At 49.4% G+C, this 60,948-nt stretch overlaps 1 protein-coding gene across 1 annotated transcript; it reads right to left on the bottom strand.

The window, feature by feature from the left end:
- Positions 1-48,347: 48,347 nt before the first annotated feature.
- On the bottom strand, positions 48,348-49,264 carry LOC309793007 (ferritin heavy chain-like). Its single transcript, XM_082603103.1, has one exon. It carries the CDS (start codon positions 49,071-49,073, stop codon positions 48,522-48,524), a length of 552 nt encoding a protein of 183 aa, XP_082459229.1. The 5' UTR covers positions 49,074-49,264; the 3' UTR covers positions 48,348-48,521.
- Positions 49,265-60,948: the final 11,684 nt, after the last annotated feature.

The following is a 60,948-nucleotide window of genomic DNA, read 5'->3' on the forward strand; positions in this document are numbered from 1 at the left end:
AGGGTGTGTGGAGGGGATGGGAGTGCAGGGTGGGAGGGGTAGGAGTGGAGGGATGGGAGGGGTGGGTGGCAGGGAGTGGACGGTGGGAGGGGAGGGTTGTGATGGTGTGGGAGGGGCGGGGAGTGGAGGGAGGGCAGCGGCAGGTAGCTCCTGCTTGGATGTCCTCCGGGGGGTGGTTCTCAACTATGGTTGCATGTCAGAATCACCTGGAACTTTAAAGATCACCAGGCACCACGCACAGAGATACTGATTTTAAGGGTCCGGAGTGTGGCCTGGGATCCGGATGTTTAGAAGTTCCCCTGGTCATTCTAATGCACTGGATTGAGGCGCACTCTGTCCTGCAGGTGTGAAGAGACAGAGACAGTCCCTTGTCTAGAGAAATTGTCCAAGACTTGAAAATGGGCAAAGTGATACTGGGCGTGCCGCGTGCAGCTCATCCCCAGGGGTTGCCTTGTTCTGGCCGAGCCTGGACCCTTGTCTTTCTCTTGACGAGGCTATTTTACAGCTCGATGGGGGAGAAGTTGAACTGTAGAAAATGGAAATAATTCTTGTCCACAGCAATGCAAATGGATTTTGTCCCGCAGAGATACAATTGGTTTCTGTCATCTGGAGAAGATGACCTCAAACATTACATTTTGTTGCCCCATTGACCAGTTTTGCATCTATTAGCAAATTCGTTCTGGCGTTCCTGATTGCCTATATACATGGCTGATTTTCAAATTTTCCTTTCAACTGGTCTTAATATCTTATCGGTTCCCTCATTAATTAATGAGTTGGAAACAGTTACTTACATATGTCCATTTTATATGTGAAAGTCACGTTTTCAGCTTTTTGAAAATTATAATTTAGCCCCCCTAAGGGTGAGCGGGGTGCCCCTTCCTTCCTGCTTCCCCAGCCCCTACACCCGTCCCGCCGTCTCCATCGCCTTGTGCTGTCTGACCTGCCTGTCTGCCCAACTATACTCAAATGTATTCACATAAAGTTGTTCATAGTATTTATATATAATTTTTAAATCTCTCCTACATCTGGAGTTAGATCCCCTTTTCCATTCCTGATACTGTTTGTCTTTTACCTTTTTTCTTGCTTTTTTTCTCGGCTAGTTTTTCTTTTTCATAACTTTTTCAAAGAAAAACCTTGTTTTATTGATGCTCTCTCTTTGTTTTCTATTGATAGTTCATGAATTTTTGCTCTCACCTTCGTTATTTCTTTTATCTCACTTTCTTCAGCTTTACTCTGCTGTCTTTTTTTTCTAGCTTCTTGAATTGCCTGCTTAGCTCATATTTTCCACCTTTCTTATTTTTAGGGGTTTCCGGCGCCCTTTAAGTACCATGTTAGCTGCATCTTCCATGTTCTGATGACCTAGTGGACACCTCCTACGCACTTCTGTGGCCCCCCCTTCCTTTTTTTAAAATTAATTTTTAAATTATTTATTTATTTATTTATCTATTATTTTTTGGTCATGCGGCATGTGGGATCTCAGTTCCCTGACCAGGGATGGAACCCTCACCCCCTGCATTGGAAGCACAGAGTCTTAACCACTGGGCCACAGGGGAAGTCCCCTGGTGGCCCCTCATCTTACTCCAGCTGCTGCCAGCACTTCTGCCCAGAGGGGGCATCCAAGTGGAGAATAAAGAAGCTGCAGACTCTTTGAGTCATAGCCTTGGAGATCACAGTATCACTTCTGCGGCATCCTATTGTCAAAACAAGTCACGGGGCCAACCCGGATTCGAGAGAGAGGGAAATAGACTCGACCTCTTGTCAGAGAGTGACAAAGAATTTTCCATCACCTTCTATCCACCACCACAATGAAAATACTGCCCATCTAGTCTATTTATATAAAGTTCAAAACAGACAAAACAAATCTACAGAAATAAATAGGTGAATAGTGGTTGCTTCTGGGGGTTGGGGCTGGGGATGGACTGAAAAACTATACAAGGGGATTTTCCAGGGTGCTGGCAAGACTCTAAAGTGATTGGGGGGGTGTCAGTTACATGGGTGTATATGTATTTGTCAAAACTCATTAAACTGGACGCTTAAAAGCTGTGCGTTTTACTATATATAATTGTACCTTAATAAATAAATAAACAGGCAACAACACATACTACACAGCTGTCTTAGCCTTAGTTCCCCTCCCCCCTCAACACACACACACACACACACACACTCTCTCTCTCTCTCTCTCTCTCTCTCTCTCTCTCTCTCTCTCTCTCTCTCTCTCACCAGAGAGCCAGAGACAAAGGCTTATTTATCTGAGAAGTAGTCCCAGTGAGCAGGAGTGAGGAATATGGGGAGTGGAACAGGGGAGATGGGAAAATCAATATAAGACGCATCATCAGTTTACTGCCGCCAGTGGTGACTGGTGCTTGATTTCACCAGGACCTTCTCAGGAGCCTTATGAAATGTATCTCAGAACTGTCTGCCTGGAAGGACAGAGGTGAAGCATTTTTCCATTGGCTCCTGCCCCCATGGTCCAAGTTGACTTTTTGGCATTAACTCCCTGGTACTGAAATGGAACAGGACCCTGGGGTCCTTGCCTCCCATGTCCTCAGCCTGCCTTTTGTCTGTGGAAAAGCTTTGGCCGAAGAATAAATCAGAGAAATGAGAAAACACAGAAGCAAAGGAAAACAGTCCAGCAAGACTAAATAATAATAGTTTAGTCACTAAGCAAAGTCAAGGACCTTTAGTTCCTCCTCAAGGGCTGTAGATAATATTCTGAGCCACATCCTCTGAGCTGTCTTATAGATGCTGAAAACCCCACCAGGTGGAAGAAGTTAACTACATGATGACCAGGCATGGCTACATGACATGACAGCCAAGCTGCCACAATTCTGAGAATTGGCCTCAAGGAAATGGGAACAAACCGACCCTGGGAACTGAAGACTAACTGTACTTAAAACAGTCAAGATGATGCTGGTCAGACCACCGATGACCAATTTCAAGATGCCTGTCAGAGCTGACTGTGCTGTTTCTACATGTAGCCCCCTCCCTCCATCTATAAAAGCTCTTGCCCCCTGATTGTCGGTTGGGGGGAGTTGGCCTTCCCCCATCCCAGTTGCTGGCCTTTGAAGTAAAGCAAACTTTCTTTTCCACCAGGCTTGCCTCTTCGTTGGCTTTTGAGCGGTGAGCAGCTGGACCCCACTTTCAGTGACAGTACTTTTGAGTGCCCAGCTGTGATAGCCAGCTCCGAGATGGCCCCCAATGATTCTTGCTCGTGCATTCACGGCTCTGTGTGGGGTCAGCGCCCTCTAGCACTTGTGGACACAGCACCATGTATCGGCCATCCATCTGGTGCATCCACCACATCCTGGAGGACGGCACACTTGTGCCACAGGATGTTAACTCCTTCTCAGGTGCCTTCGATAAGCCTCTAATGAGCCATCCTACTGTTCTCTGAGTCCAGATGCTTCCAGATGATGGAGTATCTGGTGAGACCAGTGGCTCTGATAGTGGTCGCCTGTACATTATCACATCTCCTTTGCCTCTGGGAGTTGGGAGTGGGGATTGATTGGGACAGAAGGGAACCTTCTTGGGGGATAGTAGTAATGCTCTATATAGTGATAGAGGTTTGGGATACAGTGTATGAATTTGTCAAACCACAGCGAATATGCACTTCAGATCTGGGCATTTCATTATGTGTAAATTTTACCTCAAAAGTAAAAACTATAAATAAATATCTCTAGCTAATGATAGGTGTGCTGAGTTATTTAGGGGAAGTGTACAGATGACAGCAATTTACTTTGAAATGCATCAAAAATAAGATACATGGATAGATGGATGTGGGGATGGACAGATAAAGCAAGAGTAATAACATGTTAGTGGTAAAACTAGGTGATAGATATATGTGTTCACTGTTTAGTTTTCTCAGCTTGGCTGTATATTTCAGAACATTCATAACAAAATGTTGGAAAAAAGAGTGGGAAGTAGCTAGTGGCGAGAACCCAGTGGGTTCACTTCCATCTAGTGAGTTCATCACAGTGACACAAGGAGCAGAACAAATTGGGGATTGATTTGGGCTGGTTCTGATCTCCTCGAGGGTTTGATATGTAGGTGAGTCAGGGCTGCAGGGAGCCCATAACTGGGAGGAGGACTTTTTAATCTTGCAAAAAAAATTTTCTGCAGCAACATAGATAGCCTAAATTATGTCCACTTGGGGGTAAGGTGTTTTAACCTACTCTTTGGGGAGGCCATGTAATGAATGAAAAACACTGGTCTGGACTCAAACAAATCCAACTTTTAGCTTCAGCTCTATTACTTATGAGCTAGGTTGCTTCAGGCAAGTCACTGGATGTTTAAGTTTCAGTCTCAGTCTCTCCATGTGTACTGGGGGGCATAGTTATGCCCACCTCGGAGGTAGGGTTGAATCCTGTCTTTAAGACAGTTTGTGCCTGGTACAAGTATGTTCTCAATAAATAGTAGTTTTTATTCCTCTACATAGGTAAGTAAAGACACTTGCCCAGAAATATTTGATTTTGTCTGGAGCACAACTCAGAAGGATAATAAGGGTAGGGTTTTGAACTGAGAAGACATCAAGTACCATATTTCTGACATGTGGTTATTCAAAGATCCTCTACATCCACTGTTTCTCAGCTTCTTTGATTCTCAGTGGAGCTTGAAAAGAAAATCCACCCCATCTCACCACGTTTTACAGCATGTCAGTGTCACCATATTATTCGCTGTGTTTCTTCTCCCGTCTTTCTTTCAAAACAGCAGTCACAGGACGAGTAGCATGTACATGTTTCATAAATTCTTTCTCCCTCCTGTCGATTTCTTGGCAAGCGTCTGATTCCATTATGACATGGAGAATCAACTTCGGGCCGCAGGAGGCTCACTGAGCTGCTGTAATGCCGGGGCATTTATTCATCATCCTCTCCCATGCTGCTTCCAGCCTTGTCACTCAGCACAACAAATACTTAATGGATCCCAACTCTTGCGAGGCTTCGCATTTCACAACCAGGAGGCTCTGCAGTGGGTCTGCTCTTTCCCGCTTTCGTGAAAAAACTGGCAGAGGGATAATCGGAAAGTTTTATTCACCCATCTCCTTCTTCTCATCTGTAAGGGCTTCCAGACACACATGACTTATTTATATTCTCAGTCTGAGAGAAGCTTGCTCCACGAATGCCTGCTGGGTAATTGAAATGACGGTCTTCAGAATTTTTCCACTTCCTGTCATTACGTGTTCTGTTGTCAACAGTGGCATTCCTGAAGGATATACTGCTCTTGCGAGCACTTGCTGAGGTTTTCCAAGGGTCTTCAGGAGCCATTTTGACTTTGTTTACGGTGGCTGTCTCTTCTGGTTACTCGACATGGTGATGTGCTGGATGGTACCCAGCAGTGCTCAGGAAGAGCCCTTGTGGGTAGAGAATGATGGAAACATTGTAATAGGGAAGAACCTTTGTATTCTATTACAAGTTCATCACTAAAGGGATGTTGCCTATAAGCTTAAATTATACATAATGGCCCATCTCTGGGAACCCTGCCTTCCAGGTAATGAGCATTAAGCTAAAATACCTCTGTTTAGCTCACAAGAAACATGCTGACCAAGTCCACCTGTGAATGACTGCAAGAAGGAAGAAATGAACACATCCCCTCCAGAGGCTGACCGGAACCAGGACATGTTTGACTTTACTCCCTCCTCTTTTAGTATAAGAGAAGCCTGAATTCTAACTCAGGCAAGATGGTTCTTTGAGACACGAGTCCATGGTCTGCTGGCTTTCTGAATAAAGTTGCTACTCCTTGCCCCAACAATTTGTCTCTCAATTTATTGGCCTGTTGTGTAGTGAGCAGCGCAAGTTTGGACTCGGTAACAACATCTTTCCGCATACTTTTCTCCATGGTTTTTCTATTCTTTTTTCTTTATTGCAGCTATGACGGTTTGCCAGAGACAGAGGTCAGTGTAGCAGAGGGATGAGCACACAGGCTCTTGAGTCAGACAGCCCTGAGTTCAAATCCTGGATCCCCAGCTGTAGTCGATAAGATCTTTGCTTCTAATTCTTTACTCACTCCCAGTATCAGAATTAGACATTGTTGCCCTTTCGGCATGTGACTTTGCAGCCCCTCCCGCTAGAGTGGGCAGAGTACGTGGGACGTGGAAGCCTGGTCCAGCCGAGGGCTTCAGAGGTGCCGTCTGTCCTGCCTACGTGTCCTCCAGCTACCCTGAGAAGAATATGCCCTGGGAGACGGTTGCGTCCCAGAACGATGCAGATGGACCCCACCTGAAGCCATCCTGCAGCCTGGAGATAATCCCAGCCAACCCAGAGAACTGTGAGTAAGAAAAACAAATGTTGGGGAATCCCCTGGCAGTCCAGCGGTTAGGACTCGGTGCTCTTACTGCCAGGGGCCCTGGTCGGGGAACTAAGATCCCACAAGCCCTGCAACATGGCCAAGAACTAAAAGAAAAAGAAAAAGAACTGTTAGCAGGGTTGGTTCACTTTTCTTTACAGGACCAGAGAGTAAATAGTTTAGGGTTTGCAGGCCATCATTCTCCGATGCAGCTCCCCAGTCCTGCCATTCTGGTACGGGAGCAGCCACAGACAATCTGTAAACAAACGAGTGAGGCAGGTCTAATAAAACTTTATTTATGGACACTGAAATTTCAATGTCATATAATTCTCTCATGTCACAAAGTATTCCTCTTCTGGGTTTTGGGGTTTTTTTAAACCGTTTAAAAATGTGAAAGCGATTCTTAGCTGTGGGCCATAGAAAGACAGGTGGTGGGCTAGATTTGGCCCACTGGCTACGGTTTGATTCCCCCCCCCGCCAATTTTCAATTTTTTCACCATCAGATGGAGGTAACAATAGAATATTTCTCTCTGGGGAAATGAAATGATGTATAGGGATGGCTTTGATGATAAGCATTTAATCTGTTATGGTTAATCATGATTAATTATGAGGAATCATTATGATTTTATTCTACAGTTCGGTCATTCTAGTAGAGGGCGGGGAGAAGTGCTCTTCCTTTCAACCCAAACCAAGAGACGGAGTCATTCCCTTGCAAGCAAATCAAACAAGTGGGGCTCCGAGGGGATGGCCCTTAGAGTTGGGGATCCTTATAAGAAGAGGCCACAGGCAGCTCACTCGCAGATGGGCTCTTGTGGATCTGCAATCTTCTCCACTCCCTGCTGTCAGAACAGACTGGGGCACAGAGGAGGTGTCCCCAGGGGAGCTTGGCCTGGGTCCTCTGGAGTATCATGTGTAAAAACCATAGAAACAGATGTCTGCTTCCACCTGGAATATGCTGAGGGCAGGAATGTGGCCAGAGCAGCTGGTGGAGGCTGGGCAAGTAGGGACTATGACGCAGTTGCCAAGGAAGAAAGGATATGGGATCCCCCAACCCATATCTTCACAGTTCTTAGAAGGCATTGCAGAGGTCTTCATTGCCTCCTGTGGTTCCATGCCAATGACAGTGAAGAGGCGGGAGTCGTAGACCGCCCAGGCTGCCCTCAAGTGGACCACTGGGGAAGGGCCTGAGGTGATACATGGGCTTTCCTTTCAGAGGGCGTCCTGAGCAATGGAGACGATGTCCAGCATGAGTCTGAACAGCCCCCTAGAAAACTTGGGGACTGATGGTCTCCATGGAGACCACCTTGAGAGCAGAAACTACCTGGGGCAGATGGACCAGACCAAGTCAGAGTAGATGGGCAGTGAATCCCTTCCACTCCTGCCTCAGAGCCACGGCTGGGCTGGGGTGGGAGACTGGGACCCGAAAGCTTTGAACTGGATGTGAGGCAGTGATTTAAAGCCAGCAGGATTTGTAATAACTGGAAGTGATCAAGAAACAGTGGGATCTGCCTGGCTATTGGTAGGAGAAGGAAAGCAGAATTTGACCGAGTGCGGCTGACAGCAATTGATTAGAGAAAGTGTAAAACCATTTTGTTTATACCCCCGAGTCTGAGACTGCTCAGTAAACGAGCTACGCAACTGATTACAATCTTCATATTTTCCCTTCACCCCAGCTCCCCAGCTCCCCTGCCTTTGGGGAAATGTTACAAGCCAGTTATACCTTTTTGCCAAAGGAGGGAAGGAAAAAGAAAGAACGGAGAGAGAGAGAGAAAGAAAGAAAAAGCACCGTTGGAGGGCTATTTGCAAGGACACGCTGAGGCCCAGGGTGCACCACGTATCATGGGAACTCCCCTGAATTAGATGTAACCTCGGTTCCCTTTCCACTCTGGTGATTCGACTTCAGATTATGATCCACGTGGCTTATAAAACCATGGAAACACAGCTAAAAAGAGAGTTTACACTTCTGAGCTCAAATGAACCAAATGTTTGCTTCCTTTTTGGGTCTTTTCCCTGCTTTTCCCCTTAAAAGTTCCCAGTTTGAACTTTATCTTCTCTACCAGCATGGTTTAAAGACTCATTTCCTGAGGTACAACCCTTAACTAATGGAGATCTGAGGTTCCCCCCAGCCTGACTGAAATGCAAATTAAGTCACAAAAAATAAAGATATATTCTTTATGTCTTAATATAATGGTATATTCTTTGTATGTCTTAATATAGAGACATATTCTTTATATGCCTTAATATATCTCTTAATATCTTAATAGATGTCTTTATATTCTTTAAATGTCTTAAGAATTTGTTGACTTGGATTTATAGCCACCACACCTAGAAAGCTTTCTCAACTTTGCTCAATCTAAAACTATCCAGCCTTTTTTTTTTTTAATTTATTTAATCTATTTATTTTGGCTGCTTTTGTTCTTTGTTGTGGTGTGCGGGCTTCTCATTGTGGTGGCTTCTCTTGTTACGGAGCACGGGCTGTAGGCGCGTGGGCTTCAGCAGTTGTGGCTGGCGGGGTTGGTTGCCCCGTGGCATGTGGGATCCTCCCGAACCAGGGCTTGAACCGTGTTCCCTTCGTTGGCAGGCGAATTCCCAACCACTGCGCCACCAGGGAAGTCCTCCAGCCTTTTAAATTTTATTTATTTATTTATTTTTGGCTCTGCATTGTCGCTTGTGGGATCTTAGTTCCCCAACCAGGGATGGAACCCAGGCCCCCAGCAGTGAGAGCCTGAGTCCTAACCACAGACCACCAGGGAATTCCCTCTTCTAGTGTTTTTTGTTTGTTTGTTTGTTTGTTTGTTTTTTGTGGTACGTGGGCCTCTCACTGTTGTGGCTTTTCCCGTTGCGGAGCACAGGCTCCGGACGTGCAGGCCCAGCAGCCATGGCTCACGGGCCCAGCCACTCCGCGGCGTGTGGGATCCTCCCGGACCGGGGCACAAACCCCTGTCCCCTGCATCGGCAGGCGGACTCTCAACCACTGTGCCACCAGGGAAGCCCAACGCTTTCATTTTTTACATTGATGTCTCTGATCCAAATTGGATTAAGTTGTGTGTAAGGAGGGAGGTGAGAGGCACGGTTTTAAAACAAATGCGTGTTCCCCTGAATCATGTGATGCCACAGTTCCCAGCTTCCCGCCTCCATTTCACACGTGACGGGTAATGTTCACTTGGGTGATGCCCCCCACCCCCCCTGCCCCGACCCCGTGAGCCTGTGCAGGGCTGAGCAGGTGGCTGGAGGCTCAGGAGAGTGGATGGGACACAGACACGGAGGGAGGGCCCTTCTCACAAAGACAGTGGAGGAGGTAGGAGGGGGAGGCATTTTCCAAGGAAAGTAGCAGAAAGAGAAAAACAGGTGCTGAGAACGGAACTCAGGGGCACTGCCTGGGCTAGGAAGTGCAAACAGGAAAGAGCACCCTCAGGGTAACAGGCTGGTTGGAGGGTTAAGGGAAGAATGGAGTAGGTTAACGTAGCAGCAGCTTGGCCAAATATCACACAGAAGGACAGCCCAACAGCTAGAATTGCTTCTGCTGCATCCAGGATCTCATCAACATTTTGGCGGGTAGCTGGTTGCAGAAGCAGGAGCGTAGGCTTTGGGGTTTGACGTCCTGCCTCAGTCTTAGACTAGCCGAGCGACCTTGACCAGGTTAACTACCCTCCCTCAAAAGCCTCCACTTACTCCTTTATAAACTAGAAACAATTCTTGTCTCTGGGGAGGATTAGGCAGGAACAGCTGTAAAGCTTGCAGCACAGTGCTTTGTGCCTGGGAGAGGCTAACACCTTCATTAATTTTTCTTCCCCTCCCTCTTCTTTTGATTCCACAAGAGGGAAGCAGTGGCTGAGGACCCAGCTACACACATTTCTTCAGGTGAAAAAGGTGTAAAGGCCTTCCAGGTGGTTGCTTTTGGGGTTGGAGATAGTGGTGAAATTGGCGGGGGTGGGTGCTTTGGGCCGTAAAGCAGGACTTCTTTATAATGTCCAGTCTGGAGGGGAACAGAGCCCCAGCAATATACCTGCACCTCCTTTCTCGGGTTCTACATGTCTGTAACTGGTATTTATTGTCTGCAGCTTCCAGATGGCCTGTGACTGGAGGAAACAACGATGGGGGTCCCACGTGGACCCATCTCTCAACTGTAAAATAGAAACACACCAGCGAAGCCGACTTGAAAAGGTTTACAAGGGAACCAGGCTTACTGGAGCATCTCCTCAGCTCTCAAGTGGTACCCAGCAGTAAGATGTGGATCTGAGTCCTCACCACCAGCAGAGGTCAGTTTCCCACAGGTGTCCAAGAGGCAGGTCTTGAAATCATCTTGTAGCTGCGAGAACACAAGTCACCTCTTCTTCGATGTTGTTTTGTGAGAGGGACAAAAGAGAGAGACTGACAGATGGGAGTGTGGGGATGAGAGAGACAGAGAGAGAGAGAACGCACTAAGGAAGGACTCTCAGATAATAAAAGAATTCCAAGTCCAATTTTTGTCTCTAGAGGTTCTCATTTTGCAAGCTGCCACAAGGATGTGGGTGTTCACGTGCAAACACAATTCTCCATAATCCTGCAGCACCTGGGCCCAGTGACAGACTGAGTCTGGGGGACATGTCACCCATCTGGCTCCTCCCACACACCATCCATCAGTCATGGTTGGAACGAGCAGAGCGTTTCCATGCTCCCCGGATGCACCGTCTCTCTCCACCTGCTGGAGATGCCTCTGTAGACAGGATGCAGTGGGACTGGCCCCAGTTGGGCCCTTTTGCCTCCTTTGTCCCCCCCCCCTTTTTTTTTTGCTTTCTGGTCACGCCGTGCGGCATGTGGGATCTTATTTCCCCGACCAGGGATCGAACCGGCGCCCCCCTGCAGTGGAAGCACAGAGTCTTATCCACTGGACCGCCAGGGAAGTCCCAGTCTCCTCTGTCCCTTTGCTTTGGGTGGTCTCCGAGGTCCCCGGAGCTCAGGCCGTCCTGAAGCTGATTGCCTTAGAATGATCTCCCAGTGACACCCATCAAGTTGTTCTGGAAATCTCCTTTACTCCGGTTTGGGGGGCAGAGATGGAAAAAAAGGACGGGAAGTTGAGCTTCCGGACCCTCCAGTTCTGTGCTTCAAGGGCTCAAAGGAAAAGGGGCTTCCTAAGCGGAGTGGTCAGGCTGCCTTTGCAGTTACGGGGGTGATGGGGCGATGAAAACACAGGTGCAGCCCTGGCGCTGAAGAGGCCCCGGTGCCTGAGGAGGGAGTTGGCCGCGCGGGGGCGCTTGTGGGCCAAGTACACTTGGACCCTCAGCTCCCCGCCCCCGCCCACCCCGCTTGGCACCTCGCCTCTGTGCCTCCCGCCTGCTTCCTGCCAAAACTTGTTGGTCCCTCCACCAGCTCCCCACAATGGCCGTGACAGCTTGTGCTGGGGCCACGTGGTGGGATGGAAGGGGGTTTATCTGTCCTAAACACTCGAGCCGCTGGCATGTTTTACGGGATTCCAAACCCGTGGCGAGTGGAGGGAAATTCTTCCCTCCGGAGAGAGAGAAAAAGAAAATGAGGAGTGAGAGAGATGAAAAGGCTTTTTTTCTTCCCCAAATTGGAACCACACTTCAGATGAAAATCATGCATCTTGAAGGTGGTGATAAGATGGAAGAGAAAATTGCTCTAGAAGCGTTTAAGGTGGTGCCTCCCTCTCAGCTCCTTGTGTCCCTGCCTGTGGGGCATGGTGTTTTCTGCTGACTGAAAAAAAAACCTAGAATGTGGAACAAAAGCTGGTCTCTGAGACCCTTAGCCCCTTGTTTATGGGAACAGATGTATATGTCTAACTGATTCACTTTGTTATAAAGCAGAAACTAATACACCATTATGAAGCAATTATACTAATAAAGTTGTCCAAAAAAATAGCCCCTTGTTTAAAGTGTTTAATTTCAAGCCTTCGACACTTTTTTTTTTTTTTTTTTAACGAATCCATGAGGCAACTGTGGGGAGGAAACAAGAAGAGGCTGCCAGTTAGTGCTGTGCCTTGCTTGCTTGTCCAACTGCTCCATCTTTTGTTAAAGCCATAAATGCATTTTTCCAAGCCACTTGGCTTCTCGGATGCTGTATATTTAATTTGCCTGGAACATTCCACAGACTGCGCGCTTTTCAACAGCATCTCATCAGAGCCTTGTGTGACTGCCGATCTCTTATGGGCAGTGCAGTGCTCAGCTTAACGGGCAGCCTTCCTGGCTGACTTTCGTCAGAGAAAATGCATGACTTGTGCTCATGGGTTGACTTGTGTCCCCTCCAAAGTCATATATTGAAGTCCTAACCCCTAGGACCTCAGCGTGTGACCTTATTTGGAAGTAGGGTCGTCGCAGGTGTAATTAGTTGAGGTCATTAGGGTGGGCCCTAATCCAATATGACCGGTGTCCTTATAAAAAGGGGAAATTTGGTCACAGAGACATGCACAGAGGAAAGACAGCCATCCAAAAGCCAAGGCGAGGCACCTGGAACAGATTCTCCCACCAGCCTCAGAAGGAGGCTGCCGACACCTTGATTTCAGACCTCTGGCTTCCAGAACAGGGAGAGAATAAATTTCCATTGTTCAAGCCGCCAGTCTGCGGTGATTTGTTACAACAGACACAGGAAACTCAGACATCACTCAGACATCATAGCAAAAGCCGCTGCGTGGTCTAGGGGGTGAAGGAGGCTGCCTCACTTTTGCCATGTTGCTGAGCAAGGACCTGGTTTACGGGGCGGCGTCGGCTTTATTCAGCCCTGTTTTTCAGGCCTCTCTTCGCTCGCCATCACCCACCTGACTCACACCTGGGACCACCAGTCCCGGAGGCCAGGTAGAGGTGAGAGTGGCCTGCTGTCTGGTACTGCTCCTTCAGCACCAGTTCCCGTGGACCACTGGGCCCTGCTCTGGCTGCCTTAGAGGTGCTGGGTATCTCAAATATCTTGCTCTGGCCGGCACATCCCTGACCTCCAGGCCGTCATCTTCTCCAAGGCTCTCGGGCCCACGTGGGTAAAACATTTCCTTAACATACTAAAAGGCTAACCATTTGACCCAGGAAGCCTGGCTTTCTAGGACATGTTTTTTACACAGAACAATTGTCTGGACACTTGTCCTTCAGAGGCCTGCCTGGACCAATCGGGCAGTGAGAACATCTTCTGAGCCCCTTCCGACCATGAGAAGCGGGCTGAGGGGCTGGATCCTAGAACATGCCCTTCACGGCTGCCTGTGTCATTGCAGCTGGTGCCTGACTGCCTGCACCTGCCAGTGGGGGAAGGGGCACTGGTGGGAGAGGGTGGAGCCTGGCAACTGATCTGGGGACACTTCATGGGGTAGGGACAACTCTGTAGCCTTTTAAAGACGGGAAATGATGGCGCTGATCGTGGGAAGTGATTTCCACTGTGAACAAGGCCAGACATGACCAACGTTTTGAGATGGGAGCCGGCAAACCCAGCGTGGAGGACCGGAAGTGAAACCGACCCCCTAAAACCAGGTTCCTCTGCTGAGTTGATGATTCCAACACCTGTTCCCCTCAAGATTGGGGAGTGTCAAAGAAAAAGGGGGATCGAAACCGAACAGGGCCCTCCCAAGTACAAAAGCCTTTCTGTGTCCCCTGTTGCTTGTTTGTAGGAAAAAGGCTTCAGCCTCCTTGACCTTCCCTGAGTTTCAAAGGTCAGATTCAAACAATTACTAATTAGGGAAGGGAGAGAATGCAGCCAAGAAACAGTAATGCAGCCATAAAGCAGGGTCCTTAACAATATACTCCGAGCTCTTCTACAGGAACGAAAGCCCCCACCCCAGTGGAGGATGGTAACTTCAGGCTGAGCACAAGCACGCGGACCCCAGACTGGTTGGAACCGGAAGGCTGATGATGAGATTCCTGGAGCACCGCCCTGTTACCTCCCAGCAACCAATCAGAGGAAGGTCACACACCTGCAGCCCGCCTCCCAAATTTTGCCCATAAACGCTCTTCCCTGAAGACCAGCGTAGAGTTCGGGCTTTCGGAGTGCGAGGTTCGTGTTCTCCTTGCTCAGCCCCTGCAGTAAACCTTTCTGCTCTCCAAACGCGGACGTTCTGGTTGGTTTGGCCTCACTGTGCGTCAGGCCCATGAATTGGACAGTGCAGGGCTTAGGTGAGGGCTGGGGCAGAGAACACGAGTGGACCTATTCTCGACTCCAAGGTAAGAAGGGAACCCAGAGAACGAGTGCTCCATCTCAGGGCTGCTGTGGGCGTAATCGTGTCCCCCCATTCAAGTCCTAACCCCTGGCACCTGTGAATGTGAGCTCATTTGGAAACTGAGTCACTGCAGATATAATCAAGTTAAGATGAGGTCATACTTTTTTTTTTTTTTTTTTTTTTTTGGCCGTGCCACACAGCTTGCAGGATCTCAGTTCCCCGACCAGGGATTGAACCCAGGCCACAGCCGTGAAAGCGCCAAGTCCTAACCACTGGACTGCCAGGGAACTCCCGAGATGAAGATATACTTGATTAAGGTGGATAAGGGCCCTAAACCAATAGGACCGGGGTCCTTATAAGAAGAGAAGACACACAGACACATACAGACAACACCCTGTGGAGACAGAGACTGGAGTGATGTGTCTACAAGCCAAGGAACGCTGAAGATTGCTGGTGACCACCAGAATCAGGGAGAGAGGCTCGGGACAGACTCCCTCAGAGCCTCCAGAAGGAACCAACGCTTCTGACACCTTGATTTTGGACTTTTGGACTCCAGACCTGGGAGAGAATAATTTCTGTTGTTTTGAGCCACCCTGTGTGGTCATTGGTTACTGCGGCCCCAGGACACGAATACAAGGGCCTACAGTGTGCAGGAGCAGCCGGGACGTGGGAGGTGGCTGCATTTTCCGGAAACGTCCCAGGGAGCCGCAGGGTGAGTACCTGAACCCTGGCCACCCGAGTGCTCAGAGGGCCCGCGGGGCAGGGGTGGAGACTACCCTTCTCCCTCCAGGATGTTTAACTCACTCGACTGTCTCCTGCTCTGGAAAATCTTCCTCCCCTGCTTCCTGGCCCAGGCAGGGCCAGCCCTGTGCCTTCCACACACTGCCCATCGCACCCGCCGGCCTCTGGCGGGCAGAGGGGTGGAGCTGGATGCCAGACGGAAGGCTGTCCCCACCATCTGAGGTTGGAAAACCTTCTTCCACAGGCAGGACAGCAGGATGTCTGGCCACAGACACTTGCTCCCCCATACTGGTCACCCCAGGGCTACGCCAAGCCTATGGCTTTCCAGAGGGCAGGGCTCTGGGTTTGCCCAGCAGAGGTCTGATCCAGACCAAGCTAAACTCTACAGCATCATTTTAAAGGCACAGAGAATTCTGGTTGTCACGAGAACTTGAAACCCTGTCCACTGTTCTGGAACACTCCTGGCTACCGGGTCTGGGAAGCCACTAGATGGCAGTAGAGACCGGGCCTGGCCCCAGTCTAACCGAGAGGGACTGAAGGGGAGGAGGGAACCCAGAGGAACCCGGGAAGGGGGCATTTGAGTCACCTGTGTTAGTGAGGGACCCAGGAGGGGCCACCAAATTGTCAACATGTGTAGAGTATGAACTGGGAGCCCTATGGTTAGACCCGCAGGAGCCTCCTGCTTGGAAGGACGTCCCTTGGGGAGTCCACCTGGGCACTCCATTTTTTAATTTTTTTAAAAAAATTTTTGGCCACACCATGTGGCATGCAGGATCTTAGTTCCCCAGCCAGGGATCGAACCCTTGCTCCCTGCACTGGAAGCGTGGAATCTTAACCACTGGACTGCCAGGGAAGTCCCTGGGCCCTCCATTTTGAAGCAGGCTGCTTTCCAGAGCCCCAGGACTTCCTCATGGGGCTTCCAGGGCCAGAGACTGATGGCCAGACAGTGCCCACCTGCGTGTCAGGCCAGGGAGATCCAGGGAGATGGGGGGGGCACAGCTGAAGACACAGCAGAGGCCGCTGGGAGAACAGGGGCCTGGGGGAGAAGCCGGGTGCCAGTACCTGCCAGCTGGTGACCCCAGCCGGGTTACTTAACCTCTCTTCACCTGTGAATTGAGGGTATGGACAGTATCTACCTGGTAGGGTTACATGAGCCGGTGCCTGCCACCCAATCCAGCCCAGAGTACATGCCATCGCCAGCATCACCAACTCTGTCATCCTCGTTCTTCTTAATGGTATATAGTGACCTTAGAAAGATGGGGCAAGTGTAAAACAGACAAAACCAAACCAAACCTGACTCTTTCACATGCATGGACAGTCTGGACACGAGAAGCCCAGCTTTGAATGGCATCGTGGTCCACCCAGCCTCCTCTTAGACATCTTCCCAGGGTGACCCATTCCCGTGGGTCACTTGGGGCGTCTGCAGGTGTACCCAAGCTCCCTGCTGACCGTCAAGGGGCACCCTCTTTGCCAGGTTCCTATTGGGCAGGGCCTCTATCTGCCATTATCTGTGATGGTCAAAGGCGATAAAGGAGTTGTGTTCTGGAGGGGCCCCTAGGTCAAAGGCAAGGGAGCAAGCCCCAAACTGGACGTCAGTCTCAGGGCCAGGCTGAGAGTAGGAGCCACTGTGTGGAGTCTAATCTCAGGGCCAGGCTGAGAGTAGGAGCCACTGTGTGGAGTCTAATGAGAGAGGATTGAGGTGGGACGGAAGGTCTGAGAGGCCACATGCGTGGAGGCTGGCAGGGGAGAAACTCCAGAGAGAAAGCGGGGGCATGGCTGCCTTTCAGGTCCTTCTGCAGCACGTTTGATTAATGATGCTGAGCAGTGCCGAGTGGGCAGCGTGCAGCCTGGATCGCCCTCGCAGGCTCATGGGGGTATTTGTTTGGTTCTCTGGAGGGATGTGGGGGACGCTTATGGGTTAGAACAGGAGCCCGTGTGTCCCCGCCATGAGCCCCTCTATGCAGAGTGTTCTCTCTCAGTAAACACTGAAAAGAAGTGTCAGTAAGTGAACTTCTCCAGGTCACTTTGAGCATCATGTCCTTCATTCACTTCATGTACATCAGACAGGATCCTTCTGGATCAGTTAGTTCATCCAGATCTTTGGGAACCTCTGGAGAAGCATCAATTACCGTTTCCCAGCAAGCCTGGCCACATTCCGTTTCCCTGAGCCAAAATCACAACCATCCCGTAAGATGCTTCACAGGCTCTTTGGACCTGGTGTTGACAGTGATGAAAAGGCACCAGGGAAGCTTAATGAAGACATTCTTAGTTCTTAAAAAATAAAAACGACAGTAATAGCTAACATTTGTGGAGTGTGTATGATGAAGCAAGTATTTTGCATGCATCACCTAATTTAACTTGAAATGACCCTCTGAGATAGGAAATAAAATAACTCCTGTCTTACAGATGAAGAAACCGAGGCTCAGAGACCTGTGCAGTGTCACAAATCCAGAAAGTCTTGAAGCCAGGGTTCAAGGCAGGCCCTGGCTCTGGTGAGCCCCCTCTACAAGAAAGATGCTCAGCATGTGTGCAAAGGCTCAACGTCGGGACGAGAGGTAAGGAGTTAAAATTGTCGTGAGGAAGCGGTTAGAGGAAAGCCTTTGGGTTGCAAAGTTGCTTAAGGTCCAGTCCCACTTTCCCCCAAATATCTTTTGAGAACTTTACAAAAGATTACATGAAAAGAGGGCTCCATGGATAAGACAGCTTGGGGAATGCTGGGTTAAGTCAAGTGCGACAGGGTTCCATTAAAGCCAGTGTGGGTCTCTGAGAAAGGAGGGGAAGGAGGGACAATGATTCTGAAAGCTGTTTGATCCAGAACTCTCTTCACTATCACGCGTCTGATGGGACTCGGGTTCCAAGGGACACACTTTGGGAAACACTGCTCCATTCGAATCTGGAAGGCTAACGTTCCCTGTGGTTGGCAGGATAATGGTCCCCAAAGATGTCCTCCCTCTCCTGGAGCCTGTGAATATGTTAGTTTCATGGTGTGCAGTCAGGGGTAAACCTTGCCCAGAGAAAGGCTCCTGGGAGGTCACCTCTGAGCCCCGAGAAGGTCCTGCTAGATAAGAGTGTCTTTGTTTACCTGGGGGCCTTGGCCAGCCAGGTAGTCTCTGCTAATGATGTGACTTGGTGGTGGGGAGCAGAGGGGTAGAGAACTTGGGCTTGACTTCTGGAGGGGCTGCAGACTAAGGTCGGCCACGTGGACAGTCCGCTGTGTCTACATGACTGAAACCCAGTGAAGACTCTGGGCACCAAGGCTCAGGTGAGCATCTCTGGTTGGCAGTATTCCATGTGTGTTTTTGCACATTGTTGCTGGGAGAATCAAGGGCCGTTCACACGGCTCCCCCTTGGAGAGGACACCTGGAAACTTACATCTGGTGTCTCCTGGATGCTGCCCCAGGTACCTCTTCCCACTGCTGATTTTAATCAGTGTCCTTTCGCTGCAATAAACCATAACTGTGAGTGTAACAGATTTTTTTTTTTCCTGAGTTCTCTGAGTCTTTCTAGTGAATTAGCAAAACTGAAGGTGGTCTTGGGGACTTCCAAACTTTGCACATGGCAAAAGGGACTTTGCAGATATAATTAGAGATCTTAAAATAGAGAAATTAGGGCTTCCCTCGTGGCGCAGTGGTTGAGAGTCCGCCTGCCGATGCATGGGACACGGGTTCGTGCCCCGGTCCGGGAAGATCCCACATGCTGCGGAGCGGCTGGGCCTGTGAGCCATGGCCGCTGAGCCTGCGCGTCCAGAGCCTGTGCTCTGCAACGGGAGAAGCCACAACAGTGAGAGGCCTGCGTACCGCAAAAAAAAAAAAAAAGAGGGGAGATTATTTGGGATTATTGGCAAGGGGTGGGTGGCTGGGGGTGGGTGTCATTATATGAGCCCTTAAAAGTAGAGAAGTTTTTCCAGCTGAAGACAGAAGAGGAAGCAGAGAGATTTGAATTGTGGTGGGCCCTCCACCTGCCTCTGGTGGAGGGGACACGTGGAGAGCATGAGACAGAATGTCAGCATTATCTAGGAGCAAAGACTGGCCCCAGCGGACAGCCAGCAAGGAAGGGGGAACCGCAGCCCTACAACTTCACAGAACTGAATTTGGCAATTACCCGAATGACCTTGGAGACAGATTCTTCTCAGTATTTGCTGATCACAACCCAGCCTGGCTGACACCTTGACTTTGCCCTTGTAAAGCCTGGAGCAGGAAAACCAGTGGACCAACTGGACTTCTACCCTGTGAGCTAATTAATTTGTGTTGTTGTAAGCTGCTAAATTTGTGGCAATTCGTTGCAGCTGCAACACAAAATTAATGTACTCACCCTTTATGTGTTCTTTCTATTCCTGTTTTCCAGACCAAATTGCATGATCTCTGGCCCGCTTGCAGCAACGTTCCATCCTGGGCATCCCCAGGGTCTGTCGCTCTCGACCCCAGCTCCAAGGGTGAGGCCTAAGTGCCAAAGCTCAGAGGTCCTTTTCAAATTTTCAGTATGAAATGGGGTCTTTGAAGCCTGGAGAGAGCGGCAGGGGAAATGTGTTTGGCCCAACAAAAGCTATTTTGAATTTTAACACAAATATTCCAAATCTAGAAGCCTTCTCCAGCACACAGACTGCATGGAAAATTAAAGTTGCTTAAATATGATTATCTGGCTTTATGCTGAGTTTAAGAAACCAGACACAAAAGAGTCCATTCTCTGTGATTCCATTTCTGTGAAGTTCTAGAATAGGCAAAACTAATCTATGTGACAGAAATCAAAATACTGGTTGCCTCTACTGCGTGAGTGGTGGGATGAGGGGGGGTGGGTAGAGATTGACTGGGGAAGGACAGGAGGGAACTTTCTGGAGTGAGAGAAGTGTTCTAAATTTTGATTGGACTGTGGAATACACTGGGATATATATTGGTCAAAAATCCTCCAATTGGGGGCTTCCCTGGTGGCGCAGTGGTTGAGAATCTGCCTGCCAATGCAGGGGACACTGGTTCGAGCCCTGGTCCAGGAAGATCCCACATGCCGCGGAGCAACTAAGCCCATGCACCACAACTGCTGAGCCTGCGCTCTAGAGCCCGCGAGCCACAACTACTGAGCCCACGTGCTGGAACTACTGAAGCCCATGTGCCTAGAGCCCATGCTCCACAACAAGAGAAGCCACCACAATGAGAAGCCCACACACTGCAACAAAGAGCAGCCCCCTGCTCCACTCACTGCAACTAGAGAAAGACTATGCAGCAATGAAGACCCAACGCAGCCAAAAATAAATAAATTAATTAATTTTTAAAAAAATCCTCCAATTTTGTACTTAAGATATATTCATTTCAATATATGTAAATTACCTTTGATTAGAAATTAGAAAAAAATTAGAATAATTGCTTAGAGAAAAAATAAGAGTAATGCGAACAAGCCTTTGTCATTTAGAGGAAAGGAACTACAGCTTTACAGATAAAACAAATTTCTCTCTAGACCTTTGTGCGTTTGCCCCCCATGCCCCATTTTTAGTTTTGTTTTCATTTTTATTGTATTTTAATGGTTTTTCTTTTAACTGCGCCAGGTGGCATGCAGGATCTTAGTTCCCCAACCAGGGATCTAACCCATGCCCCCTGCAGTGGAAGCACGAAGTCTTAACCACTGGACCGCCAGGGAAGTCCCTATTTTTATTTATTTATTTATTTGTTTGTTTGTTTGTTTATATCAGGGTATAGTTGCTTTACAGTGTTGTGTTAGTTTCTGCTGTACAGCAAAGTGAATCAGCTATATGTATACATATATCCCCTCTTTTTTAGATTTCCTTCCCATTTAGGTCATCACAGAGCACTAAGTTCCCTGTGCTATATAGCAGGTTCTCATTAGTTATTTATTTTATACATAGTAGTGTATATATGTCAATCTGAATCTCCCAATTCATCATCCCATCCCCCTTTCCCCCCTTGGTGTCCATACATTTGTTCTCTACTTCTGTGTCTCTGGTTCTGCCTTGCAAACAGGTTCATCTGTACAATTTTTCTAGATGCCACACTTATGCGTTAATATACACTATTTGTTTTTCTCTTTCTGACTTACTTCACTCTGTATGACAGTCTCTAGGTCCATCCACATCTCTAAAAATGACCCAGTTTCGTTCCTTTTTATGGCTGAGTAATATTCCACTGTCTCTATGTACCACATCTTCTTTATCCATTCATCCGTCAGTGGACATTTAGGTTGCTTCCATGACCTGGCTATTGTAAATAGTGCTGCAATGAACACTCCTATTTTATTTTTAAATGCGTTAAAAATTGTGCTGGTCTCCTTTGCTGTATGAACTTCAAACTGCATAAAATGCAATAAATCTCATTTTAGATTAAAAATATATATATACATATGTATATAAAACACACCCTTCAACAGGCATGCTTGGCTCTGGGGTTCAATGGTGATAGATAGACGTTGGTCTGTTTCTGCTGGTCTCCATCCCTGTGGGTCCTAACTGTAGGAAGGTCATCAATGTGTGATAGACTGGGAAAGGATGGGGATTCTGGTATTGGGTTTAGGGGCTGGGGCACAGGACCTTGAGGTGCCCATCAGATGGGTTTGGGGCACATCCAACGGCCCCACCTGCCTTTTGTAACCGGGAGAGGCTGGGAGGGTGTTAAGTGCTCAGAGAGTTAACTGAGTGTGGAGAAAACATTCCCTCAAGCACTGAGGTGTTACAGTCTTGGATGGTCCCTGCTGAGATTAAGAGTTGGGTCAGAGTTGACCCTGCCTGCTTGCCTGGGTGAGAATCAGTGTCCCTCGGAGGAGGCGGGGAGCTGAGAGCTCTGGTGACCCTGCCTGCATCTCCTTTGGAGCATCTGAGGAAGCTCTTGATAAAGGTTGGTGTGTGGATGCCAGGGAGGTCTGGGTCAAGGCTGCAGGATGTGGTGCCTAAGGGAACCCCAGAACCCAGGACAGACCAGGGAAACAGGGCTGTTCCCATCATCAGGCCTAAAAGATGGCTGGGCAGAATGCAGGATGAAGACAAAGTGGAGGGATGTACTGAAAATAAGACGGCAACAGGGAGTTGGGAGTCTGGACTGGTCCTGGGTCCATGGAGCCTTTTAGAGGTGCTGATGAGCAGCCCATGGGTGGATGAGACCCTAGGAAACCCAGGGCAGGCATTTGACTTTATTTTTTTAACCTTTAGATTTAGGGGTACATTGGTAAATTTTAACAACTGATTCTCTGAACCAAAAAAAAAAAAGCCATGATTTATAGTATTTACCAATTTCTGTGGTGTAAACACTCTCCCACTAAGATTGATTTCAGTCTGTCAGCATGAACACAGGCTTAAGTTATACCATTATCTAGTATTTCCACCATATAAATCCAATAGACATAAACAACCTCAAGAGCATAGATGATGTAAAACATAGTAATTAGCAAGTGATGAGTTTGAGTATTCATTGTCTTTTTGTATAAAGTATGTTGTAAGTTTACATTATTTTTTAAATAATGGCTGTGTTTAACAATTGGTTTGCCAAAGAGCTGAAAATTTCACAGTCTTCTGAGCCAGTATGAGCTGGCTCCAGAATCCCACTGTTGAGACTGAACCTGAGAATAAAACAGCCTGAGAAGCTCCAAGCTGGGAATTTGGGCAGTAGCCAAGACATTGAAAAGTCCAGTTGGAAGAATGGAGTTTTTCTAAGCAGGGCTCTCCACTGAGATAACAGTCCCTGGGAATGTCATGAATAGAAGAGGCCCTCAGTAAGCACTGGTCCAGGAAATAGGCACTTACCTTTCCCTCAATTCTACCCCACTGGTTCTTTGTGTGTGATTTTAATACCTTGTATTTTTACGCCCTCATGTACAGTTTTCTGTCGATTTTCATGCCCCTCTTGACAGCTTCGATTTGTTTTCCCACGTCTTCTACATGGATTTCAGTGTTTGGATGTTAGTCGGAGGTTTTAAGCTCCTAGATGTCCAGTTCTGTTTGTCGATGGTTCTCAGTCTCAGCTGAATATTGAGATCTCCTTGGAGGCTTTTGAAATTCTGAGGCCTGGGTTCCACCCCACCCCCTGATTTGGAATGAATTCCTCTTGGGTGCAGCCAACAATGGGTGGTTTACAAACTCCCCTGGTGGTTCTAATGTGCAGCCACGCTTGAGACGTGATTCACATTAGTTAATTCATTCACCACATGCTGGCTAGGTTTCATTCATTCCTTAAACACTGACCTCCTCCTATGTGCCAAGTTCCTGATATGAGCCAGGCATTGGGGAAACAGGTGAAGAAGCCATCTTCCCAGCCCTCGAGGACCTCACAGTGAAAGTCCAGTGGGGAAAACAGGCCACCAAGTAGAACAGTCTTGCTGTCATTCCCCAGCACCCATTGCAAAATGTGGCCACAAGTTCCTTCCATCCCTGCATGGGCATCCCTTTGCAATGTGGCTTTGCCAGTCCTCCCATCCAAAGGTGAAGTCTACTCTACATTCCCTAGACTTGGTCTGGCCTTGAGATTTGCTTTGGCCAATAGAATGTGGCAGCAGTGGCATGTGATGAAGTTTAGGCAAACCATGAAGTTTAAGGGGACCATCCTCCAAAAGACTGCCCTCTCAGATACCAGCCACAAGTTCTGGGGCCCCAGAACCATGCTCACTTCAGACCAGCTGGCTGTGAATTTGGGGGTCCCCAGAACCACCCTCAGGTTGGACAATTCACTTAGAATGACACAGAGCTTAAGAAGATGCAATATTTACTATAACAGTTTTATAACAGTGAATGGATGCAAATTAGAAGTAGCCAAAGGGCAAGGTGAAGGGCAGGTAGGGGTTCAAACATGAAGCATCCAGTCATCCTCCCTGGGATGGTGTTACTGTCTTCTCGCTACAATACATGACAATACTCGAGTCTTGCCAACCAGGGAAGCTCACCAAGCCTCAGTGTCCAGAGTTTTTACTGGGGCTCAATCACATACTGCCACATGGCTGCCCTTCAGTTTCCAGTTCCTTTAGAAGCTGCAACTGATGTGGCATGTCCCAAAGCCCCATCATAAATCACATTGATTTTAAATTCCAGGAGCCAAAGCCCCAACAGGCAGGATATTGCAGCAGCCTAGAGATTGTGTTCCAGCAGCTGAGGGCAGAGGCCACACCTCCCTTTGGTTAATGTTAATTCTTCATTCAGGCATCATATAACTTGCAGCTTCCACTAGTACCCTCTCAGAATGTCCCTGTCACCCTATGAAGAAGCCCAGGCTAACCTCCCTGAGGGTGAGAGACCCCTTGGAGGAAGATGTCAGCCTGACAGCCTACACCAACCTCCAGACAGAGTGAATGAGGCTCTCAGGCTGTCCAGCCTCAGTCAAGCCACCAGATGACTGTAGTGACCCTAGGATACGTTACCAGATAAGATACAGAAAGCCCAGTTAAATTTTAATTCCATATAAATGATAAATAATTTTTAGCATAAACTATTGCCTAGGACATATTTTTACTGAAAAATTATTTGTTGTTTCTTTGAAATTAAAATTTAACTGGGCGTCATGTATTTTTATATGCCAGATCTGACCATCCTACCATGAGCGAGACTGTAAAAGACCTGCCCAGTGGTGCCCAGTCTGAATTGTTGATCCAGGGAGTTAGGAGCAAATAGAATAGTGTTCTTTTAAGACCTAAGTGTTGGGGTGCTTTGTTCCAGAGCAACAGATAATGGATGCACCATCCCCAATGGTGAGTCTGGGGATGGTGCATCCATTATCTATTGGAGCTCTCAAACTCCTCCATGCCTGAGAATCACACAGAGAGCCTGTCAACATGCAGTTTGAAAAAAACTAATAGCATTTCAGGTTTAACATAGATAAAGTGTTTTTTACATAAAATCATGTGCTTTTCATTTTGTAAAATCTTAGACATTTTTATTTGGGAAATCTTTTTTTCCTTAGGGAATTACATTAGATATTGTTAAGGTCATCTTCTGTTGAACAGTGGTTAAACCATGGTAATTATACTATAGTTTTTAAACTATATGCTATTAAAATGCAGTTTGCTGAGGCCTACCCCCAGAGTTTCTGATTCAGTGGTTTTGGGATGGGGTCCAAGAATCTCCATTTCTGACAAGTTCTCTGGTGAAACTGATTCTGCTGGTCTGGGGTCCATGCTTTGACAACCAGGGGTCAATTTGATCCAGGGGGATAAATCGTTTCATGGCCAGTGATTGGTTCGGGAACGACCACGTGACTCCATTCTGACCAATGAGTGCTGAGAGGACGTCTGCTGAACTTCTAGGAAAGACATTCGTGGCTCTTTTCTTCCTTTGGATGCTGTTCTCTGGATTCGATGCCTGGAGGCACCTCAGCCATCTGGCAGCCCTGAGGGGAACCAGCCTGGGGCCATGGCCAACATCCTGGGGAAGGCAGAGCAGGGAGACAGAGAAGCTGGGTCCTTGTGACATTTTTGATCAGCTGGCAGCAGCCTGCTCCCTGCCCCTCCCCCACTGCTCCTGCTCTGGAGACAGCAAACCCCTTATTATTATTTTTTTTTTTTTTTGCGGTACGCGGGCCTCTCAGTGGGCCTCTCACTGTTGTGGCCTCTCCCGTTGCAGAGGGACGCGCAGGCTCAGCGGCCATGGCTCACGGGCCCAGCCGCTCCGCGGCATGTGGGATCTTCCCAGACCGGGGCACGAACCCGTGTCTCCTGCATCGGCAGGCGGACTCTCAGAGCACTGCGCCACCAGGGAAGCCCGCAAACCCCTTACTGATAAAGCCAAATTGATTCAGGGTCTCTGTCACTGCAACTAAAAGTACCTAAACCGATTTACCAATAAGCAGTCGCCAGACGCCATGACAGATGCTAGAATGGAAATAGACACAACCTACCTAACACAGCTCACTGAGGTGCTTCTTGAAGCTTTTCATGGACCGAGCTAGTGGTGACATTGGGATGCAGATGGTGGGATGTGAGGATGGGCGAGCACACTAACCCTTATCCTTGTGCCCGAGTTTCAAGGTTAGAACGTCAAGGTGTAGGGACCACTTGACAGCAAATGTCAGGAGTGCCGTGTGCATCGGCAGTGCAGCACTCGACCCAGTACTCAATACTCGACTGGATTTGAGGGGAGGGGGCTGACGAGGGGGACCCTCCACGCTCTTCTAAGCTTCCCTGGAGTGGGGTGGAGGAAGTGGGGCTGCTTCCTAACTACTTTCGCGTGTGGGGAGATTACTTTTCAGTCTTCGAGGAGAATTAAAAGGGATTTTCGCTACTGGGTTTGCCTTAAGGAGACAAATAAACCCTTGGTTTATTGGATTAGCATCACTGAGGCAGCAACTCATCCAACTTTCCTTTGGGTGCTTCGTGAGCAGGACAGTAGAATCTCAGAAGTACTTGGCCACTGTCAAGACCTTGCCTTGGGGCTGCTAAAGCTTTTTGTTTCTTTGGGGCATGGTCTAAAAATAAAAAATAAGGTCCAAAGACCTGAGCACAAGCCATTCAGATGCCACATCATGACTGACATCATTTTTCTGGCAAATATCTGTCCCGGAACAAAGCGAAGGAAGAAGGGAGAACAGGATGATGGGGCTGGGTGCTTACAAGGCAACTTGAGGTTCAAGGTCAGAGCCTCTGCTGCGGGGCTCAGGGGAATGGGCAAAACAGGAAGTCATCTGTGACCATAAAGGTAATTTGTGTGAAAGCCAGGTGTGGAAGGAGTCATTCAAAAAAAAAAATTGAGTTAAAATTCACATAACATAAAATAACCCTTTTAAAGTGAACAATTCAGTGGCATTTAACACATTCACAATGTTGTGCAACCATCACTCCTGTCTAGTTCCAAAACATTTTTATCACCCTAAAAAGAAACCATGTACCAATTAAGCAGTCACTCTGCATTCCTCCCTCTCCCCACAACGGCCAAGCTTCTCTTTCTGGATTTACCTGTCCTGGACATTTCACATAAATGGAAACAAACAATATGTGGCCTTTTGTGTCTGGTTTCTTTCACTTAGAACAACATTTTCAGGGTTCATTCATGTCTAACATGTCTATGCTTCACTCCTTTTTATGACTGAATGGCATTCCATTTTACAGCTGCATCACATGTTGTAGCCTATATCAGTGCTTCGTTCCTTTTTATGGCTGCATAATATCCCATTGTATAGATGGACCACATTTTTTTTATCCATTCATCAGCTGATGGACATTTGGGTTGCTTCCACCTTTTGGCTACTCCGAATAATGCTGATTGAACATTCATATACATGTATTTGTTTGAATACCTTTCTTTAATTCTTTTGAATGTATTCCTAGGAAGTATAACTTCTTATAGGGCAAGCCTAAGCAAGCGGGCACACACATATGTTCACAAATGTACCTGCACACACATGTAAACACACGTACATCGAAGAAACCCACAGATGGGGGGGTGGGAAAACGTGACTGCTCTTACACCCCCAAGTTGATATATAAGCAGCATAACACAGGCTCCCACACTTAGTAAAAACAAAATCCCTGACCCCTACAGTGGTCAGATAAACGATGGTACATTCAGAAGAAAGGATACAATGCAGCTCTTAGGCCTCTATTTTGCAAGACTATGGGATTATGCTCAGTAGAACAGGCAGAAAGCAGCAGCGTAATATGTAATATGATCGCTATTTGGTTAAAAATCCATATGCACAGACGCAGGACTGGAAGAAAATGCGTGATGAGACTACAGGCTTTATTTTGTATTTTACAAACTTTCTACATTGAAAATATTAAGAGGATTAAATGAGCTAATGTATCTAAAAGACTTAGAACAGGGCTTGTTGTATAGTATGTGCTATATAGGTATTTACTGTAATTATAATGATTTCTGCTTATAATCAGACAATTTTTAGAGAAAAAATACTTCCTTATTTCTGCCTTTCCTCAGGATTGGAGCAAGTGCCGTGAGAGGGCGGGGAGGGTCTGGTGGGGAGGGCAGGCGCTGGCTCCATGGACATGGTGAGAAAGACAGCTTCCCATCCCTGGCAATTGTCCCTGGATGGGACAAGAATCCACCCCCACCACTGAGATCCCCATCCAATCTAGGAATTCTGCAAAGAGGCCTTCGATGTGCTCTCAATGGACTGTTGCTAGGAAAGGTATAAAATAGCATCTGATCGGAGCCAAGGTGACACCTGAGGATGGCGTTAGTCCCAGGGGAGCTATAGTTTCCAGGTATCCAGGGGGCTCTGCCCGATGAAAAGCACCCCATTACAGGTTTCTCCCCGTCAACACCCAGGGCCCTGGGGGGAGGAGGAGGGTCAGCAGGGGACAAGATGGGGTGTGCCTGTACCCTCTGCCTCCCACCCCGTTTCAGGTATCAGGAAGGTACCTGGGCGCCAGGTGTCCAGACGCTGTGCCTGCGTGGCTTTGCCACAAGGGGGAGCTCCGGGCACCACGAGAAACTTCGATGTGCTGCCTGTTAAAGAAAAGGAAAATGATTATCATCTTCTTACGGCAAGGGGCAATGTTTTAGACGCAGCGGATCATTCCTAAGGCGGGTGGTGCAAACTGGGCAAAGGAGGAGCTGGGGGGCAGTTGGCGTAATTTCTCTGCCTGGCCTCAGGACAGGGCCTGAAGGTGGAGGCCTGGCCTTCTGCAGAGACATTTGCTCTTCCCGAGAGAGGCCGGTCTGAGCAGGGTGCCGGAGGCTGAGAGGCAGAGACTTTGGGTGCCCAAAGGGGCCCCAGAGGGCCGAGGGGGCTAGAGCTGGTCCCTCCCAGGCAGGCTGCCTGGCTGCCTAGAGGCTTCCGGAGGGCAGGCAGGGCGGCGATTTCTGGGGTTAGCAGAGGGCTTGGGCCCCGAGTGTCTGCTCAGCGTTGAGGCCTGTCTACTGGGGCTCTCCAGAGCCTTCTGGCACACAGCGGCTAAATATCAAAGTGTTTACAGCGTGCGTGGCCGTTTGTGCATGGCATGTGCTCTGGCTACCCACAGAATGCATGCTGGTGGCCAGAGTGGACTGTTTCTGCCTGGGGCTTTCTAAGTTGAAACTTGACCTCATCTCTGCTATCAAATACCCAGGCCTCCAGCCCAGAACACATACACACACGCATGCACACCTGTGCACACATATGCGCACACAGACACACCTCTACTGGTTGGAGGTAAGGGGACAAGAAACTCCAAGATGAACAGAAGAATTTAGAGGCTGGTGCAAGCCAAACCTCCAGGCTCCTGGCTACCTGTAATCAGCTCTATTGAGTCATGACTGAGGCAGAAACCCAGTGATTTTCCTGCTGACTTCCCGTGGAAGTGCCCCTAATGTCATTTGCTTCTAAGTGGAGCTGGCTGTGCTTTTCTGGAGACTCAGCAAGGGTGGGGGGAGCCGGGATCCTGGGAGGAAAGGAGCAGGCCTGGGCTGGGCCGGGCTGAATTTGCTGGAGATTCTGGCACAGCGGGGGGGAAAATCCAGGCCCACACCCAGGGAGGGGACAGAGAGGCAGGGTGAGAGCAGAAGGTCCCCTTCTGCCTTGGGCCGGCCTGCGTGCAGAACTGTGACCTCAGCCTGGCTCTGCTCTGCGCGTGACCTTTCAACCTTGAAAGCAGAGCCAGAAGTTTTTTGTTTCTGTCCTGGGTGCTGTGGGAACCCGCTACCCCCGCTCCACAGGGGGGTGAGCTGCTGCGCTCACCGGCTGCTTGGCTGGGGGGTTTGGAGAACAGCCTCCTCTAGCTTCTGGCTAAAGCGCTTCCCAACCTGGCTGCCCACTTGTCCCCTCGAATTCTGCCCCTGAACACACTCACCCTGCACTGCCCGCCTCTCAGGCTTTCCGGCCCAAAACCCTTCCCTCCTCTGATCCTTCAAAGTCCTGCCCTCATCCCCACACACTTCTTCTTTTGAAAAAATAAGCTTTTTTCTTCCTCAGAAAATTGCCCTCTTTCTGCCCACCTCATCCTGGGAGGGCCTTTATGGTAAGGAGTAAGGAGAGGCTTCCTTTGCGTGATTCCTGCCTGAGTCTGTCTGCAGAGGTCTGTGGGAAGGAGGCCTCCTGCAGGATCCGACTCCAGAATGGAGCTGGGATCCTGGGCAGAGAAGGGGGTGGAGAAGGGGGCGGCTGGGAGATGGAAAAAGACCAAGGGACTGTGGGGCTGAAAGGGAGGGAGGCCAGGGAGAGAAGGGCCTCCCGGTGAGATGTGGGTGTAGGGGGGACGGCAGATGACCCCATGGGGCGGGTGTTGAAGGAACATTTGCACTGCCCTCTGGGCGCTGTGAGCACAGGACAGGCCATGACGAGACCTTCTCTCCTCGGAGTGTCTTCACACCGCACTGTCCCAAGGCTGCAGGGACAGCCTGGGGGTTACATGCAGGCAACAGAGATGCTGCTGGACCCAGTCTGGGGATCTGAGGCCCCAATCCCAGATCACTGTCTCGATTTGCTAGGTTCCCCCATCCCAGGGTAGGGGGAGAGGATGCAGACGGAGGCATCACACTATTTGCAGGGACCAGGGTGGGCAGAAAAGGAGGAATGGTGGACGGGGCTGGGCCTGGGCAAGCAGGATGGTCCAGCCTCCAGAGCTGTCCACTCCAGGCAGCCAACTGGAGGGTGATATGGTGCCCCAGCCATTCAGCCTGGACCCGCCCTGCAGACACCCTTAAGCCCTCCTCACCGAGGTTCCCCCTTGGCCCTCAAGGTGAAGCCTGGACTCCCTGAAGCCCTGCCTGGTCCCGAGACAGCCCTCCCTGTGAGGCTGCTGCCTGAGCAGGCCCCGCGTTCAGTCCTGCAGCCAGAGCGACGCAATCAGAATGAGCAGAGTCAGGGTTCGAATGTGGGCCTCTCCGTCTCTGAAGCCTGGACTCTGCTGCACTGGGATCCACCCATGACCACGTCAGTGGTGGTGGCAGCTGAGGTTCTCCGGGGGCTCAGCTGGTGCCAGACTGTTCTCGGTGCTTGCTCCGCGTTGCTCCTCTGTGGCCCTCACAGCCAGCAAGCTGGCGGCTGTTTGTATCACTGTTTTATGGCCAAGGAAACGGAGTCCTAGTTCCAGACGGAGGGCTGGAGAACGGGAATTTCAGGTGGAGGGAAGATGAATGAGAAAGAGGGCTGGTGGGGCAGGGAGGCAGCCCATGGCCCTGTCTGCGGCCCTGTCTGCGAGGCTCCGACTTCCATTCAGCTCACAGGGGACGTGGGGAGGTGGAGGAGGCCAGAATTGGGCTTCTGTCGCTGCCTTTTGGATAAGCTTGCTCTTGACGTGGGCTGACATGAGAGCACAACTGAGGGAGTTTTCTGTTTGCATAGTTTTTGATTTATCCTTTGTTATTTTTTTCCTAATGCCTTGAGGAGGTTTCAAGTGCCTATCAGTAATACTTTCCAAATGTTCTTGGATGTGTTAGCTCATTGACTGGGGTTGGCATCAGGGCATGAAGGAAGGAGGAAGGAGGAGGGTGCGTGAGCAGCATCCTTCGTGTGGTCAGGCGTGCACTAGCCTCTCCTCCGTCCTGCCACAGTGGGTTTAACCAGGGACAGAGTTGGGGTCCCTGGCAGGGTAGCCTAAGCACCTATTTGTTGCCTTTTTTTTTTAAAGTTCTCTTTCCCACTTTATTTTTAGATGAAATCCAATGTTAATTTTCATTTGCCTATAGTTGAAAACACCAAATAATAAAAAATTGCAGCCCCACTCCCACCCTGGCCCAATCCCCAGTCCTGGGACAGACACTTACAACATTTTCGTCTTTTTCTTCTGGGTTTCACCTCCATGATTCTAAATACTATGCTTACACTGTTATTTTCTTGATATACTAAGTTTAGGTATTATCTATTTATTTTCTATTCTGGTAGGTGAGGATTTAGCTCTCTTATACTCTAACTTTACCTCCTATTCTTTCCAACAATCCTCCCGGTATGCTTATATTTCATTTTTCTGGCTAATTACATAGTCAGTGTTTAGATTATTATACCTATGTAAATACTGCCCATTCCTTTCTTCTGTAGCTTTTTGCTTTTCCTGGTGTTAATCATTGCCTCAATGTTTTCTTTGTAGAATTCTCAGGTTAGCTTTTGATAATGTCTTCCCAAATGCTTTGAAAATGTTTCAGATGCCCATCAATTATATTTCTAAATGTTCATTAGGCATTAAGTAATATATCTGTTTCATTATTTTCTTGGTGACCTCTCTTTTCACTCTGATCTGGAGCCATTCTTCCCATCATCCTTCCCTTCTCCATCATTCTGGGACTTCCTCTCACTATTTTCCTGTGGTTGGATCTCCTGTTCCTTGGATCCTGTGTTTTTGTCTAATTTGATTTATATCCTTGTTTTGCTGGAGCACATCCTCCAATAACTTCCACAGAGGGGTAAGTGGGAAGTGATGTCTTGGTGACTCTGAAATCCTTCTGTCTAGAGGGTTCTACTCTGCTCAGTGCTCATACTGGCCCCCTCCATGATCCAAAGAGACAAAATCATCCAGAACCAAATCCCAGGCCAGAGCCAGGTGAGTTCCAGATGTCATAAGAGTAGGACAAGCTGTGGGTCATCAGCCTCCAGAGGATCCTGCCTCCTGCATCTGCCCAGGGCTCACCCCAGCTGGTCTGGCCTTGAAGGCCCTTCTTTCCCAACCATCCTGCCCAAGCCTGCTAAAGCCTGGCCTCATGGTATGTAACCTCTGCAGGATCACCCAAAGGGGCTCCTGCCTTGGGTACCAGCCTGGGGGCCCAGCCTTGGGTGAGCTTCACACACTCAGTGGCCACACGCTTTCCCCAAACCCCGATATTCTTTTTTTTTTTTTTTTTTTTCAGAAAAGAACACTACCCCCCCGCCCCCATGTAGCCTACTTCCTTCTCCAGACCTGTCTCTAGTGTGTATCATAAGGCAGTTCAGATGGGAAGGCCCTGAGCTCAGAGTCAGAAGCCTGGATTTGAACTTCAAACCCAGCCACCATGAGCAAGTCACTCAGCTCCATTTTACAGTTGAGGAAATAGAAGCTCAAAGATCCAGAAATACTTTCCCATGGTCATGTTCAAATGAGAACATATATGAAAGGGTTTATATAGTGTTTACACACCACACTCAGAGTTTGGGATTGTTATTACTCTTGAAGGAAATGAAGTCATTCCTGGGGGTCCAGTCTATTGGTTGATTTGCCAGGTTGCTGAGATTTTCAGGGTCCATTTTACCCGTGTGCAGATGCTATGCAGAATTGAGTGACTATCTTAAAGCCAGAGGGATGCAGAGTTTCCAGGGGCTCATTTTAAAGCAGAAGGAATAAAAGTGTTTAGAGCAGGGCTTCCCTAGTGGTGCAGTGGTTGAGAATCTGCCTGCCGATGCAGGGGACACGGACGGGTTCGTGCCCTGGTCTGGGAAGATCCCACATGCCGCGGAGCGGCTGGGCCCGTGAGCTATGGCCGCTGAGCCTACGTGTCCGGAGCCTGTGCTCTGCAACGGGAGAGGCCACAACAGTGAGAGGCCCGCGTACCGCAAAAAAAAAAAAAAAGTGTTTAGAGCAGTGGTTCAACCTTGGCTGAACATTAGACTTACCTGGGGAGCTTTAAAAAAAATCTTGCTGCCCAGGCTGTACCCCAGGCCCATTAAATCAGGATCTCTGAAGCGAGGTCCTACCATCAGTAATGTTTAAAGCTCCCAGCGAATTCCAGTTGTAGCCAGAGTTGAGAAACTCTTGCATCCAAGATTCCCATGAAGGGGTGATTTTCATCTCTGGCTTGGCATTCAAATCCCTCACTTGGGGGTGTGTTAAAACCCTGATGCCAGACCTCACCAAAGAGGGCTGGATTGACTAGTTTTGGGACAAAAACAGCCCAAGTGATTCAAATGTGCAGGCAGGTAGAGAAACTTTGCTCTAAACCTGTCATCATCCTTCTCTGGGCCCCCAGGAATTAGAAGCCAGGGGCTGAGAGTGGGTATCTTGTGATCCATGGAGCTTCAGGATGTAAAATGTGCTTTGCCTGGAGGAGCCAAAGGGAGCTGGTATTGCCTTTCAACTGCTTGTCCTGCCTTCGCAGTCGGTGCCGGCATTTCTTTCCAAACCATTTGCCCCATCATTTTCTCCGCCAGTGCAGCAGACTCTACAAAACTGGGGGTGATGGAGGGCAGCCTTTCTGCTCAGCTGGAAAACTCCATTGGTGAAGTGGGCGGGGCCCGGGCTGGAGGGTGCACTTCCTGAACGCGTGCCTGCAGAAGCTTGGGGTAGTTCCTTTGCCCACCATAGTCGAGAGGTCTGCCTGGAATCTGGGGACACTCAGACTGCACACAGAATGTCTCACCCTTGTGAATATACCATGATGGGGGGGGATAATTATTGGGAGTGGTATATACCTTTTCCCCTGGAGAGAGATGAAAGAATCTGGGTTTGTCCTCCTGTAGAGAACTTGCTCGTTGTCTGAGACATGGCTTGCTTACTGCCTCTGGGTATACGGAGCACCCTCATGAAGGGTGCTCACTTCCTGGCCCACAGAGGATAGAGGCTTGCCAAAAAGCAGCAGGATTTGGGTTTCACTTCCTGGCCATCAAGACAACAATACCCTGAGCTAGTCCTCTTCTTGAACTGTTGGATTCACTCTGATGAATTAACAGCATAATTGCCAGGTACTGTTGAGCTGCCAGAATTCCTGGATGAAGACTGCAGTCCTTGCCTTTAGGACCTCCCCCTGGTGCCACGCCGGCAGGAGGCTGAATCAGGCTCAGCATGGAGGCAGGTGGATTGTAGGTTGGCATTTTCACTCACCCATCCTTGCCCTGGACTTTGGATGGAGGTTTTCTCACCTGTCAGATAAGATAATTGCTTTACTTTACAGGATTTTGTGAGGCTCAAACACGATAATGCTAGTGAATTGGCTTTGAAAAGCATTTCCAAGGCATATAAACACAAGGGATTATAGGGCGAGGTCCCTCTGGCTCGGTGGTGCTATGAAGCTGTGTGCACAGCCCGTGATCCCCCGTGGAACTGGGGACTGCAGAATTCATTGCCTTTGGAGTCTCAATTTGCTGTGTGTGCACAGTGAAGAGGAACGGAGGAGCCTGGCCTTTGCCTTTTATGTCAGTCTGGGAACTTGAAACAAACCCATCATTCTCAAAATGCTTTTTATAGCCCTTCAGAAGCTTTATGTCTCCTTCAGAAGCGTATGTCTCGGAAGATCCACACATCACAGGTGTGCGGCTGGACGGGCTCATTAAATCATGAGCTAATGCAGGGGCTAATTAAATGCTTCTGACACTTGTTACCATCTGCTGAGGTTGGAGTCTGAAAGTTCTGTGGGTTTTATTAAAGCCTTCCAGTCCCCACCACCCCTTGGGGTGAGCTCCTGTGGTTTCAGCCCCAGAACTAAGCAAACGCTATCAGAAGATGGATTCGATCCTTCACTGATTTCCATTTTAAGACACAAGCATTGGGGATTATTACAAAATTACTCTTCAGTTAATTAAAAAAGAGAAAAGCTCTGAAGTAATTTACTAGTGTTTATGCATTCAGTCCCAGAGTGGTCTCTGCAGATATACTAAATTCTGGGACTGTGTGGCTTTCCCTGTCACTGACCGCAACAAGGAGAATCTATGAGATTGATTATTGACATTGATTTTCTTGGTCATCAGATGAATCCCTCAGTAACTCTGAAGAATCTTGGTCAGTTGGGCCTGGAAAATTGATTGACTGGTTTCTTCGAAGTGGCCTTCTTCTTCTCCTGCAGTAAACAAACATGTGAAGGGATCATTTCCATGGTTAAAGGGAGGTTGATGATGTCAACCCCCGGCCCCCCACGTTTCCACTCTCCCCAGACGCAGTCTAAGCCTTCTCTTAATTGATTTTCATGTTTACATTTGGCTCTAGGAGAAAAGAATTAGAAAACTTTTATTCAAAAAGAGTGGTTTGTCACCTATGGTGCAGTGTCTACTTTGTCCTTAATGATTAGTAAGGGCTCTTGATATATTCCAGACATGACTCCTTTGTCAAATATATGTATTGCACATACCTCCTTCCACTCTGTGGGTTGTGAGGCCCTAATGAGCGATCAGCACCTGCCAAGATGGGTGATGGGTCTGTGGATATTCATTATAGTATCTCTCTGTGTAAATATTTGAAGTTTTCTACAATGAAAAGGATTTTTATTTTTATTTTATTTACTTATTTTGGTTGCACTGGGTCTTAGTTGTGGCAGGTGGGCTCCTTATTTGCGGCTCACAGGCTCCTTATTTGCGGCTCGCTGGCTCCTTAGTTGTGGCATGCATGTGGGATCTAGTGCCCTGACCAGGGATCAAACCCACTTCCCCTGCATTGGAAGGCGGATTCTTAACCACTGCGCCACCAGGGAAGTCCCAAAAAGGATTTTTTAACGAGGGTTTGCTCCAAGCCAGGCTGTCAGAGGAAGCATTACTAAAGTCTCGAAAGCAGCAAGTCCCTCTTCTCCCTGTGATTTGGTTTCCTGGCTTCACATGCCACTGATCCTTGAGAGCCAGCCCCACGGTGCTGTTCCACTATTCACAGTTCCCTTTGTTTCAGGAGGATGGTGTGAAAGCTTCCAGTTGCCTAGCAATGGTTGGCAGCAAATCGATCCTCCGCTCTGTAGCACAGTAGTTGAATATTGATTACCTGGGTGATTTGGAGATTTGACTTTCTGGATGAACAAATTTTTTTCCTGGGTAATTGATCAGGGCTGTGGCAGGGGTGAGCAAGAGATATTCAAGAGAGGGGCTGGGATCAGGTAAAGAGACTGGCAAGGAAAAAGAGAGTGGTCAGGGAAGGGGTGGAGAGCGGCCGACTGGTGGCAGTGATGTCTGAATACTCAACCCTTGAGTCTGCTCTCCAAGACCTTCCAGAGGGCCCGCACCCCCAGCCCCCGACCCTGCTCTCAATTCAGCACCTCTGCAGCTGGACAGTGCCTTGGGAGGCCAGGTTTCCTGAGGGTGGGCTTCTACAAAGCACATTCCCTCACGTGCTGGGATGGTCCCTGTTACAGCTGGCTAGTTCAGCGGGTTAGCACACATTGTTAAGGAGGCCAAGGCCTCAGCCTGGAGCCTGATACTGACCAACTGGCTTGACAAGCTGAGCTAACTTTGCTCTACTTATAAGCATATTGATAAGTATTAGGGCGTGGGTTTTTGTTGGGCAGCCTGGGTAGATAATGGGTCTGATTCCATGTAAGGAGACCCTCACTCCTGGAAAAGCTACTCTAAGTTCATGCTCTTCTTTGCGGATGATCAGCAATGCCAATTGCTGCCAATTTCATATTCAAAAGAATAGCTAGTAAAAAAAAAAAAAGAAGAATAGCTAGTGGGAATGTGGAAGGAAAGGAAGCCTGCACCCTTGAATTAGTCAACTATTCTTGCTTACCAACCAATTGCAAAACTCAATGGCACACAACAATAAGCAATTACTTCCCACTCATTTGTCTGTAGGTCAGTGGGGGTTTGGCTGATCTTGTTTGGGCTCAGCTGGAATCGGCTCCACAGTATGAGTGGGGTCCAGACCCACTCCATGTGCTCTCATGACTCATTGGATCTGGAGTTATTCGGGGCACATTCTAGTCATAGGTGAAGGCAGGTGGGCAAGAGGACAAGCCTATTCACATATATATACTTCAACCCACTGCTTATATTATGTCTGCTAACATTTCACAGGTCAAAGCAAGTCCCAAGGTCAAGCTCAATATCAGTGGGGCAGGGAAGTATGCTCTGCCTGTAGTGTACACAGTGAATATTTGCTGAACAGTAATTTCATTTATCACATCCCACACCTGAAAGGTGGTCTGTATTCTAGCTTGAATAGTCCTGAGAGAGACATTGGTGGGAGGGGAACTATTAACAGTGCACACTGCAGTTAGCAATTGCATGTGCAGGGTCTGGCTCTCGCCCACCTGCCCTCCATGGGTCCCTGAATGTGATAAGAAGTAGGGAAATGATGCAGGAACCTGGAAGCTGCCAGCTGCCATCACGGGGCTAAGAGAACCCCTGGAGGCTGGGAAAAGTCTGTAGCTTTTTTGAGCTGAGCAGATTTGCAGCGTGAGTTCTCCTCTGTGTGTGTGTGTGTGTGTGTGTGTGTGTGTGTGTGCGCGCGCTCATCTCTCCCTCTATTTATAGACTCCTGAGGGGGGCAGGGATAAGTAAGGCCTCCATCACCACCAGACAGAGAAGGCAAAGGAACTGTCAAGTCTGCCAAAGATGCTTCGAAGATGCAGTCTTGTTTGCACAGAAATCCCTGGCGCACAATAAAGGCTGGGAAGAGCCAAGAGACTGAAATTAAAACACAGGCTGGCTAGTTACTAAACACAGTGTTTTCTGGGAGGTGTTAACAGCTGTTTAAATTCCAGAGCATGGAATAACATGTAACTCTGTCTTACTTAGTAGCAACTACACAGTGCTCTGGCTGGAAACTGACACAGAGTAACTGGAAATGCAAATGCATCAGCAATCGCACGGGTTCCTAGGTTCCCCTAAGGGGACCTGTCTTAGCTCTCACTGCTATAACAAAATAGCATACACTGGGGTGTTTCAGCAACAGACACTTGCGACTTCCCTGGTGGTCCAGTGGGTAAGATTCCACACTCCCAATGCAGGGGGCCCAGGTTCAATCCCTGGTCAGGGAACTAGATCTTGCATGCATGCCGCAACTAAGAGTTCATGTGCCACACCTGAAGATCCCACCTGCTGCAACTGGGACCCGGTACAGCCAAAATAAACAAATATTTTTTTAAAAAAACAGACATTTATTTCTCACAGTTCTGGAAGCTTCGATCTAAGATAAAGTTGCTGGCTGATTATTTTCTGGTAAGAGCTCTCCTCCTGTCTTGCAGATGGTCACCTTCTCACTGCATCCTCACAAGGTAGAGAGAGAGAGAGCAAGCTCTCTGGTGTCACTTCTTTAAAGGGCCCTAATCCCATCATGAGAGCCCCACCCTTATGACCTCATCTAAACCCAGTCACCTCCCCAGAGCTCCATCTCCAAATACCATCACACTGGGGGTTAGGGTTTCAACATATGAACTGGGGGGGGAACGGGGTGCAATTCAGTCCTAGCAGAGCCTGTGGTGGATTTTGAGCTGCCGTGTGATGTGACCAGGTTTGTGTTTTGAAACGTTGCCCTAATGACTGTGCAGGAGAAATTTGAAGTGTTAAGACTGGTTATGATATTTTATGTGTGTGTGTGTGTATCTCTCCCTCTATTGGAACAGGTTTGAAATAGCCTGTGGCCATAAGAAAGGATCAGAAGGCAGAGGACACAGTTTTGAGAAATGTGCTGGCAAGAATGGCACTTGGAAGAGCGAGGTAGATCAGGTGATGTGAGCAAGCAGGGCAGAACACCTGGGCTTCCTGCTTGGGGACTGTGGGCACTAAACCCCCCCTGAGACTTCAGGATGAGATGCTGGCCTGCAGAGGAGTAACAAGAATGTGCATTCTAGTGTGAACCTGCCCAGGCATCACAAACATCCTCCTAGTGAGCCATTGGAAGAGAGGAACCATGGGGACAGGACCTTCTCTGGTTTATTCACTGCTGGACCCTCGGTGTCTCAAACTGTGCTTGGTACCTCAGGAAATGAATAGCTGGTTAATATATGCCTGGGCATTTGAGTCTGGAATTCAGAGAGAACTCTGGCCTGGGATCACGATTTGGGGGGCCATCCAGATCCAGGCGGTCACTGCAACATCTGGGGACCAACTTCTCTGTAATTGTCCTGAGCAGTCTGGTGGATCATGTGGCCATTATCGCTGGTTATTGTTTTCCCCCTGAGTCTTTCCCCCTCCATGTTGAAGAATTCCCATTCCTCCAGCATGGCCCTCTCCAGCCTGTTCCCACCCCCATCAACCCCCTCACTCCCATCCCCTCACTGCACTTTATGGCCTTTCCTTACTGTGGACGCCCCATCCCTCTTTCAGCCCTGTATGACCCTGCCTCTTCCACGCCTTTACTCCTATAGTTCTCCCAGCTTTGCATGCCCTCTCTCTCTTTTTCATGTCCTAAGATGGTACTCATCCTTCAAGGCGAACCTTAAATATCACCTGCTCCATGAAGCCTCAACACCTCACCGCTCCAAAGGAAGTGCTCCCACCTCACAGGCCCCCGCTGTGGTGTAGGCCTGAAATTAACATGTGATACTAAATGCTGCCTTGAACTTGGAGCTTCACAAGATCCCAAAGGCGTAACTGAGTTCTGCTACTCTCACCAGATATCCACCCACAGTGGGAAGGCTCCCCACCTGGCTAGTTCCCCCACCAGCCAGACCAGCTGCACCTGACTTGGTCCTCAACCTCATGGGTCTCACCTCCCTGCCAGCCTGCAAAATTATTCAAACAAGCCAGTTGCATCCTCCCATGGGAACCAAGGGTCCCCTCACCCTCTTGGTACTACAAAGCCTGCTCGCCACAGTCCCTGGTTTCTCACTCTGCTCCTGAGCACAGCCCCCATGTGGCCCTGCATGACCTATGGTGTCTTCCTCCCCCAGCTGTGAGTATCTGTCTGTGAATATCTGTATTAGTAAGCTGCTGACAGTCTCATCTGTCCAGTGTCTGGTGTGTGTTCCACCATCTCATACTATTTAGTGTGGGCTTCCGTCCATCACCAGTGGGGTGAATAGGATAAGGGCAGAGCCCCTCCCCTCCTGCCTGGGGTTGTTAGGCATTTTTGTGCCCTTTCCTCTCTTCCCCTCAAGGTCAGGGACAATGTGGCCACATCTTGGTAGCCCCAGCATCTTGTTTGGCCCAGGAAATGTGTATGAACTAGAAGTTTCCTTCACCTTCACTGCCCCACCCCCTCCCTCATCCCCAGCTCTCCCAGTGCCCTCCTCAAGTTCTCCATCCCCCCAAGACACATGGTACCAAATAAATGCTTTTAACTTGGGGGCATATCTTGCTTTCTAAGTCCTCTTTGTCCACATCTAAGCTGAGTTAGGGAATTCTGGACAAACATTTATAGACCACCCTGAGTCCTTGCAAAGATTTCTTCCAGAATCAATACCCAAGACCATTTAAATATTGTCTGATACCAGGCCAGTCCCCCTGCCCATCCCCCCTGCTCAGCTCTGAATGATGTTTAATTTTTCTATAAATTAACTTGCACAGTGTCACACCACATTACCACACCTTGGAACATTCCTACTTCGATATGTGAGCAGCTGACATGCCGAGTGATGCCATGATTTTCTCCGGGGACATTTTCCCATAATGTAGCTGATTAAAATATAGCTGACTGTAGGAGAAGCAGTGTCGCTCCAGCCGGCCTCGGGCGAGCCAGTGAAACCCAGAGATAATGAATAATGGTTTGTGGCAAAACTGATAATGCACTCGCTATTATATTGACTGGGGCTTCGGTTTCAGTTAATCGTTCTAAATTGCTAGGCTGGAGCTCTGTTCCACTGGAGGCCTGGCTGCTACCGTGCTCTTCTGAAAATGTCCATTTGTCTGAAGTTGGGTTCCTGTTTCTTCCTCCTGTAACTCCATTCAAATGAGATGGCTATTTTTGTTGGCGGCTGCCTGTGGGAGTGTGAGTTTGGAATATGCATGAAAGCTATGAACTCCATCTGCCAGCCTGTGTGCACACCTTCCTATTGGGGCGTATATCATGTACGCTGGACCCGGGGTGCCATGCCCTCCAGACACGTGTTGTCCAGGGAAGGAGACAGACACCCCACCCATTGTTTCTGTGCTGCCTATTAAGGGCTATGTGTGGGGCTCTGCAGTCCGTCTGGGAGGGGGTTCGAATCCTACCTTCCCCACTTGCTAGCCACAGAGCTTGAGCCTCAGCCCCTTGTCTATAAGGTACCCACTTCAGAGTGTCGTGGCATTAAATGGGCCACAGAAGTAGCCTGTTTAACACTGTGCTTGGTATAACGCGAGCTCCTGCTAAGCGGGCCTTGTGGTCATAACCGAGGCCTGTGCAAAGGGCCACAGGGCACAGAGGAAGGAGTGACCGGCTACCGGGAAGGTCAGGACAGTTTCACAGAGGAGGTGACCGGGAGTCCAGTTTGTAGGAGAGCAGAGGACAAGGAGTGCTTGTGCAAAGGCCTGGCGTGGCCGGAGAGGGCAGGGGGAGGCCCGTCCCGCCGATCTCGGCCATGGCCGGGGGGCGGCCCTGACTTGTCTCCTGCATCAACCCCTGCTTGGAGCAGCCCCGAAATACAGAGGTGCCAGTGGCCCCGGAGACAAGCCTCCGCCACTGTCCTGGAGTCTTGGCCTCCTGCCCTGTGGTGGGTAAGTCTGGGGCACCGTCCTCACGGCTCCTAGGGGCCCCCAGAGGCTGGGCTCCCAACGCCTCCTTCACCAGCTTGTCCTTGCCTCCTGCTGCCTGGGGTCACCCCCTAACAAACCATCCACATCCACATCCTTGCCTCAGGTTCTGCTTTCGGGGAACCCAGCTGAGGGAGACGAGCATACCCCTCACCATCCCACCAAGTCCACACGTCCCTGGATGAATCTTGAGAAGAGGAAACATGGACACACCCACCCCACACCCATCCTGGCCAGTGATATACCCGCAGCGGGCAGGTCACTGGGACATAAGGGTGGGGAAAAGTCACCCCAAAGAGAAGCCTGGCAGGGGGCTGGGGGCTGCCTGGAGGGATAACTGGGGTCTGCCCCCAGCTGCGGCCCACCCTCCATCTCACTACAGTCCTCAGCAGGGAGTGGAGGGGCCACTGGCCCTTGGTGTCCAGGGCCCTTCCTTAGCTCCAAACCCACCAGAAGGCGCCCCAGGTGCCAGAGCCGCCCACGTGCAGCTAGACTGGCTGACTTGCCCGATGCAGATTCTGGTTCAAATTCAAGTGTGTCAGTTGTCAAGTGCCACAGAAATGGTGCCATGACAACTCAGCCCTCTCTGGCATGCCACACAGAACAATTGCTTTGGCTCACAAGGCATCTACGGCTGGCGGGGCCATTCTGCAGCTCTGGGCTGGGCTTGGCCAACCTCAGGCCCTTGCAGGCAGGCATCTGCTGTCAGTCAGAGGGTTGGCTGGGGTCCACATCACTGCCATCCTCCCCAGGCCAGCCTGGGCTGGTGCTCACCCTGGTGAGGGGGTCTCAGGAGAAAGGGGGGAGGCTGCGGCTTGGAGCTGGCGGGCCCACACTTCTGTCCCAACCTTGTGGCCAAAGCAAGTCACATGGCCAGTTCAGATTCAAGGGGTGGGGAGTAGGCTCTGCATCATCTGAAAGAGTGTGGGTAGAGGGGAGGGCAAAGGATTGGGGCCGTTTTTGCAATCAGTTCAGAGGCAGCCTGTTGTGGGGAAAGAACCAGGTCGAACCCCTTCTCTGCTCCTCCTCGCTGTGTGGACTTGGGCTGGTGCTGAACTAGTCTCCGTTGTATCATCTGCAAAAGGAGATTAAACCCACCAGGAGGCTACTTGTGTGGATTAGAGACGATTCATCTAACCTGTTTACTGAGTGTATACTATGTGCTAAGCGTTCTCTAGGAACTGAGATAACCAACGAATTAGAGCCTGTTCTCGTGTTGTTTATATTCCAGCAGCAGGAGACAGACCATGAACAAGAGGCATGGTCAGTAAATGAAAGAGAATTTAGGAGGTGCTAAGTGCGGTGGCAAAGTAAGGCAGAGAGGAGATGGGGGCAGTCTGGGGTGTGGGAGTAAGGATGCAATCAGAGCAGGCTTCACTGAGGAGGTGACATTTGATCCCAGGCATCAAGGTGATGAGGAAGTTAGCTACGCAGACATCTGGGGAAGGAGCATTCCAGGCAGAGGGAGCAGTGCAAAGGCCCTGAGGCAGGGGTGTGGCTGGTGGTATTTTTAAATTTAAATTTATTTATTTATTTATTTTGGCTGCGTTGGGTCTTTGTTGCTTCGCGCAGGCTTTCTCTAGTTGCAGCGAGCGGGGGTTACTCTTCCTTGTGGTGCGTGGGCTTCTCATTGCGGTGGCTTCTCCTGTTGTGGAGCACGGGCTCCAGGAGCGTGGGCCTCAGCAGTTGTGGCACGCAGGCTCAGTAGTTGTGGCATGTGGGCTTAGTTGCTCCATGGCATGTGAGATCTTCCCGGACCGGGGCTTGAACCCATGTTCCCTGCATTGGCAGGAGGATTCTCAACCACTGTGCCACGAGAGAAGCCCTGGCTGGTGGTTTTGAAGAAGAGTAAGGAGGCCAGCATGGCCGGAGCCACGGAGGTGACGGGGCCAGATTGGGTCGCACTTGAAAGCCCCTGCGAGTACATTTACTTGGTGAAACAGTAACCCGTGGAGAACCCCAAGCATCTGATTGCCATGTGTGAGAAGCTCCCCGTGCTTCCCCATGGAGAATGCTCAATGGGGGCAGTGCTGCTAAGAACCAAAGAAGCAAGACCCGTTCAGGGGAACATCATAATCCATGTGGTGGGAGCTGGGTGGGAGCAGCAGGGAGAGATGGGGGGCATGGTGGTCCCACTCTGGGTCTGTTCTGAAGGTGGAGCCATGGGATTTCCTATGGATTTTGGATGAGGCGCAGGAGGGGAAAGGGAACCAAGAGAGACTCCACACCACGTACAGGAGGTGCCTGGAACAGGGTCGTGCAAGGGGAGAGGAAATAGAAGACGTATGTGAAAGGCCTCAGGACAGGAGCGAGAGGTGACTGCAAGCACAGGCTCCCGAGTCCTGCGGGCCCAGGTTCGAGTCCCATCTCTGCTGTTTACTAGCTGTGTGGCCTTAGTCAAGTCGCTGCCTTCTCTGTGCCTCTTTATAAAATGAGGGGTTAATAATGCCATCTTCGGGACTTCCCTGGTGGCGCAGTGGTTAAGAATCTGCCTGCCAATGCAGGGGACATGGGTTCGAGCCCTGGTCCGGGAAGATCCCACATGACGCAGAGCAACTAAGCCCGTGTGCTACAACTACTGAGCCTGCGTGCCACAACTACTGAAGCCCACGTGCCTAGAGCCCGTGCTCCGCAACAAGAGAAGCCACCGCAATGAGAAGCCCGCGCACCGCAATGAAGAGTAGACCCTGCTCGCTGCAACTAGAGAAAGCCCGCGCGCAGCCACGAAGACCCAACAACGAAGATCCAATGTGGCCAAAAATAAATAAGTAAATAATTTAAAAATAATAATAAATAAATAATGGCATCTTCCTCACAGGGTGCCATGGGTACAAAAACAGCTAAAGTCTGAAGCACCATCTGGTGGGATTCGGGACAAAGATGATGATGCTGTGACGCGTGGGGCTGAGGCCCCCGGTGGGGTGCCCACTGACCCCCTCCCGGCCTCTGCCGCCTCCCCCTCTGCTCCGGCACAGGGAGAAGGAGGCCCAGACCCGGTTTCCAGGCCTCATGCAGGGGTCGCCCCTTCGAGCTCTGCGGTGGGCTCCCCATCAGTATTCTCTCAGATCCGCGTCCTGGGTAAGGGCGCGGAGTGAAAGACCAGCTGCTGAGCTGCAGCGATTTCCCCTGGGTCTTTGGCAATTACTTATCGCCTTCACAGTCCAGAGTGATTCATTCTGCACAGCCGGTTCTGCACTCCGGTGTGCAAATCGCAGTGCTGAACTTCCTGACCTCAGGGCTGGTGGGCGTACTCCCTCCAGGCTGGGAAGCCCTCCACCCTCTCCTCCCTGCCCTCTCCTCCCCCATCCAGGCCAGATAATGTCCCCCGGTGGTCGAGGCTTCATCCTGCTCTTTAAAGGCGATTCATTAAATGGACAATCATATGCGAATTGGCGTGCACACTTTTGGTGAGGCTTTTTATATAAGTAAATGGCTAAATCAGGGAAACATCTTTGGGCAGACCATCTGTCTCAATTTGAGCTTTGAAAAATGTGGTCACCTAGCAATGTTCCCATGTCAGACTCTAAAAACGAAAACCGGGCAGGCAAGCGGACATCACTCATGCTGTCAAAGTGGACTGTCGGCCTCGGCTTCATGAATCACTGAAGACCTCCTTCTAGCCACAGCTGACTGGGTCTGGGGCTGTCCAGAGAAGGGGCCAGCCGGGGGAGGGACTGGGGCTCTTTGTGGAGGAGGGGAGGTGAGCAGCCCCACATCTGCCTCTGGGGCCTCAGTCCGACCACACTGAGAGGTGCATACACAGCGTTATCAGTGTTCTCCTGTTTTATTTTCTACATCTCCGTGGCTTTCACTGTGGCCAAACCGGGCTGGCCTTTGGGGCACCCCACCTCCCCAGCTGCCTATCCCTCGTGAAATCAGATGCAGCAGCTAGGCATCCTTTAGGGAAGCTGAGGCAGCTCAGGACTGAAAGATATGGAGGGATGTGAGAGAGATGGGGTGGGTGGTGAGTGGAGGAGTTGAGTTCCAAGCGTGGAGGTATGAAAGCATACAAGGACGGCCCCTCAGTTGAGAACACAGGAGAGGAGATTCAAGGATGGAGCTTGGGTTGGACCAAATACTCTTTGATAATTTTTTCACTTCCATGACCTTTTCCTTTTTCTTATTATATTATCTGAATATCAATGAGGGCCCAAACAGGAAATAGAAAACACTCCAGGTATTAAAACTGGCGTGTATTTAATGTAGGGAAGGTTGGGAAAGGCAGTCACAGTTTGCCGTCTTTCTGCCTGCACCGTCGCATACGAACAGGCCGTGAGCCTGGAGCGTGTCCTCACAGAGAGATAAAGAGCCTGTGAGGGCATCTCCCTTTGTTTGGGAATATCCTTCTCTGCTCTGGGTTTGGTTGTACTTCTTTGTTCTGCTTAAGCGGGTCTGCCATACGGCACGTGGCCAACCCCACTGTTAGATCTGCTCCTGTGGGGAGGGGTTGTGGTCCCTCACCTGCAGCATGAGAGGGGTGCTTGCAGACCATTGCCCTGCGCTGGCTGTGGGCCAAGACCCACTGGCCATGGGGACCAACACACTTGAAGCTGATCTTGCCTCCTCAGTTCCGTGCACCTGGTGCCCGCGTAAGTCGTGCCTCTCTTGGCGACCCTGACAGCTGCAAACCCTGGGGCTGCTGCTCTTGGTGGCAGATCCCCCAGCAGTGAGCTCCCTCCCTTGCAGGTGCAACAGGCATCACATGCTCCAGAGTCAATATTTGCACAGATGTCAGAAGAGCTGAGGATCTAACCAGGGCAGTGAGGCGACCTAGAAGTTGGCATTGATAGGAAGTTGCTACCACCCTTAGGGCTGCAGGGACGAAGGACAGATGTGGAGCTACAGGACCTCAGGACTGGGATCACTGGTGGGGCCACTGGGAGAAGACACAGCCCCTGTGGAGGCACCACCCAGGGCAGAGGAAGAGGGAGGAACCCTCAGGTATTCCCATCCTCCTGTTTCCCTCCAGTGTCCCCCATGGCCTGAAACCACTCAGAAGCCCACAGACATGGAAGCCCAGGAAAGAGCCTGCAGGGCTCAGACCCCCAGACCTCAGCCACAGAAGGTGAGGAATGGATCTGAGTGCACACAGGTCCAAGACTGACCAGGTCATACATACATTCTCAGGACAAAACTCAAAAGGTATCAGTACAAGGATAGTTTCCTTTGGCTGTTGTAACGAATTACACAAACGTGGTGACTTAACTCAACACACAGGTCCGGAGATCAGAAATCCAAGATCAGTTTCACTGAGCTGGAACCAAGGAGTTGGCAGGGCTGCACTCCCTCTGGAGTCTCTAGAGGAGACTGTTTCCTTGCCTTTGCTGGCTTCTAGAGCTGCATCCCTTGGCTTGCATCTTCTCCATCTTTAAAGCCAGCAGGGTAGCATCTTCAAATTTTTCTCTGCTGAGGTTCTCACACCACCTTCTCTTTTCCTTATGGTCAAATCTCCCTCTGCCTGCCTCTTATTGCTTATGATTACATGTAAGTCCCAACGAGAGAATCCAGGATAATCTTCCCTTCGTAAGATCCTTAACTTAATCACAGCAGCCAAATCGCCTTTGCCATATAAGGTCACATCTGTAGGATCCAGGGAAGAGGAACAGGATATCTTTGGGGGCCATTATTCAGCCTTTCACGGGTACAAAATTGTACAGCCTCCATAATACTTATCTGTTTCTGTATAACAAATTATGCCCAGGGCTTCCCTGGTGGCGCAGTGGTTGAGAGTCTGCCTGCTAATGCAGGGGACACGGGTTCGAGTCCTGGTCTGGGAAGATCCCACATGCCACGGAGCAACTAGGCCCGTGAGCCACAACTACTGAGCCTGCGCGTCTGGAGCCTGTGCTCCGCAACAAGAGGGGCCATGACAGTGAGAGGCCCACGCACCGCGATGAAGTGTGGCCCCCGCTTGCCACAACTAGAGAAAGCTCGTGCACAGAAACGAAGATCCAACACAGCCAAAAATAAAAATAAATAAATTAAAAGAAGGCTCAACATTAAAAAAAAATTATGCCCAAATTCAGCAGCTCAAAACAGTGAACATTTATTATCTCACACGATTTCTGTGGATCAGATATTTTTTTTTTTTTTTTTTTTTGGGGTACCAAATTACTTTATTTGAAGGAATGGTACTAAGGAAAAGACTTGTAGATATTTTGGTACAACTTACAGAAAAGGTAAAGGTAACCCAAACATGCATGCACAGCCTTGGTGACCAGGGAAGTCACCCCTGTAGCTACGGGAAGCCAGCCTAAGGCTTAGCTCTCATTATCACTATTTCCCAGGGTGTGCTTGTCAAAGAGATACAGTGCCATGCCAGATTCGGGGGCCCCCATCGTGCACAAGTTGGTTACGTGGTCACCCAATTCTTTAATGGATTTCACCTGCTCATTCAGATAATGAGTCTCAATGAAGTCACACAAATGGGGGTCATTTTTCTCAGTGGCCAATTTGTGCAGTTCCAGTAGTGACTGATTCACACTTTTTTCCAAGTGTAGCGCACATTCCATTGCATTCAGCCCATTCTCCCAGTCATCACGGTCTGGTTTCTTGATATCCTGGAGGAAGATTCGGCCACCCCGTTGGTTCTGCAGCTTCATCAGTTTCTCAGCATGCTCCCTCTCCTCACAAGATTGGTGAAGAAAGTATTTGGCAAAGTTCTTCAAAGCCACATCATCGCGGTCAAAGTAGTACGACATGGATAGGTAGACGTAGGAGGCGTAGAGCTCCAGGTTGATCTGGCGGTTGATGGCAGCCTCCGAGTCCTGGTGGTAGTTCTGGCGCACCTGCGAGGGGGACGCGGTCGTCATGGCGGGCGGCTGAGGTGAAACGGTGGCGGTGGCTGCGCGGCGCTGTAACGACGGCGGGACCTTGGGGCGATCGGAGGGCGCTGTGAGATGGTGGCGAGGGCAGGCTCTAAGCGGCCGGCCGGAGCGGGGAACGAGCGCCGGGTTCCGTCCAAGCACTGTTGAAGCAAGAAACCGCAGCGACTCTCCGCGAGGACTGTCTGGATCAGATATTTTGAAGTAGCTTAGCTGGGTGCTTCTGGCTCAGGGTCTCTCGTGAAGTTGTGGTCAAGCTGTCAGCCAGGGCTGCAGTCATCTGAAGGCTTCACCCGGCTGGAGAATCCACTCCAGGGTGGCTCACTCATGTGGCTTTTGGCAGGAGACCTCAGGTCCTCACCATGCTGGCCTCGGCATAAAGCTGCTTGAGTGTCCTCACAACATGGCGGCTGCCTGGCTTCCCCAGACTGAGTGTTCTGAGTGAGAAAATGGGCTGGACACCAAGATGCCTTCATGACCTAGCCTGTGTCAGTTTGCCAGGGTTGCCATGACAAAGCACCACAGATTGGGTGCCGTGAACCACAGAAATATTTTTTTCACAATTCTGGAGGCTAGATATCTGAAGTGAGCATATCAGCAGGGTTAGTTCCTCATGAACTTCTCTCCTTGGGTGGCCAACAGCCATCTTCTCTGCGTGTCTGTGTCCAGATTTCCTCTTCTTATAAGGACACCAGTCCTATTGGATTAGGGCCCACCCATATGGCCTCATAGGACCTTAGTTGCCACTTTAAAGGCCCTCACTCCAAATACAGTCACATTCTGAGACACTTAGGACTTCAACATATGCATTTGAGAGGGGACACAATTCAGCCCACAGCACAGCCTCAGAAGTGATATACTTCTGCTGTATCCTCTTGGTCACACAGACAATCCTGCTACAGTGAGGGAGGTGGGAAATACTAGGAAGTGGGGCTCATTGGGGGCTGTCTTGGAGGCCTCTCCCTTCACTCCAAGGGGAATTCTTGTTATTTATTTATTTATTTATTTATTTATTTATTTATTTATTTATTTTGGCTGCACTGGGTCTTAGTTGAGGTATGCAGGATCTTTGTTGAGTCATGTTTAGTTGCTGCATGTGGGCTTCTCAGTTGTGGCATGCAAACCCCCAGTTGCGGCATGCATGTGGGATCTAGTTCCCCAACCAGGGATCGAACCCGGGGCCCTGCATTGGGAGCAGGGTCTTACCCACTGGACCACCAGGGAAGTCCCCTTATTTGTTCTTGTATGTGTCTCTAGGAATACCCTACATATGTATAGCTGTGTGCGTGTATATATATATATATATATATATATATATATAAACACACAAGTGTTTATATATATAAATATGTATAAATATGTACACACACATATATATACAAATATATATATATATATAAACAAATGAAGCGCATAAACCTGTTGTTCTGCTCCCCGCTTTCTTCACTTAGCCAGTCCATGAAGAGCTGCCTGATTCCTTGCTATATTCCACTGTGTGAATTGCTGCCATTTATTTAACCAGTCCTCTGGATGTTTATGTTGTTTCCAATATTTTGCCATGGCACATGATGCTGCAACAAATATCCATGTACTTTTGTCATTCCTGGTGTGTGCCAGTGTGTTTATAGGATAAATGCCTGTTGTGGAATTGCTGGGTCAAAGGCCACGAGCCTGTGATAGATGTTGTCTGGTCACCAAGTCGCTTTCTTGGAGGTGTTCCCATTTATACTCCTGTGAACAATGTACGAGGGGGCCTGACTCCCCACAGCCTGGCTGACTGACATGGCTGCCATCAACCCTGTTCCTCTTGCCAGTCTGATGGGTACAAAATAGTATCCTGGTGTAGCTTTTTTTTTTTTTACACAATTGAGGTAAAATTCACATAACATAAAATTAACCATTAAAGGGACTCCCTGGTTGTCCAGTGGTTAGGACTCCATGCTTCCACTGTAGGGACCACAGTTTCAATCCCTGGTTGGGGAACTAGGATCCCGCAAGCCACACGGCACGAACCAAAAAAAATTACCCATTAAAAAAAAATACGTTATTTTTAGAGTAGTTTTAGGTTCACAGCAAAATAGAGCAGAAGGTCCAGATATTTCCCATAAACGCTCTGCCTTGACTCACGCACAGCCTCCCCCATTATCAACCTCCCCCATCAGAGTGGCACATTTATGACAATGAATGAACTTCCACTGACACACCATAATCACCCAGAGTCCATCGTTCACATTACGGTTCACTTCTGGTGTTGTACATTCTATGGGTTTGGACAAATGTTTACCAATATTTTCCTATCCCATCACAGCTATTGCAGAGATCTTGAAATATCACTTACACTTATCACTATTAAAAATTACAGTGGTTATTAGGACTTCCACTGGCTCATGCTTCAATGTGCTAGTAAAAAAAGTACATAGCTTTCTACTGTTTTTTTAATATTTTGATAAATAGATTTCAATACAGTTGGAAGTTGCCTGCTTCATGGGGCATTGGTAGTCAATAGTTCATTTCTACTATCCCTCAGTGTGGGTCCAGTTGCCCATCTACCTACCAGCACGCCCTCTCCCTCTGTGGGCATGATGCCCAAGAAACTCAACTCACCTTCCACCACCCTCACCCCTTGACTCACCCACTCCATTTTCCCCTTACCTTTTCCCCTTGCCTACCAGAAAACTCCCACTCATCCTTCAAAACCCAGCTCACGTATGACTGATGATCTCCCCCAAAGAGTGTTGGTTACTCCCATGACTCCTCTGTGGGCACACCATCCAACACCTACAGAATAAATGTTATAAATGTATAGAGTTGGTTGTATAGAAAATTAACATAATACAGCCTGCAGTAGGCAAATAATCTGCTCTTTCCCTTTCCCAAATAAATGTGCCCTCTTTGATTCATTCATCACTCATTTGGAATTTGGAGGAAATAAGAGAAGGCTAGACAGGCTCCTTTAGCACTGTCCATAATAAATGACTTAATCTTTCTAATCTCCATGTGTAAAATCAGAGTCATAACCTTCTGCACAGAGGTGGTGTGAGGATTAAAAGGGATAATGTGTTCAGAGTGCCTGGTACCTAGTAAGTGCTCACTAAACAGGAGTTGTTATTAATCCTACAAGACAGCAAGAAGTCATTGGCAAAAAAGTGAAATAAATGAGTTATGAGGGAGTTCACAGGAGGGAGAAATAGCCTCCAACAGAGGGATAGGAAGATATAGGAATAGATGTTTGCATCTGGAAGGTGCCTGGTAGAAACTGCAAGGCTGTTTCCCGGGAAAGCACTCTGCAGGGTTTGGGCTGGTGCATAGGGTACCACCGAGTGGAAGCAGAATTAACTTTCCATCCTCCTCTCATACATGATAGAAATGCTGATTGCAAATTGTCTCTTCCCGTTCACTCCAGCAAGAAATTTGACTAGGCAAATTCTATTTTGTGAGTTATGTTGCTGTGCGTATTTAAAAGTTCCTGAAAAATCATCTAAAACTCTATAATTCAGTCTTTTCCCATAGTAAGACAGAGCTTGATCCCAGTTAGTCTAAATTAGAGCTGGTTTTGGAGGACAGAAGCCAGCAGCCACCTATAGGGACCACCTGCTGTCCCTGTTCTCTCCTCGGAGATTATCTGGGGAACACGTGGGGTGATGTCAACCTCCCTCCACGTGTGGATGCTACAACTCTGTGCAAAGCACCAGTTTCTCCAGATAAATGGCTGTTCCTAAGGCTTAATGAGCTGTTTTCATTCCTTTTACAAACTTCTGCCAGCCACGATTCCAGGTACAGAGATGTAAAGGTGTTGGCGATTTGGACCTTGCCTCCTGGGTTGGTGGTCTGTGACTGGATCAGTCCCCAGTCTGAGCACCCTTCCCCCTCCACCCCTCCTGCCTACTCCATGCCCCTGCATTTCCTACCCCGGCTCCAGGGGGTGGGAAGCTGCAGCAATCCTGGGGCTCACTGGGCAGAGGAAAGTGGTGCTTGAGAGCACCAATCAGCAGCCTGCTTCTAGTCCTGGCCTCTGCCCCGTGCCTCAGTTTCCCTATCTGTAAAATGGAGACAAGGTAGTTGTGAGCATTTCATGAATTAAAAATTATAAAGTTCTAAGAGCTGTGTCCTGCCCAGAGGAAGCTCTCCCTAAATGTTTGTTAAATTACATTCATTCAGTCATCATTTACCTATTATGACCCCATTCTTTCATTATTACTTTTTCTATTATTCATTCAGTTCTTCATTCAGCCCACAGGCCCTGAGTGCTTGCCAAGGCCCAGGCCCTGACTTCAATACTGGGGACACAAGGATGAACAGGGTGGATGTGGCTCCTGTCCAGGAGCACGATCAAGGCCACTCCAGACCCATTCCACCTGCCCCATCCTGAACCCTGGAGAATGCCAGGCCTGGCTGAGGTTAAGTGACAGCCCAGATTTCACAGCCGGCAGATGGCAGAGGAGGATCTGATCCTTGGTGCGCCCACCCTGTTAGGCCCCCAGAGCCCTGCAGCCGCACACCCAGCATCTCCTGGGTTTTGGCAGGAGGCCTCTGAGTGCATCTGACACATTCCTGGCAAGTGGCAGCAGGAGGGAGCTGCCCTCTAACAGATGGCACCCAGCCCAGTGCCTGGGCGCCTCCCAGCCCACCTGTGGGACTCCAAGATGTCCTGGGCCCCATCTGGGCTGCTTGTGGGGCATGGAAACCCTGGGAAGGAGAACGGTCACAGGGAGGCTGGCCCGGCCCAGCTCCTGGAGTCTGTCCTCAGGTCCTGGTTCCAGAGATGCAGCTGGGAAAGTTATCCACAGGCACACTTCTGGAGCAGCCCCGCTGGGCAGGCGTTGATGGCAGAAACACTTGACGGTGTCAGGAAGATTAGCCGCCCTCCCTTTGGTATTCAGCACTGTAGCTGCCTTGCAGAATCTTCCCTCCATGGAGAGCAGGGGAGCCAACATCCATCAGAATCCCCCAAATCCCCAACAAGTGGCAGTCCTCATGGGGGTCCCTTGCTCCCAAATCCCTCCCCCACTGAGCTCGCTGAAACCCCCGGTTTCCTGCAGACCCTCGTCCTGGGGGGATGGGAATGCTCTGGGCAGGCAAAGCTGCTCAGACTCTGAGGCGTGTGGGTGGGGAGTGTGTTCAGGCCCTTCCTGGGAGTCCAGTTTGAGGGCAAGGAGGGGAGAGCCTGCAGGCCCTGGGCCTCAGAAGTAGAAGGGTGAAAAGGTCAAGGCTGGAGACTGTGGGTCTGGTGGTCAGGCCTGCTGGCCCTGGCCTGTCCTTAGTGTGGGAGCCTCTGAGTCTTGGCTGCATTTCGGGGGTCTGAGGAGCACCCATCACCTGGAATGTCAAGGGTTTGAGCACTATCTTACTTCTCTTAGTACTGACCTGGGGAGGCAGACAATCTAATGATCCCATTTTACAGATGGGGAAAATGAGGCTTAGAAAGGAAGCGATCATCCCAAGGTGACACAGCTGGACTGCAGCAGGGGCAGGGCTGGACCCGTGCTCTGCTCCCTCACCCCCAACGCCCTGTCCACAGGGTGTGCTGGGCCCACAGGGGCTCAGAAGAAACAGGGAGTGTTCTTCGCTCCCCAGAAGCTTCTGCTCATGTGTTCAGCTTGGAACAAGCATTACATTTCCAGAGACTAAGGTAAGATAATATTTAGAAGCTCAGAAGCTCAGAAGAGGGCAGCTCCCAGGAAGGGGGAACTTGAGTTGGCCTTGAAGGCTGGGCAGAAGTCAGGAAGACAGAACTAGAAGGACGTGGAGTGTTGAGGGGCAGTTTGAAGAATAAAATGTTCAGATCTGGGAGCTGAGGGGGACAAAGGGACATAAAGTCAGAGGGGTGCCCTGGGGACTCGCTGGGACAATTATATCCAGATTTCAAGCCTGGGCACTGGTCAGGCAGAGCTGGGGGCCTCAGGCAGAGGCTGGACTCGGGAACGGGGAGGGGGTGGAAGACAGGGTCCTCGGTCCCCTTCACCCCTGTAGAGGGTTGAATAGTGAGTGTCCCCCTAAAATTTGTGTTCACTCGGAACCTCAGAAAGTGACTGTTATGAAATGAATTGCATCCCCTCGAAATTCCTATGTTGGGGCCATAACCCCCAATGTGACTGTTTTGGAGATGGGGCATTTAGGCAGGTAATTAAGGTTAAATGAGGTCATAAAGGTGGGGCCTGATCTATGAGAATTAGTGTCCTTTAAGAAGAGGAGGATAGGGCTTCCCTGGTGGCGCAGTGGTTGAGAGTTCGCCTGCTGATGCAGGGGACACGGGTTCGTGCCCCGGTCCAGGAGGGTCCCGCATGCCGCGGAGCGGCTGGGCCTGTGAGCCATGGCTGCTGAGCCTGTGCTCCACAACGGGAGAGGCCACTACAGTGAGAGGCCCGCGTACCGCAAAAAAAAAAAAAAAAAAAAAAAGAAGAGGAGGATACATCAGAGAACTCTCTCTCTCTCTGCATGCACAGAGGAAAAGTCACATCAGGACACAGCTAGAAGGCAGCCGTCTATGGGCCAGGAAGAGAGGTCTCACCAGAAACCAACCCTGGTGGCACCTTGATCTCAGACTTCCATCCTCCAGAAATGTGAGAATATAAATTTCTGTGGTTTAAGCCACCCAGCCTATGGTATTCTGTTATGGCACCCCGAGCTAATACAGTGATCTTATTTGGAAACAGTCTTTGCAGATGTAATTAAGTTTCAGATGAGGCTCACCTGGATTAAAGTGGGCCCTAATCCAATATGACTGATGTCTTTATAACAAGAGGAGAGGGCACAGACACACCGACAGAGGTAGAAGGTCACGTGACAACGGAGGCAGAGATTGGAGTGAGGCTGCCACAAGCCAAGGATGCCAAGAAGTGCCGGCCGCCACCAGAAGCTAGGAGAGGAATGGGGCAGATTCTCCACCAGCCCCCAAAGGAACCAATTCTGATGACGCCCTGATGTCAGACCTCTGGCCTCCAGAACTGTGAGAGAGTAGATTTCTACTGTGTTAAGCCCCCCAGTTCATGGCGCTCTGTTACGGCAGCCCCAGGACACGAATACAGCCTCCTTATCCGTATTGTATGTCACAGCATGAAGCTTTTGCCAGCAGTGTTGGCTAAAAGAGGGGTCTGTTTGTCCTATGGACACTCTGCTCTGAAGAATGAGCCCATCCAGGGCAAACTGGACTCGCAGCTCAGAGTACAGGGCATCTGTGGAGTGGAGTGGGGTGCACTGGGGTGGGGACAGGAGGCCTCCCCTGGGTGCTGGCAGAGATGGCCTGTTCCCCTGGCCATGCAGAGTCTCTGCCCTCTGCACATCGCTCTCCTAAGCTCAGGTACCAGTCTTGAGAGGCACTGGAGATGAGACTGTTGATTCTGGAAGAGGGGTCAGCAGGAGCTGTTAGATGTGGGAACCACCCACATACAGGCAGAATGCAGGATTCTGTCCCCCTACAGGGCCTCAACTCCTGGGGAAAGGATTTCTGTTTTGAGATCCAGTAAAAATGAGAGCTGTCTCAGATCTTTTTTGGCCTGTGACGCTCCTGCCCCTGGGTACATCTTTCCATACATTTTCATTAAGAAATGTAGGAACTTAATCAGCACTGATTTCAACATGATTTAAAGCACTCCAGATTCTTGCAATTTTGATTGATGTGCATTTGTATATGTTAAAAATTAGTGAGATCAGTAGTTGCACATTCCTGGCATGTAAATAAAAGCAGAATATACATTATCTAAATTTCTTTTTGTGGACTCGGTCTGCATATTTTGATTTTTGTTCCCTGTACCTCCTTCCAAGATGCTAAAATTCCAGAATTTGTCTAGCTGTAGCCCAAGTTTGGGTGAATGCTTTTATTCAGGGGCCTTTCTGAGACCACTGCTCAGAACATTGATTCTGGAAGAATACACCCAATGACAGTAGGACATGCAACGCCCCAAGCAAAGACTGGCCTGGGTCTGTGTTAACCAGTTAGTGCCCAGAAAACAGTTCCGATGAGAAATGGCAAACCTGATTTCCGGACAAACTTTGGCATACAACAGCTTCATAACACAAAGCACTCTGATTCAATCAGCATACATTTTCACAGTTACTTCTGCACAGTACGTCACCTCAGCTTCTTTGAACGTATCCTACTCCAGCCCATCACCTTGCATATGGGCGCTTGAAGACAAGCAGTCAGTGATGGGCAGGAAATAATGGGGACTAAGCAGCTGGCTGGGGCCTCTGCCATCAGAACACCTGAGGGTCCCCCTCCCCCCATCAAGGAGTAAAGACCACTAGCTAGGACAGGACAGACCCCGATAAAGTACCTAAATGCCGCTGTTGGTGGGGTAGGTAAGTATGGTCCCAGGGAGGGAGCCTGGTGCCAGGAGGAGCAATATGAAGGTCAGAAAAGGTCTTTGGGGGTTTTCTGAGCAACCTGATAACCCAGTTGCTAGAATAGACCAGGCCTGGTGAATCTGATGACATGGACCCCTTGCTATAAACATCAGCTACCTGACTTCTGCATGGTTCGATCTCCCCTTGGCCAGTGCTTCCCCTCAGTCCAGCCGGCCAACAGCAGCCCAACCCAGGCTCCTTCCTAGACCAGCTTCACGGGAGGACCCTGTGCTGGGTTGGATGCTCTACTGTCACCAACTTGAAATACTTAATAATTTTTGAACAAGGAGCCCACATTTTGATTTTCCACGGGGGGCCAGAAATTATGTAGCTGGCGCTGCTCCTTCTATGTCGGAAATTTCTGCTGTCTTGTCTGTCTCTTCTTCTGGACTACAGACACATAACCCTCTTGGTCTGTTTTATTGACACCTGCGTCCCCAGAAAGGACCTCCTCTATAAGAGGGACCTATAAGTGTGGTTGGATAGATAAGGTTTCTAAGCAGTGGAGTGTGACCAGCGGACTGGTCAGGTGGGCCCAAAGCCAGCGCTCTCCCCGCATTCGGGGCCCGAGAAGAACCCCAATTCTAGCTGCAGGTCAGCGCCTCTCCCGGTGGCTGCTGGCGGGCAGCACAACCCATTAGCTGATCTAGGGGGGCTGCATTACGTGGGCTGCGAGTGAGTCTCTGCTTCTGAAGTTCACTCCTGGGGAAGAACTTAACGGCTGGGGTGGCATTTAAATATCCTAAAATCGCTGCTAGGAGTTTAGTCCAGGGTAGGTTTTCATGCATGCAAGTGAAATGTCTTTGCTTATGTAGAGAGCTTGGCAGGAAAATATTTGGGGAGCAAACTGGGGTGGGCGTGTGGGCAAGTAATGGAGCCGATCCAGATAGAAGCTGTGTGCCCCTTCCTTTGGCAGATGGGGAGGGTCTTTTCTTTTCAGACAAAGCAGGTGAAGGTAATAAAGCTGTACTCTGCCGGGCCTTGTGTGCCAGGTGCAGACAATAAGGTACACACAAGAAGAAATTCTTAATTTTGGCACTTTAATTTCATCCTTTCCTCCCCGAAGCTCCAGGCTGAGCAGCTGTTTAGCAGGAAAGAAAATTCAGAGCAGGGTAATAAAGAAGATTCGGGGACGGGAGCAGCTCCCAGCGTGTAACTGTATTAACCATGTTTCTAGTTTCTGTAAACTCAGTGTCTTCACATGCATATGCTGGATCCATCTTGTTCTGGACAACCCAACAATATGCCAGGGTCACATTACCTTGGGCTCCTTCTCCCTCACCTGCTTCCACCCCACCCTCCTTCTTACTCTCCACCCTGCACCTCCCCCCACAGCACAGGGAGTCCTCCTCCCTGAGGGCCACGCTCGTCCGATTCAAACCAACCAGTCCAAGAGTCCACATCGCAAACACCTTCCTTATCAGGCGCTCAACACTCCCGGCCCTAATCACCCCATCGCCAGCCCCTATGCTCCAGGCCCAGCTGAAATTACTCAAAGTAGCCAGTCCTAAGCCTGCTCACCCTGCCTCGCCCCCTCCTCTCCGTGGAAACCACAATAAAGACTCTTGTTCACAGTTTCCTGCTCTGGATCTGCCTCCTGACTGACCCTGGTGCTTCCCCACGTGACCCCTGGGGGATGCTGTGTACTGCTCTCTTGGGAGCCGTGAGTAATTAACTATCTTTTCAGGGTCAGTCATCTCCTGATCTCTTGTCCTTACCATACCTCAGATTTTCTATTAATACACTCTTTTATGTGTTTAATTTTTTAATTTAATTTTTAATTTTTATTTGTTCACAGTCCAAGATCAGCCCTCAGAGGTTTACTTGAAGGATGATTATTATTTCTTTTTTTAAAATTTCTATTGGAGTATAGTTTATTTACAGTGTTGTGTGGGTTTCAGGTGTACAGCAAAGTGAATCAGTTATACATATACATATATCCACTCTTTTTTAGATTCTTTTCCTGTATAGGCCATTACAGAGTACTGAGAGTTCCCTGTGCTATACAGTAGGTCCTTATTAATTATCTATTTTCTATATAGTAGTATGTATATGTCAATCCCAATCTCCCAATTTGTCCCTCCCCCTCTTACCCCCAGTAACCATAAGTTTGTTTTCTACATGTGTGACTCTGTTTCTGCTTTGTAAATAAGTTCATTTGTACCCCTTTTTTAGATTCCACATATAAGTGATATCATATGGTATTTGTCTTTCTCAGACTTACTTCACTCAGTATGACAATCTCTAAGTCCATTCATGTTGCTGCAAATGGCATTATTTTGCTCTTTTTTTTTTTTTTTTTTGCTGTACGCGGGCCTCTCACTGCTGTGGCCTCTCCCGTCGCGGAGCACAGGCTCCGGACACACAGGCTCCGCGGCCATGGCTCGCGGGCCCAGCCGCTCCGCGGCACGCGGGATCCTCCGGGACCGGGGCACGAACCCGCGTCCCCTGCACCGGCAGGCGGACTCCCAACCACTGCGCCACCAGGGAAGCCCCTATTTTGCTCTTTTTTATGGATAATATTCCACTGCATATATGTACCACATCTTCTTTATCCATTCCTCTGTTGATGGACATTTAGGTTGCTTCCATATTCTGGCTATTGTAAATAGTGCTGCAGTGAAATTACACTCTATTTTATTTTTATGTATTTATTTATTTTATTTTTATTTATTTTTGGCTGCGTTGGGTCCTCGTTGCTGCACGCGGGCTTTCTCTGGTTGCGGCAATTGGGGCGGTGCACTACTACTCTTCGTTGCGGTGCACGGGCAATGGCTTCTCCTGTTGCGGAGCACAGGCTCTAGGTGCGCGGTCTTCAGTAGTTGCAGCACACAGGCTCAGTAGTTGTGGCTCGCGGGCTCTAGAGTGCAGGCTCAGTAGTTGTGGTGCACGGGCTTAGTTGCTCTGTGGCATATGGGATCTTCCCGGACCAGGGCTTGAACCCGTGTCCCCTGCATTGGCAGGCGGATTCTTATTTTATTTTATTTTATTTTTGCGGTACGCGGGCCTCTCACCGTTGTGGCCTCTCCCGTTGCGGAGCACAAGCTCCGGACGCGCAGGCTCAGCAGCCATGGCTCACGGGCCCAGCCGCTCCGCGGCATGTGAGATCCTCCCAGACCGGGGCACGAACCCGTGTCCCCTTCATCGGCAGGCGGACTCTCATCCACTGCGCCACCAGGGAAGCCCGGCAGGCAGATTCTTAACCATTGTGCCACCAGGGAAGCCCTACACTCTATTTTAAACAGTAACAAACATTCAGGCTTCTTACCCATTTCCAGAATAGGCAGAAGAATTAATAAACGATTGCTTCTCTTTTCACCCACTCATCCTTTCATCCATCCATCCATCCATCCATCCATCCATCCAGTATTTATTGAGCAATATGGTGGTTTTAAAACATCTCCCAGAATGGAACTTGTCTTTTTACTTTGTTACATCATCTTTTTAGTTTAAGAGCTTTCATTTTTACTGCAGTCAAATATAATTATCTTATTCTGTATAACTTGTGTTTTTTGGATCC

The sequence above is a fragment of the Mesoplodon mirus genome (genome assembly GCF_964341445.2).
Source record: "Mesoplodon mirus genome assembly, chromosome: 18".
Taxonomy (NCBI): domain Eukaryota; kingdom Metazoa; phylum Chordata; class Mammalia; order Artiodactyla; family Ziphiidae; genus Mesoplodon; species Mesoplodon mirus.

Excerpts from the sequence above, each read along its gene's own strand:
- LOC309793007 (XM_082603103.1), bottom strand. The coding sequence starts at position 49,073 with ATGACGACCGCGTCCCCCTCGCAGGTGCGCCAGAACTACCACCAGGAC.